This window comes from Sciurus carolinensis, chromosome 11 (genome assembly GCF_902686445.1).
Source record: "Sciurus carolinensis chromosome 11, mSciCar1.2, whole genome shotgun sequence".
NCBI lineage: Eukaryota > Metazoa > Chordata > Mammalia > Rodentia > Sciuridae > Sciurus > Sciurus carolinensis.
Window position 1 is genome coordinate 61,308,429 of NC_062223.1, and position 72,089 is coordinate 61,380,517.

Genomic DNA, 72,089 nt, shown 5'->3' on the forward strand with positions numbered 1-72,089 from the left:
CATCCCCAGCCCTTTTAATTTTTTGTTTTGAGACAATGTCTCTCTAAGTTGCTTAGGGCCTCACTGAGTTGCTGAGGCTGGCCTCAAACTTGTGATTCTCCTGTCTCAGCCTCCCAAGTAGTAGGGATCACAGTCGTGCACCACCATGCTCAGCACTTCTAACGCTTTTAATGTGATCAGCATTCCAGGTTCCACTGCAATTTTTGTGTGATCTACTACACACAAAAGTTGACCATTGCAAAAATTAGAATCGATTTTAACTTGTAGCTTCTGGGAGCAAGCACTCTATGTAACAGAATTGATTACAGAATAACAATAATGATAGTACTATTAATAACACCTCCTGTGTCCTTAGACACTACCCTGAGGCAGGAACCATGTTAGACATATTTCACATGTGTAGGTGCTATTTTATTGTTAATTAATATCATTCTTTGCATGTTTGGGCCAAGCATATGCTCAATACTTTACATGTATAATCTAATCTTCACATCTCTATGAAATAGCTATTACTATTTACTTACTGCAAACGGTGAAATTAAGGCTCCAAGAAGGTTAACTTACTCCAAGCTACCCAGACAGTGCCTGGTTGCCAAAATTTACACCCAAGGGAAGCTGTCTTCAAGGCCCATGCATGTTTTAGAATAGGACACTTGATCAAAAGAGCGGCAGGATGCAGGGGGTGGGGTGGGGTAAAAGTCACAGACTAGTAGTGGGGGAGATCACCATAGTGGCCACCTCCCAGGGTGGCACTGAGAATTGCAGGAGATCACATGAGTCAAATGTCTAGACTGACCGGGCAAACAGGAAAGACTCAAGCAACAGCAGTCTCCTTCCCTCGCTCCTTGAAGCAGCAAATGTGACTAAGGCAATAGGGCGAAATGTCTAGAGTTGTTTTTAGTGACATGCAGATATTTCTAATCCAGTGTTGATGGGGACTCATTTTCAATGACTGTAGAAACACTCCCATTAGCCTTATGCCTTTGATAATCTCACATGTTGATCCTCACGGCAGAGGTTACCATGATAGACCAACAAATAATAAAGCTAATAATGGTAAAGTGGCAAAATCCCCAACTTTTAATACTATAAGCTTTCTGTCTGGGAGATGTCATTTCTTTCAACAGCTTCAACTTTCTTCAAGGCAGAAAACCATTGAAGCTGCAGCATAGCCGAACATCTGTCTTATCATGTGGGCAGATATTGGGATTAAATTAACTAGAAATGAATAGAATGATGTATGACAGGGTGCAGATGTCCCAGGCACAGTGTGATAATTTCATTGCAAAACTATGTAATGAATTCCATACATTATGGAAGTACAAATGTACCACTTTAGGTAATTGTGATGAAAAGGTATAATGTGCAATGCATAAACAGAGTGTGAGCCCGGGGCATTTCTCCTCTGCTATTTCTCTTTAGTCATTTCAGAATGACTTTATTTGGTTTAATGTTAGCCTATTATTATTATTATTAGAGCCTTATTTGTTTTTGGTCGGCCCCTTCAGCATTTCTTGCCTGGTTGGTATAAGAAATATTTGGAGTAAAGGAATAGAATTTGGGCAGGTCACAGCTTTGGCCTCTTGGAGCGTGAAGGCTAGAGACAGCATTTTCCAAAATATTTTGTTGTAAGAATTTCAGAGTAGAAATCTTTCTTTACCTTTCCTTCTCTTTCTTCTCTCTTTCTCATGGACTAGGGAAACTGCTTCAGCATCCCGTGTTAATTTGTCCAGGGGATTCTGAGTTGTATGGTGAGGAGAGACATGGGTTTAGAGCCAGAAAACCAAGGTTCCTCTCTTGACTCTGCTCTTGACTGCTGTGTGAGTTTGGATAAGTCACTTCATTTCTCTGAGCTGCTATCTCCTCATTTATAAAACACAACTAATGCTGCTTCTGCTATTCTAACATTGTGTTGTCAGGTATAAATCAGAGAGTAGAGGGCCGTATCTGTATCTTGCTTACTGTCTGATTCCTAGTGCCTAAAAAATAATCACACAAAACAGGTAGTTGATAATATTTTTATTACACAAGTCAAATAACAATGCTTGGCTCATAAGCATTTAATCAATATCTCTTTAATTTCAGCTGGTTTTATTTATATGTAGAAACTTTCAAACTGAGTTGTTGCTAACATATTCACTGAACAGCCTATTATACAATCAGAGTCACTGGCCAAGCATCAAATACAGCTAAAGCCCAGAAAGGGCTGCAGATCTTCCAATGTCACACAGCACTATGGAGGCAGGGCCCATTCACCAACCTCAGTTTCCTGATTGTTAATTTCAGTTTATCACCCACGCTGCCTCCCTAGCTAGCATAAAATGATCAGGTTTGGCAGAAGCAGAGGTGTGTCCTCTCTACAGGAGAAGCATGCCTTTGATAGCATGCTTTCCATCAAGGAACAAGAGAAAGGTTTCATTTTGCAGCAAATGGCTGGCCCACAGTCCTGCTTGCCAAGCGAGAGTGAGAACCGCATGGTCACAGCTGGGGCCAGTCCCAGCCCTGTTTTTCTCTCCATCCCACCGCTGTGTTCACACAGCCCCTCTCTTCCCCTTTAAGTCTCCTTTCCACCAATTATTTGCCTGGGGTGACATCAGTGGAAAATGTGAGGAGATGGCAGCAGAGTCGAAACCTTAGCCTTCCCTGGGAGGCCGGAAAAGCCTGTTTTTAATGCTCGGATTGGTCCTTGATTTCCCCAGCTTGTTTGTGCCATGTAATGCTTTCGGCACAGTTGAAGCAGGATGCCTGGGGTGACTCGAGGCCACCAAGGGTCTGGGTCCTCCTGCCCACTGGACAGATGTTTCACCGTCTGGCCTCCTTTCTTAGCCAGAAACATCATGGAACCAGTCCCAAGGAGAGCTCATGTGGTAGAAAATTCTCGTGAGGGTGGGGCGGGCTCCTCTTCTCACCCTGTGTGAAAGTTGCTGCTTTGAAAAAGTTGTGGATTTAGGGTTGGTCACAACACATCCTCTTTCCCTTATTCCAGTCCTCCCATCCCTCTCCTCTCCCCACAAGCTTCAGGACTGTCTGCAGGGCCTGGATTTTCTTGCCAATTTGGATGCCTTGAAAGGAACATTGTTCAAAATAGAGACTGGAGGAAGGTGCTAATCTTGCGCTGCTTATCAAATTTGAGCAAAAAAATGTTGACATCCCACTTTCCCAAGTGCTGGCTCAGCTCTTTTGTGTTCAACTAGAAGAGAGGAGCCAGCTGTGTGTGTCTAGCATGAAAGAGAAACTCAACTCTGACTCCCCAGCCCTTTACACCTGGCCTTGCCAGACCCAGAGGCAGGGCAGGCATGGTGGGTACCTTGGATGCCTCTTGGTCCCCAGTAGCACAGCCCTGTGGATCCCAGGAGAAGCCTCCCATTTATTGCTTCTGTCACTGCTACTGCTTAAATTCTCAAGGAAAAAAAAAATAATGCCGATGAGAAGTTACTGCTTTATATGTAGAGAGAGCTCTTCATTTTTTCACGATGAAAGACATATTTGGGATCATCTGGTTTTCCAAGCAGATGCCCAGTTTATCTCACTTTAAATCAACTCTTTCTGACTGGACCCTTTGCTGGATGAGTTAATTGAGCGTGGCTAAAACCAAAATGCTCTCACAATTAAGGAGCCAGGCAAAGGGGCGCTGGGTCAGGGGTGTCAGCCTGCAAGGAGGGTGGTGACTTGTTTACTTCTATTCTCCTAACAGAAGGAACAGGCAGGCGCAGCCCACTGGAAATAATTTTGAATAATCTCACTCTATTACTCGAAGCAAAATTGAGTCTGCTCAAGCTACCCCAGTGATCCGACATTTCAGCGAAACGGGGAAACTAATATCCAATTCATGTAGCATAAAATAAGTGACATAAGGAAAAGCAGGATGAAGCAGGATGAAATCTGGAAGTTTTTAGTTTTCAATTTGTACATCTTGTCTTCTATTACTGGATCAACTCACTAATGCAGCTCACAGAACTGAGGGAGCCTCATTAAACCTCTGGTCATTAGTGGTGTATGTGTGTGTGTGTGTGTGTGTGTGTGTGTGTGTGTGTGGTGGCTATTGATGCCTGACACTGATAGCAGACATGCATCACCCTGCATCAATCAAATCTAAAAAGACAAATTGTTAAGAAATGGAAGGCAAGCCTGACTTACCCACTGGACACTCTTGGCTGATGGGGCAGATGGCCTAGAATTTAGATTTGACCCCTTGGAAAATGCTCAGTGTGAGGGAGAGGGCTCATTACCTTTGCACCCACCAGCCCTGCCAGGATCTGTGCTCCCACGAACATGGCCTCTGCTAAGGAACTGTCATCCCCTGTGCCAGAGGAAACCTCTCTTAACTCTTTCCTCTATCATAGTCCTCACATCTTACCAGTTGCAAAATAATTTGTTCTGGCTTTAAATTCTGTACTTTGTCCATTCTCTCCTCTCCATGCCAGGTAAAGACATCAATCCTATTTATCTAGTAATCCTTATTGCTCTTTATCTTGCCTATCTCTTCCTGCTTTCTACCATCCTTTCTGATTGCTAAAGAATCTGGATGAATCACTGTGCTCAAAAGCATTCAATGGCTCCCAGTTGCCCAGTAACTAAAATCCACCCTCTCCATGCTTATCACTCAGAACTCCCCACAGTTTGGCTTCCTTTCTAACTCAGTTTCGCACATTCTTCTTCATTCATCCTGAGCTGCAGGCAAATGGAAGTAGTTTCTGTTTTCTTGCAAATGCTGCAATTTTCTGCCTCCATGTGTTTGCTCACAAAATTTCTTCTGCTCAGGATGACCTGCCCTACCTGCGCATCTCTGTGTGTCCTAGTTCTAACCATCCTTTAAGATCTAGGCCAGATGGTACCTCTTCCAGGAAGACTCCTGGATCTTCTGTTGGAAGATGTGCTGTCCCTCTTAGGCCCTTATAGCTCAGGTCCTTCCTTCAGCGCACAGGCAGTGGAATAGTGTCACAATCAGAGTTCTGGCTGTGGGACCAAGTACGATTAAGTTGTGTGTGCCTCAAGTTTTCTTCTGTGAAACTGGACTAATAGTATTTATGTCTTAAGAGAATCCCAGGGAGTCCAAGGGGAAGATAGGCTCAATGTGCTTAGCATGGTACTTAGTTATTGCTGTCCTCTGCAGTAGTGCAGATTTTTTTAAGGATGGACTTGTCGTTCAACTTAGCATTTACTGAACATCGTTTATAGTCATATCTTTTGCTAGGATTTGAGAACAAATAGAGATAAATAAGACATAGGACCTGACCACAAGGAGCTCAGGGTCAAGAATGGAGATGAGTAAGCAAGAACACGTTAGATTAGGTTAGGGAAAGTGAGAATGGGTTGAGCTGACTGAACTTGCAGTTCTGGAGCTGGATCTAAGTTGGAACCCAAACTGGTCACTTCCTAGCTGTGTGACCTTACACAATGACTTTAGCTCTCTTGCTTTAATTTCCTCACCTATAAATCCAGGGCAGAAAACAATGCCTACCTCATAGGGTGGGTGTATTGGTTTCCTGGCTCAGGCAAGGCCTGACATGTTGAAGGAGTCAGTAATGGTTAGTATCTCGAAACTCTTTGAGATTACTGTTGCTTTGGCTTTGGGCAATTGCTTTCTCTGCCACACTAGTGATCGTTTATGAGGTTAAAGCCATAATAGTTCAGAGAAACCACCATTGGAGGGGACGTGGGCTTCTCAACTGTCTCTTCAGTAATGCCTTTTGAAGCAGGTTGGCCTTCCCCTCACCCTCTTTTGCAACATACACCTCTCTAGCCTTCACCTTGGACAGAGACTGCTCCTCATGCTGGGTGTTGCCTTGGGTATTTCATTGACCAAAGTAGTTTGCTCAAAGTCTTAAAATTCCCTAAAGCCGGAGGGTCCAAGATGGCGGACTAGAGGTCAGCTGCATTTCACGCTGCTCCAGGACGCAAGATTCAAAAGAGGAGATAGTGAGAGACTTGGGACCAACTCAAAGCCACCGGGTGAGTCTCTCCCATTGGGGAGGCGTCCCGGATGGGGCGGAAGCCCCGGAACACAGGGAATTTGTGAAGTGGAGTTGCTCGGCGAGACGCCCCTCCCCCCGCTGGAGCGGTAAACACGGACAACTGGGATCATTGTAGAGGAGGCGGCTCAGCACAGCGCTTGGACTCGAGCAGCCGCTGGGGCTCCGGGCGGCTGCCCGGGGAGGAGCTGCGTGGCGAGCTGTTTGGACCCAGAACAACCGCTTCTGAACACCGGGGGGTTGCCCGGAGGAAGAGGAGGAGCGCGGCGGGACACTTGGTCTGGGAGTGACTGCATCAGAGCCACGGGCGGTTGCCAGAGGAGGAGCTGCGTGGTGAGCTGTTTGAACTCAGAGTGGGCGCTCCTGAGCGCCGGGGGACTGCCCGGAGGAAGAGGAGGAGCGCGGCGGGACGCTTGGTCTGGGAGTGACTGCATCAGAACCACAGGCGGTTGCCAGAGGAGGAGCTGCGTGGTGAACTGTTTGAACTCAGAGCGAGCGCTCCTGAGTGCCGGGAGGTTGCCCGGAGGAGGAGGAGGAGCGTGGCGTGTTGCTTGACCTGGGAGTGACTGCATCAGAGCTGCGGGCGGTTGCCAAAGGAGGAGCTGCGTGACCAGCTGTTTGAACTTGGAGCAGCTGCTCCAGAACACTGGTGGCCTGCCTGGAGGAGGAGAGTGGTGGGACGCTTAGTCTGGGAGTGACTGCATCAGAACCACAGGCGGTTGCCAGAGGAGGAGGCGAGTGGTGAGTTGATTGGACTAAAAGCGACCGCTCCTGAACACCGGTGGCCTGCCTGGAGGAGGAGCGTGGTGAGTCACCTGGTCTCGGAGCCACCGCTCCTGAACACCCGGGGGGCTACCCCAAGGAGGAGGAGGAGGAACAGGGCGGGTCACTTGGACTTGGAGTGACTGCCTAGGGCTACGGGTGGTTGGCGGGAGGAGGAGACCTGAAGTGAGTTGTTTGGACTCCTAGTGACTGCGTCGGAAACCGGGCGGCTGTCCGGAGGAGGAGGTGTGTGGCGGGTCTCTGGGTCTCAGAGCTATTGTACGGGGCTCCAGGTGGTGGCTCAGGGAGGGGCTGCATAGCCAGGCGATTGGTGCAGAGCGGGGTCCCAGGAGCTAGGTGGCTTCTTGCTGGAAGAGCCGCACAGAGACACGCCTAGGGGCGGAGCGAAGTTTCCAGGGCGGCGGGCAGATTCTCTGGGAGAGGCAGCCTAAGGAGACTCGCCTGCGAAGGGTGAGGCTCCCAGGCCCAGGACGTAGGTCCGGGCCCCTGGGATCATTGCAGAGGAAGACAGCCCAGTCCAGGTGGTAGTTGTAGATTGAGGGGAACCTCTAGGAGGGCAACTGACCAGCGAGACGTCCCCACCGAGTGACTCTTCCCGGCCGGGGGAGGTTTTCCCACAGGGACGGTAAAGCCAGAGACATAGGCACAAACAGGCCTTGCCTCAGCTCACAGTCTAGTTCCCCATTGGATGACCATTGGTCAACAAGTGGAGGCACCTCTGCCCACTAGCAGGGAATATACGCCACCTGAGGGTCACCACCCCTAGAGAGGCAGCTTCTTCGTGGAGCTCTACATTATCAACCTCCTCCAAGACTTCAAGCTACTGAAGGATAAGAGGGGATATACTAGCAATCTTCAGGGACATTATAAGTTGATAGAGGAAATCTGCAACATCTTAATGACCCACTGATCCCTGAACAATATGAGAAAACAAGGGAAGAAAATGCCCCAAACAAATCTAGATGTTACATCAATAAAATCCAACGACAGCATGGCAGAAGAAATGACAGAAAGGGAGTTCAGAATGTACATAATTAAAATGATTAGGGAAGCAAACGATGAGATGAAAGAGCAAATGCAGGCCTTGAACGATCGCACCAATCGACAGTTAACACAGCAAATTCAGGAAGCAAAAGATCATTTCAATAAAGAGTTAGAGATATTGAAAAAAAACCAAACAGAAATCCTTGAAATGAAGGAAACAATAAACCAAATTAAGAACTCCATAGAAAGCATAACCAATAGGATAGAACAGCTGGAAGACAGAACTTCAGATATTGAAGACAAAATATTTAACTTCGAAAACAAAGTTGAACAAACAGAGAAGATGGTGAGAAATCATGAACAGAATCTCCAAGAACTATGGGATATCATGAAAAGGCCAAATTTGAGAATTATTGGGATTGAAGAAGGCTTAGAGAAACAAACCAAAGGAATGAACAATCTATTTGAAGAAATAATATCAGAAAATTTCCCAAATCTGAAGAATGAAATGGAAGATCAAGTCCAAGAGGCTTATAGGACTCCAAATACACAAAATTACAACAGACCCACACCAAGGCACATTATAATGAAAATACCTAACATACAAAATAAAGACAGAATTTTAAAGGCTGTGAGAGAAAAGAACCAAATTACATTCAGGGGGAAGCCAATACGGATATCAGCAGATTTTTCAATCCAGACCCTAAAGGCTAGAAGGGCCTGGAACAACATTTTTCAAGCTCTGAAAGAAAATGGATGCCAACCAAGAATCTTATACCCAGCAAAACTTACCTTCAAATTTGACGATGAAATAAGATCATTCCATGATAAACAAAAGCTAAAAGAATTTACAAAAAGAAAGCCAGCATTACAGAACATTCTCAGCAAAATATTTCATGAGGAACAGATAAAAAACAAAGAAGCAAATCAGCAAAGGGAGGAATTATCCTAAAGGAACTGTCAAATAAAGGAGGAACCAAGATGTGTCAAAAATTTTAAATATGAACCAAATGACTGGGAATACAAATCATATCTCAATAATAACCCTGAATGTTAATGGCCTGAATTCATCAATCAAAAGACATAGACTGGCAGATTGGATTAAAAAGAAAGATCCAACAATATGTTGCCTGCAAGAGACTCACCTCATAGAAAGAGATACCCATAGACTAAAGGTGAAAGGATGGGGAAAAACATACCATGCACATGGGCTCAGCAAAAAGGCTGGAGTATCCATCCTCATTTCAGATAATGTGGACTTCAAGCCAATGTTAGTTAGAAGGGATAAAGAAGGACATTTCATACTGCTTAAGGGAAGCATAAATCAGCAAGATATAACAATCATAAACATCTATGCCCCAAACAGTGGCTCATCCATGTATGTGAAACAAATCCTTCTCAATTTTAGAAACCAAATAGACCATAACACAATAATACTAGGTGATTTCAACACGCCTCTGTCACCACTGGACAGATCTTCCAAACAAAAATTGAACAAAGAAACCATAGATCTCAATAACACAATCAATAATTTAGACTCAACAGACATTTATAGAATATACCATCCAACCAAGAGCGAATACACTTTCTTCTCAGCAGCACATGGATCCTTCTCTAAAATAGACCATATATTATGCCACAAAGCTAATGTCAGCAAATACAAGAAGATAGAGACACTACCTTGTATTCTATCAGATCATAATGGATTGAAGTTACAAATTAATGAAAGAGTAAAAAACAGAAACTACTCCAACACCTGGAGATTAAACAATATGCTACTATATGATGAATGGATAACAGAAGATATTAGGAAGGAAATTAAAAAATTCTTAGAGGTAAACGAGAACAAAGAAACATCATATCAAAATCTCTGGGACACTATGAAAGCGGTACTTAGAGGAAGATTTATTTCATGGAGCGCATTTAATAAAAGAAGTAAAACTCAAAAATAAATGACCTAACACTACAGCTCAAAGCCCTAGAAAAAGAAGAACAGACCAACACCAAAAGTAGTAGAAGACAGGAAATAGTTAAACTGAGAGCTGAAATCAACGAAATTGAAATGAAAGAAACAATACAAAAAATTGACAAAATAAATAGTTGGTTCTTCGAAAAATAAACAAAATTGATAAACCTTTAGCCACACTAACAAAGAGAAGACGAGAGAAAACCCAAATCACTAAAATTCGGAACGAACAAGGAAATATCACAACAGACATGATTGAAATACAAAACATAATTAGAAGCTATTTTGAAAATCTATACTCCAACAAAATAGAAAATTTCGAAGACATCAACAGGTTTCTAGAGACATATGAATTGCCTAAACTGAACGAAGAGGACATACACAATTTAAATAGACCAATTTCAAGTAATGAAATAGAAGAAGTCATCAAAAGCCTTCCAACAAAGAAAAGTCCAGGACCAGATGGGTTCTCAGCCAAGTTCTACAAAACTTTTAAAGAAGAACTCATTCCAATACTTCTCAAAGTATTCCAGAAAATAGAAGAGGAGGGAACTCTCCCAAACTCATTCTATGAAGCCAATATTACCCTGATTCCTAAACCAGACAGAGACACATCGAGGAAAGAAAATTTCAGACCAATATCCTTAATGAACATCGACGCAAAAATTCTCAACAAAATTTTAGCAAATCGCATACAAAAACATATTAAAAAGATAGTGCACCATGATCAAGTGGGTTTCATCCCAGGGATGCAAGGTTGGTTCAACATCAGGAAATCAATAAATGTCATTCACCATATCAATAGACTTAAAGTCAAGAATCACATGATTATTTCGATAGATGCAGAAAAAGCATTTGATAAAGTACAGCACCCCTTCATGCTCAAAACACTAGAAAAAATAGGGATAGTGGGAACATTCCTTAACATTGTAAAGGCCATCTACGCTAAGCCCATGGCTAATATCATTCTAAATGGTGAAAAACTGAAAGCATTCCCTCTAAAAACTGGAACAAGGCAGGGATGCCCTCTTTCACCATTTCTATTCAATATCGTCCTTGAAACTCTAGCCAGAGCAATTAGACAGACCAAAGAAATTAAAGGGATACGAATAGGAAAAGAAGAACTCAAACTATCCCTATTTGCTGATGATATGATGGTATACTTAGAGGAACCAGGAAATTCCACCAGAAAACTTTTAGATCTCATAAGTGAATTCAGTAAAGTAGCGGGATATAAGATCAATGCACATAAATCGAAGGCATTTTTATATATAAGCGATGAATCTTCAGAAAGAGAAATTAGGAAAACTACCCCATTCACAATAGCTTCGAAAAAAATAAAGTATTTGGGAATCAATCTCACAAAAGAGGTGAAAGACCTCTACAATGAGAACTACAGAACACTAAAGAAAGAAATTCAAGAAAACCTTAGAAGATGGAAAGATCTCCCATGTTCTTGGATAGGAAGAATTAATATTGTCAAAATGGCCATACTACCAAAAGTGCTATACAGATTCAATGCAATTCCAATTAAAATCCCAATGATGTACCTTACAGAAATAGAGCAAGCGATTATGAAATTCATCTGGAAGAATAAAAAGCCCAGAATAGCTAAAGCAATCCTTGGCAGAAAGAGTGAAGCAGGGGGTATCGCAATACCAGATCTTCAACTCTACTACAAAGCAATAATAACAAAAACGGCATGGTATTGGTATCAAAATAGAAAGGTGGATCAATGGTACAGAAGAGAGGACAAGGACACAAACCCAAATAAATACAATTTTCTCATACTAGACAAAGGGGCCAAAAATATGCAATGGAGAAAAGATAGCCTCTTCAACAAATGGTGCTGGGAGAATTGGAAATCCATATGCAACAGAATGAAACTAAACCCATATCTCTCACCATGCACGAAACTAAACTCAAAATGGATTAAGGATCTCGGAATCAGACCAGAGACCTTGCATCTTATAGAAGAAAAAGTAGGTCCAGAGCTTCAACATGTCGGCTTAGGACCAGACTTCCTCAACAGGACTCCCATAGCACAAGAAATAAAGCAAGAATTAATAACTGGGATAGATTCAAACTAAAAAGCTTTCTCTCAGCAAAGGAAACTATCAGCAATGCGAAGAAAGAGCCTACTCAGTGGGAGAAAATCTTTGCCAATCATACTTCAGATAGAGCGCTAATCTCCAGAATCTATAAAGAACTCAAAAAACTCTACACCAAGAATGTAAATAATCCAACTGACAAATGGGCTAAGGAAATGAATAGACACTTCACAGAAGAAGATATACAAGCAATCAACAAACATATGGAAAAATGTTCAACATCTCTAGTAATAAGAGAAATGCAAATCAAAACCACCCTAAGATTCCATCTCACCCCAATTAGAATGGCAATTATCAAGAATACAAGCAACAACAGGTGTTGGCGAGGATGTGGGGAGAAAGGTACACTCTTACATTTCTGGTGGGGCTGCAAATTAGTGCAGCCACTCTGGAAAGCAGTGTGGAGATTCCTTAGAAAACTTGGAATGGAAACACCATTTGACCCAGCTATCCCATTCCTTGGCCAATACCCAAAGGACTTAAAATCAGCATATTACAGAGATACAGCCACATCAATGTTCATAGCTGCTCAGTTCACAATAGCCAGATTGTGGAACCAACCTAGATGTCCTTCAATTGATGAATGGATAAAGAAACAGTGGTATATATATACAATGGAATATTACTCAGCCATAAAGAACGATAAAATTATGGCATTTGCAGGCAAATGGAGGAAACTGGAGAATATCATGCTAAGTGAGATAAGCCAATCTCAAAAAACCAAAGGAAGAATGATATCGCTAATAAGTGGATGATGAAACATAATGGGGGGTGGGAAGGGTTAGTGTTGGGATTAGAGTTGGGTTTAGGGAGGGGGGCAGAAATGGAGGAAGGAAGGACTGTATAGATGGAGGGGAAGGGTGGGAGGGGAGGGGGGGAAGGGAAAAAATGGCAGAATGAATCAAACAACACTAGCCTATGTAAATTTATGATTACACAAATGGTATGCCTTTACGCCATGTACAGACAGAGAAAAAACATGTATCCCATTTGTTTACAATAAAAAAAAAATAAATAAAATAAACAATGAAGAAAAAAAAAAAATTCCCTAAAGCCAAAGTGTATGCTTCTGCCCTCCTGGGCTTCTGTTCAAAGAATTTCCATCCCAGAACACCTCCCTAACCCTTTATTATGCATGGACAGAGCAATCTGATACAAAGTGGGTGGTGTAACTTTATCAGGTTAATTTTAATTGGCCTTGACACTGGTCCCTGTTTTTGTGGCCTTGGCACTTGGCCCTTGTGAGGCATGGAAACCTTTCCATGGTCTGCAACTTGGTTTCCAAGTTCCCCACTCCCCATATTGAGGGTTTCCCAGTGTTTAGTGAAGGAGTGTTCCCCAGAGTTTTGTGAAGTGCCTCACAGCTCAGGAACCCTTTTGTTGTGTTTGTGCCAGTTCCTTCCTGTTCTAAGGTGACAGCTAAGGTCAATGCTGGACAGTCCGTCCTGGGGGAGCTTTGACAAAGCTAAGCACATCTACCTCTGACAAGAGTCTGTGCTCAGACCTGTCATGGGAAGAGTGGCAGCAGAAAGACCAGGTGCCTAAGTGACTAGGAAATGATGTGTGGTAAGGGCTGATGGTGATGTGAAGTATTGGGAGATAAAGTGGAGGATTCGACCAAAAGAGTAGTCTTTCAAACAGCAACTCTAACAAGGCCCTGAAAGTGAAGGACAATTTTAATTTTTCTAGAAAAGGCAGACTTTGCTAAATTGGGTGTAGGGTTCTGTGTGGGGTGTGTGTGCATGTATGTGTGTGTGTACATGTGTGTTACCTGTGGAAGGAGAGGGTGAAACACAGCGAAGTTACCCCAAAGTCACTGCATAGACACATGTCCCTTGTTTCTCTAGCTCACCTGCACCCAGTAAGGAAACATCAGGTATGTGGTTATATAAGTGGAAGTGACCCCACACCCTGACCTGATGCCTTACAGCTCCAGCAGAGGCCCACCTGACTCCTTGGTGCCTGTGGTGGGGACTTCAGCTCTGCAGCTTCCATCTCTATGCTGACCCGCTTATTGGGCCTTTCTTGCTCTCATGAAGAGAGACTGAGCCATCACTGCAGCAGGAGTGGGTAAGGATTTCCTCCATGTGGTGATACAACACATTATTTAGGCTTCACTCAAGAGGTCATTTCCTTCTCAAACATACCTTTTTGACTACTAGAAAGTCTTGGGATTAGGAGGTTAGAATATCCTTAAAGAACTCCAGCAGTGTCTATAGACACTGTTCAAAGCCCACAGTCCCTTGGATTATCTCAACATCACATCACATCCCTGGGTAATTGGGTAACCTCAGAAAGGGCAATGTGGGATTGGCCATAACTGCATGGGAGTGGCCTGAAGGACTGGCAGAGTGCCTGCCAGTCTGCCCCATCTACTTGTGTCCCAGAGCAAGTATCTCCCCACCAAGGCAGGACTCCCACCTCCTGTGTAGTGGTGTGATGCATGGGTGCCTAGAATGCAATCAGGCTACCTAGGTCAAAGCATAATCCTGACTTGTCCTAAGCAGGTGACTTTGGTCAATCATTAAATCTTTCCAGGGGCTAGGGTTGTGGCTCAGTGGATAGAGTACTTGCCTAGCATGCGTGAGGCACTGGGTTCAATCCTCAGTACCACATACAAACAAATAAAATAAAGGTATTATATTCATCTACAACTAATTTTTTTTTAAAAAGAGATAAACAATGTGTTTTTTTTTTTTAAAATCTTTCCAATCCCCATTTTCCTTAATTATAAAGGGGAAATAAAAAAGCACCTTCCTTGCAGAGATGTTCTCCGAGTTAGAGATGATGTTTGTGAAGTGAATGGTCTGCTGTTCTGGAAGGTCACCAAATGATAACAGCGGCTTCCATTTATTTAGTTGCTTACTAAGTGCCAGACACTGCAGCAGATTCTTTACATATTTTAGTTGGGATGGTTTTCAGAGGCTGCACACTGGGTGAGTTAGATACATAAAATGTCTGCATTTTCCTCCTAAGTTTCTTTTTACTCATCAGTTATCTGTTTTTCTGCATGATGGCAGATCCCCAATGTCAGTCATCACCGGGAAATCTCAATTGCCTCAGTGTTTTTTAAGTTGCTTTGGGTTTAAGCTCAATAAGTTCAAACTTTCCCTTTTTTTTCCCTCCCCCTTTTGTGGCATTTACATTCTGGGGTTAAGAAATATTCTAGTATGAGTGTGGGTAAGGGAATGGCTATGGCTTTAGCCAAAAGTCATTCTTTTTTTAATGATGGTGGCTGCCTAGATATAATTCCTGGTCTTTGATTAATGTTGTGTCTCACCTGGTCCTTGGTTGTGTGGTCTTTGCTATTTTTATCTTTCTTTCTGAATTCTGTCACCACCATGTGGGGTACAGGGGAAACTCACTGCTTTCCAGTGCCATGCTGGGGTTACTGGAGACTTCCAGGTGCCCAGGGTCTCTGTCTGTGGAACCCCATGAAACCATTTCTGCCATCTGCTCCTGGGCCTTTCTGAACTACCATCCCACAAGCAACCAGATGAGAGCACAGTGAGGGGGTCTTTCCTCTTGTAGCCACAGCTCTCCTGACTACTTTTCCTTTCTGCACTTGTCACCTTGGTCGAGGGTTGTACACAGGGGAAGGGCTCCTTCTCAGAGAATCCTCTGCTTTCTCTCTGATGGTTCCCCCCTCCTCCCTACCTTGGAGAAGTTTATGAGGATGGCTGGTGAGACAGGAAAAACTGGGTCTACTTGAACACCTGTTCTTCTAGGTATTTTTCTGTCTTGTATCTGTACTGAGAGTATTGAACTTTAAAGCCAAAAATGTGATGTCTTTCTTCTCCAGTTCTATCATGATAGCTTTCCTAAAGTAGCAGGAACATCAGTTTAAGTGCCCCAGGGAGGGCGGAGATGGAAGCAAGGAAAGCACCTGGATGAGAAAGGGGACCTCACCAACTTCCTGCACAAACACTATCTTTTTAATCTTTCAGACAATGGTGCAGTTTCTATTATTAATCCCATTTTACAGATGTTGAGTTATGACTCAAAAAAGTGACTTGGGTGACTGATCCAATTTAGCCACCAAATATTAACAGAATGTCCATCATGTGCCAGGTACCGATGGAGAAAGCAGGGAAGAAACCATAAGGAAAAACACCAATCGGTAAACCAGATAGTTTAATCCACAGTGATAAGGATACTTATAAATCATGGAGGATAGAGATTGCAAGGTGGATGTGGCTTTAAACAGCATGCCTCACTGGGATGAATCAGAGTAAAGAATCTCAGATGGAGGGAAGTGTGAATCCCAGGGAGAAGGCAGAGCAGGAATAATGGCCAACCTGGAAGTGTACTTGGTTGAATAACTAATGGAAAAGAAGAGCTAGGATTTGAACTCCATTAATTTGACTGTAGAGCCTGCGTGCTTCACTGTGATCTGACAGGATTCAAATTACGATAGTTATTGCTATTATTATTTCTCTGCCATTGGATTGACTTCTGACATTCTTCCCCTCTATGAGTCTTGGTGGGTAACTGAAATTGTCTGATTCCTCCTGCCCCTGTCCTAGCTTTCTCTGTAACTATGGGATTAGATATATGCTTGAGTGCAACCTACAGAAACACTATCTGGGCTTCATATCAAGAGCAAGTAATGCAAAGAATGGGGACAAGGAGGTAGAGTGTCTTGTGGGCCTGGTGGGTCAAGAGAGGGGCATTGTTCATGACTGTAGGGGAGCAGTGTTGGACATTGTCTGTGTCAGCGTAAGCTGCATGGTCAGGGTCACGTCAGTTCCATGGCATGACCTTGGTGTTCCATGGTGTTCACGGCTGGGCTGTGTAGCCTTGAGCCAGGTTCCTGAGGCTTTCATGGCCATTTGTTGAACTAGCTATCGTCCATCTGTTTTCTTCTTCAAAAGTAACATAGGTTTTATTTTTAGTTCGATAAAAAAGACTAGATGACAGAAATATTTTCTTTTTCATTCCTCCACCCTGTCCTCTAAATTTAGAGTTTGCAATTTTTATAAGGTTTGCATGATGATAAATAAGAAATAGAAATGTTATTAAGATTGAAGTGAATTTCCTTTGAGACTGTGGAAAATAATGAAAAAGCTATTTCATCTGTTTTCTTTCCTATTTCAAAATATAAAACGGAAGACAAGGCTACTCGCTGTTTTGACATCGTCAGACATGTCTCAAGTGCCCTCCATGGTTCTCACGTTACTCCAGCAAGATCTCCCAGCAACTGAAGGAATTGTTCTTATTCTCTCCTCGACTTTGTCTCTGAGAGCAGTAAAAAGATCCACATCTTCTCAGAGTGTCTTGCTTCACCTACAAAACAGTCTCTTTTTTCACTCTAAAAATACCTTTACTTAAATGGACTAATTTCAGTTGGAAGAAATGAACACATCTTTGTCAAATATATTAGCTCCCAAAGATCATCATACCTTAAGCAAAAGTATAACTAACCCAACCCACAGACCTGTCATCTGTTCCTGTATATCCCCTTTAAATTTTTTCTTTTGTTTTTAAATTTTTTTTATTTAAGTAAATTATGAACAAAATTTAAAGAATCTTGTAGCTTTAGAACTCTCTATTCTAACATCATTCTTTTTTCAATGATGGTGACTGCCAAGATATAAGTCTGGCCTTGAAAGAGTTCAAATTATGATGGCCAAATTATGAGAATTATGATATTAATTATGGAATAAAATTTGAAGAATTAAATGGCTTTTGAATGTGAACAGAAGGTTCCTATCCTCATCACCCCATTTCCCCCTTTCTGGAGACAACCACTTCATCCTGAAGAATTTTGTCATGTATTTCCTTGCCTCCCAGTAACAGGCTCAGAATGCTGCTTTTAAAGTGTTCAATTTAGGTGTTATCTGTGGACTTCCCACAGGAAAGATGAGAATTTAGCCTTTGGCTCCCCTGACCCAACCCACACCCTTCCCATCCACCCTTCTTTCTAATTATAGGACAGAAAGATGGAGATACGAGAGAGAAATAGTCATATTTCTGTCATCCCCATGTAATGATTTTTACAGTTGATTCATTTAGAAAACTGATTATTTTTCCTTTCCCTCTCAACATTTAGTCTTTCCTAGCATTAATACTTCTCAATTTTATTTTACTTGCTTGGAATTATATATACAAATCAGCAATTAAATTGAAAACCTTGTGCCAAATATCTAAGTGTCTTCTACAGACTCATTTATGAGGGTTTCTAGCAATTTCTTTCCGGGAGTCTCCTGATCTCCTTCCATTGCATTCTGCCTGATGCACATCAGTTTTCTTGGAATTGCTGTCCCAATCATCTTAGGTACTGTCTTTATTTCTCCCCTGGGTACTTCTCCCTTTGTGCCCATCTTATTCCCATTATTCCACTAGTGCATCCTCTAGTGGCTTCCTCAGAAATTTGAATGGAAGGTTTTTTGTTTTTTGTTTTTTTCCTCTTTTTTTTTTTTTTTTTTTTTGGACTTGCTAATCTAAAAATGTTCCTGTTTTATCTTTGTACTTCTGTTCAAAGTTTAGGAATAGAATGGCATTGCTTCACGCTCTTCCAGGTTTTCCCCCATCCCCTCTGGAAACAAGTAGAACTTTTCCTGGTTCTTATTATATGAAAATTTCACAATCATATGCCTTGCTGTAGTCCTTAATTTTTTTTAATCCATTGCCCTGGTGAATTTTTTTCATCAGGTATCTCATTCTTTATCTTGGGAACTTTTTATGAATTATGTTTTTGAAGATTACATTTGTTTCATTTCCTTAAATTTTCTAGAAGTCCTATTATTTGGTTACTAGATCCCTTGATTTTTGTTTATTTTATATTTTATTTTCTGATTTTTTTTTCTCTCTTAGTCAATTTTCTGGGAGACTCTAATTTAAAACTTTTCATTATGTTTTTCATTTTGTTTTATTTTTAATTTCTGCAATTCCCTTTGTGTTCCCTGAATATTGCTTCTAGTTTTTTATGCATGATTGCAATATTAATTTTTAAAGATATAACTGATAGATATGTTTAATGTGTACTCCACGTTGTACCATTTAAAAAAAAATTAGGATGTTAGAAGCTTTCCTTAGGCTCCTAGATGTCTGATAGCTCTTACCATATTTCAAATGTGTGTCTTCAAAATTAAATGGAGGCTTTAGACTTATTATGAAATATGTCAACTGTGAACTTAAAGCTGGGATGATCTGATTGGGTCTTTACTTGAAGAACCCTCCCATGTTGGTACCTTAAGGTCTTTTCGGTTCCATTTGTCAGATTCCTCAGAAAGGACACTCTTGGTCTCTTTCCTGGAGTCTAATGTAGTGTATTCTATCTTCCAGAATTCCAGAGTCAAGGAGAAAATAATACTGAGGTTCAACATTCAGTAAGTAAACTTCTATTAAATCCCTCTATTCAATATAGTATATCTACATCAATTATGCTCAATGTTTTACAGTTCAAAAACACTTTGTTTTGGAGCAATGCTTTTCAACCTCACCTGGAGGGCTTATTAAAACACAGGATGCAGAGTCCCAGCCTTAAAGCTAACAGTGGAAGATAATAATTTGCATGTCTGACAAGTCCCCAGGGAATGCTAAGGTCTAAGGGTATACCTGGAGAATGGAACTGATGGGTGAGCAGAAGCAGATACCTGGCTTCAAGGAGTGGAATGGGATATAGTTGATTTTTATACACTGTAAACCCAATTCACCCATTTTTAGCCTCATCCTCACCACAGTTTCCAAAAGTTCTTAGCTGCTATGAATTTCTAAGTCTTTGGAGGGTTCTGTGATATCAATTGGTTTGCCTGCTGACTTTTCCACTGTAGGTTTGAGAACCATTTTTCTCAAATTCACTAAGCCAGATTTTTCTTATTTAGTTTTTAGCTCCCTAAAATTTTGGTCTTTTTTCTTTGCTAATATATGGCTTTTAAACTCCCTTTCCTGTCATTGTAGTGAGATATCGAGAGGGATAAATTTGTAGTAAATGTAAAACCAAAAGTTTTTGTGTCTTTCTTCAACTCTGGAGAATTCTATCAATCATTCTATCAATTGTTATTCACTTTCATTTCCTCTATGTTTTTATCAGAAACTTCAATTAGATGTATGTTGGAGCTTCTCAGTCTGTACTTTATGGCTCTTAATTGTTCTTTCCATTAATTAAGAGACTCATCTCTTTTTCTCTTTCTTCTGTGATCTGGGTGAATTCCTTGCTGTTATCTTCTAGTTTACTAATTCTCATTTCAGTTGTGTCTGATTCAGACTTACTTTATTGAGTATTTTATTTCAATGACCACATTGCTCACTTTTAAAAATGTGAATTGGTTCCTTTTCACATAGCCTGCTCATTCATTTCTTGATTTTTTTGTTTCATCATTTCTTGCTCTTTATTTAATGAATTAATTTCTTTGTTCTTTCTGAGACTTAAATATTCATACTTGAATATCTTTGGCAGACTGAATTAATAAAAATTTTATGTGGAGAGAAGAATGTTCTGATTTATACTTTTTAAAAAATATTATTTGTTCTAATTAGTTGTACATAACAATAGAATGCATTTATACATTTTGATAAATCATAAATGGAATGTAATTTCTCATTTTTCTGATTGTACATATTGCAGGATCACGTTGGTCATGCAGTCCTGTGTGTACATGAGGTAATACTTTGTTAACTGTCTTTATTAGCTTTTATTTTCTTTGAGTCTTATCAATAGGATCATTTTAAGTTGGAGGTTTTCTTTTTAGCTATTTTTTCCTTCTCTTTCTTGGTGTTTCCCTTTCCTTTTCCAGTATCTTTTGGGGTTGCTTTTATTGGGTCCCAGACCCCAATCAAAAATCAGGTTTTCCATTCCATGGCAATAATTGAGGGCTTCTAGCTATCTCCTGGGCTGAGCATGGTCAGTTCAGTCCCTTTCCTTCTCTCTCTTTACCTACCCCTATAGACAGCATTCTCTTCTCTATGTCATAACTTTTAAAGAGAAAGGCCTAAGGCTGCCTAACTCCTAGAGTTCATTATGTAGTCTGTTATTGCACACCTAAGAAAATAATGGAGATGTTATCTGTTATAAAATGATAACTTCCATCTGCATGTGTCTGACTACTCTGTATCTCATTATTTACCAAACTTGAATGGGGATTGAAAGAATTATGTGTTTGCCCTTATAAATCTCTAATATTGCCCTTGTATTTAGAGTAGAAAAATCTCATCGAAACTTTAATGTGCAGATCTAACTTTACTGGAAATAGTTTAATTTCCCAACATCCTTTTATCTTAAATTCAATCTGACATTCTCTGTCTTTTAGCTTATAAATTTAGCATGTTAATTTTGTGGACTAACTGATATTATAGTGTATATCATCTATGTTATGTAGTATATAAGTGTATATATTATATGGTATATATTTTATAATGTGTGTAATTTCTTAATATGTCAATGTTTATTTAGATTTACCCATGTTTAACAATTTATTTGCTTGCCACTTAAACTCTTGCAACAAAATTATTTCTTCTCATACCAATATTCTTCATCATGAAATAGAATGTTTAGTCATTTTTGAAAACGAAGGTCTATTAGTGATAATTCTCTTAATCTTTATATGTCCAGAAATTCTTTGTCCTTAATCTTATGACTAGAGAATGATAATCAGCTATGTATAGAATTCTGGGTTGACTATTATTTTTCCTCAGTACTTTGGAGATACTATTGTACTGCATTTTGTTTTTTTTTATTTCCATTAAGAAGTAGATTTCCTGTCAGTCAACCTGTTTTTTCTCTTATTACTTTTTAGATCTTTTCTCTGGAGTTCTACTTTTATAATAGTATATTTCTTCCAGTTCAGCTTTCTTCCCTTCTGTGTAATGATTTTTAAAAATTTGTCCATTAAGGATCTTGTTTTGTTTTGTTTTTTTAAATTACAATGGCTACTTTTAAATTTTCTATTATTGTTCTTTAAAAAATAGGCTTGATTTTTTCCTTAAAGTCTTGCTCTTTTCACATATATTCTATTTTTTCTTTCATTCTTTTAATTAATTAGATGATTATTCTATAATCATTTTCCAATGCTTATTTTATCTAATTTTCTTGAGAACATAACACAGTTGCTTATTTTACCTGCCAACTGGACTCTCAGTAGAGTTTTTTTTTTTTTTTTTTTTTTTGCTTCATTGCCTTAAACAGGAGTTTGTTTCATTGTGAGTTACATAATAAGAAAAACAATGATGTAAACAATAGAAGTGTATTTTTCTCCTATAAAAGTCCTGATACAAGCAACCCAGGATTGATTTGGTGACTCTCCAGTGGTCCTTATGGTCCACAAAGGAGCACCAGCCATCACATCCATTTTACAACAGCAGGATGGGCAAAGGGTGAACTAAGGAACAGGGCACATGCCAGCTGTCTTTGGAGGAAATTTATTGGAAGCGCCCTGCAACACTTCTCACATCCTATTAGCTAGAACACAATCACATGGCTCCTCCTAACTGCCGGGACTTGATAACTTCTAAGGCCTAAGCAAGGGAGGATAGGAGTGTGGAAATTCTTTAGATAAGCAGCAAGCAGGCTCTGCTGAACCCAAATAGTTCATAATATTGGATTTTGTCCACAACTTCAGTGGGCTTTACATGTAGGACTCCTATGCCATTTGAAATGAGGGCCCACCTCTTCAGAAAGTTCAGTCTCTCATTCTGCCAGGAACCCAAGTTCCCTTGTTTGGGATCTATTTTTGTTATTTCTTTCATTAATTGCTTATGCTGCGGGGGAGGACACCAAGCAACATGGACCCTATAAATTCGAATTCCAGACCTGCGTGATATACATCCTTAAGTGTGTAAGTTTTCGGAGATTTTATTTTTCCTTCAAGAGCACAATCAGGATAGATGAGCCTTCCTGGTACACAAATAGAGTGTTGGGGGGATTTTTAAGTCTGATCTTTCAGGCATGGGATAACCCCTTGAGTGTCTTGGTTTTATACAGGAGCCTTTGATCAAGTGTCAAATTGTGCAGGTCCAAGGTTTGGTCTTCATATCAGTGTAGGTATCAAACCCCCAGCTTTTAAATCAATGATACTGACACCCCCATGCCCTCCACCTCTCCACCTACTTCTCAGGGAAGTTTCAGTGTCAGCACATAGGGGTGACGCTTCCTCTTTATTTAAACTTCCTGTAGAAATCTCTTAACTTTTTAAAGTAAGTTCTTACAAGGTCAAATCTATACTCTGTCATTTCTTTTTAGGATTTCTCAGTGTTTCGCAGAAATGATTTTGAATTACCATTTTACCTATTGAGGGATATTTCCCCCAATATTCTTTTTATAAATTTTTATTGTATTTTAAATTTTCTTCTATTAACCTGAATTTGTTTCTGTTGCTGGACACCAAGAATACTGACTGATAACAGTATGTTTTAGAATTTGCCAACTTGGGTCTAGGCCTAATTTTTTGTGATTCCTGAGGTTTCATATCTTGTTGGAGAGCTCCAGACACAGAAGTCCAGATGGATGCTCCCAGGCTCCTGGTGTGATTCCCCAACTAGAGCAATTCACAACTGGGCACAATTCCAAGTTGACATAGACTGTTCCCCCATGAACTCACCAATCCCATGTGAAGGGTTTAAGCAAACTCTAGCCCTTGAACTCTCTGAGGTCAGGAGCTTGAGAGTCTTCAAAAAGCACATTTGTTTCTTCTGATGGGCTAAAGTTCATTCCATTATGCCAACTGCTTTGGATTGTCAGAATTAGGCAGTGAGACTTTGGAGTTAGGCATGAAAACATTTATCCCCTCTATGTGGGGTAGACCCCAAGATGCCTATGACTGGGGACCACCTGCACCAACTGCTTCCCTGGCAGACTCTGAATTTCTTTGAGGTCAGCAAGAAGGTACTGGGGTAGAGAGACCAAGATCTGTGCCATAGAGTTGCGGGGGCAATAGGTTTATCTGCCCTTTGGTCCTGGGCTGCCACTCACCTGCTAAATCACTTTGGGCTCCACCTCTTAGTGTCCATTTCCTTAGGAAATGATGATAAGGTTGCCAACTGTGCCCATCTTATGATACTGCAAGGCCCAGATACTTCTTAGATGTTATGTATGTTTGGGAAAGAAGTCATGTTACTATTTTAACTCTGCAAATGGAGAAACTGAGGATCATAGAGATGAAGTGATTTCTCCAAGGTCACACAGTCAGTGAATGGCAAAGACATGACTCAGTTCCTAAGACTTTGGACCCAAAATTCATTCCCTTTTCCCAATACCACCACTGTATAGGTGTATAATGAAAGGAGGAAGAAGAGAATACAAAGTTTATGAGCACTTCCTGTTGGCCAGCTGCTTTGGAAACAATATGTTGTTTACTCCCCATACCACTGTCTCAAGTCAGAAGGTGATTTTCTTATGATTATTTTACAGATGAACAAAACTGTATCAAATACTGTCCATGATTTACCCAAAGCAGCCTATCAATTTCAAGAGCTAGGAATTGAACCTGGCATTGTCTGATCACAAAGGCTGTGCTGTCTCTCTGTGTGTCTTTTTATAGTACTCTCTTGATATTATCATGCTCCCCTAAAATCCACATGCATTTACACAAGGTTCAAATCAATTAGTTCACACTTTGCTGCTGAGTCTCCTCTGTGCCAAAGGTGATCAAGGTGCTCTGGGTTTTATGCTTTCAAACCCAATGAGGCCTCTTTTCCCTACTTCTTGCATGACAGCCCAGAATTGAGAACCATGGTGCATATGGTGTTTGCAAAATGCTAGTTGTGTATGGGTGTTTAAACTTTAGTTTTGCATCTTTTAATTTATTTATGCAAGCAAGCCGCCTTTCATGAATTTTAATCTGTGCTGTCTTAAAGAAGTGCTTTCCAAATGGGACAGCATTTGTGATCACCACTAAGCCATTCTAACTGCTTGCAGGCCTGGGGAGAGAGGCAGTGGAGAATATTAGCAAGCTCTGCACCGTCCCTGTGTCATCCCAGGCATTGTGGCGTAAAATGTGCTTCGTGTCTAGGAAAAAAAAAAAAAAGAAAGAAAAAGAAAAAAACACTGTGACTCCAGTCTTTGGTTATTTTTAATGCTGAGCAGCAGAACCACAGGGAATATTATGAGTTCCAAGATTTCTGACAGGAGGGACTCGCCGCTGAAGTGCTTTCTTCAGGAGAGAGAGACACTGCTACAAGTCTTTATTCATTTATTTATCATGCTTCAGTTCCTAAAAAAGAAAACACTTCTCCTGTGCAGGAGAAATTGCTTCAATGGATAGATTGCATTTAAATAATTTAAGTATAAAATTACTCGAACAGGCCGACTGATATTTCGAAAATGAAACAGTCACAATCACTTAAGAGCGCTGGCAAAGTTGGTGAGTGGGTATGCAGATTGGGAAGACCTGTCTGATGGGGGAGGGCTCTTTGTCCTGTCCTGCTGGTGGCCCCAGAGGAACATGGTTTCTGGTCAGGTCCTGCTAGGAGAGGACAGAACTTCCAGACCCCAGAGCCTTGAAAGAAAGAAAAACTTCACAACTTTTGAGTCTTGGCCTTCATCTGAGCAGCTAACTGGAGCAGAGGAGACACTGGATCTGGATTCAGACGGTGTGCACCTTGCCTGTACCAGCTCTCTGCCCCGCCTCCATGGTCCTGGGGTTCCTTGGTTGTATAGGTTGAAAATACAGCTGTCTAGGGTTGTAGAGGCTGGGTTAGGTTTCTGAAAGGACTCAGCGTGGGGTCTGGTATGTAATGGTCTTTTGGGTTATGATTACTGCATGTTCTTCCATGTGTCTGGGAGGCTGGTAATACAGAAATGCCATCTGGTCCTAGAGAGAGTCTGTCCATTCTCAGGAAGACTACATCCATGCTAATGATGGCCACAGCTTTCTGTGACCTGCCCCTACATGCCTGTACAAGACATTATGAGACTGAGGAGGGTCTGCTGTAACCTGTCCAGACAGCATTTCTTTGAGTGGGCTTTTGGTCCACTAAAAACAGCAGAATTGCTGAAAAGTAGCAGCCCATAACCATGCACGATGCTTCCTCTAAGTGCCTCAAAGACAACATCCCCCCAAAGAACCTGAAGAACCTGGCAAAGAAACTGCTCTGTGGTCAAATGCATTTGCAAATTGCTACACACTGCATGGCCCTTTTGACAGTTTGACATGTACCCTGACATCCTGAAGACTTTGAAAAGTCCTACAGATAAGAAAACTTTTGACATTGAATTCAACTTAACTGCATGTATTCATCTCCTTTGGCAATGAGAACTTCCCCACCCTACCCTTTGGATTTTGGACTTACTGAAATGCACCTAGGGAAATTGCCCCAGGATGGTTATTCCTCTTTCCTTCCTACTCGGTTGCTTTCTATCTTATTTTCCTCTGGACACTATATGGGCCAGTTGCAGTGGGTTTCAAGGTCTTCTGTTTAATACTAACTAGTTAATGAATCAAGTGCATTGAGTTCTGGATTTAAGATCAATCAAGCATCATCCATACCCTCTACAATGCAGTCAAGACAGGGAACAGACGCTTCATCGGGGAGGCACGACCCTGTACATGGTACCATTAGTGAGTGTGCAGTAAGTGGGCTGGAGGATGGACGTGCAGATGGGGACATCTCAGGACTAGCCTGGAATGTCAGATGAGGTCTCCTAGAGGAGAGGCCCACATTTTGTTGTCTTTTGTCATCGTTCTTTGGGGGGATTTTGTCTTCGAGACATTTAGAGGAAGCATCGTGCACGGGTATGGGCTGCCGCCTCTCAGCAGCCCCACTGTTTACTTTGAAGAGAAAATGTCTGCTTTGTAGGCAAATGTTTTCAGCATGGAAATGATCATTGCAATTGCTGTGGTTGTCACAAATGTTTCATCAGAGCCGATAAAGCAGCTGAGTGTTGGCAAAATCGATGAAAACATCTTGAGAAGTGTTCGCTGCCTACTTAGCCGTCTGTGGCTCATCTGGTGTGAGGGAGGAGGGGAAGGAGGCGGTGAGCTGAGGCCACACATGAGATGCTGAGAGGCAGTATGGTGTGGTGGAGGGATATCAGCCTTTGCAGCCAGAGTGTCTTGTTTTAAGTCCTGTCTTTCTTATGAACTCTGTGACCTTAGACAGGCTACCTAACTTTTCTGTGCCTCCATTGCCTCCTTTGGAGACTGTGGATAATAAAAATACAGGTTGAGTATCCCTTGTCTGAAATACTTGGGACCAGAGTGATGCTTGGGACCAGAGTGTTTCAGATATTGGAGGGCTTTGGAAAAAAAAAAAAAAAAAAATATATATATATATATATATATATATATATATATATATACATAAATATATTTGCATAGAATTTACCTGTTGAGCATTCTTAGTCTGAAAATCCAAAATCTGGGATGGTTCATTGGAGTTGATAAAGCAACTGGGTGTTGGAAAAACCCATGAAAATGTCTTGGGAAGTGCTTGCTGCCCACTTAGCTATCTGTGGCTCATCTAGTGTGAGAGAGGAGAGAAAGGCTTAGCTGAGGCCACACATGAGATGCTGAGATGCTCCAAAATCCAAATTTTTTTAGCATATTGTTGGAGCATTTTGGATTTCAGATTTTTGGATTAGGGATACTCACCATATACAGACTTCACATTGTTGTATATGTAAAGTACTTTTAGCACTTACTACATATTAATTTATATCACTATTACGTGAATTTACAATTATACATATGAATATCAACTGACAAAGAAGTTTACAAGGCATCACTCACTCACCAAATACTTATTGAGCATCTTCCATGGGTCAGACACTGTTCTTAGAGCTAGGAACCCAGTGGTGAATAAAGCAGGCCAGGCTTCTCTTTTCTACTGAGGTAGACAAATAAATAAGAAACCTTCAGATCATGACAAATATGATGAAGAACACAAATCAGAGTAATATAGACACAGAGAAAATGTGCTGTATTTAAATTTCTGAACTACTCTGCCATTCCTTGTGTTATCTGATGGTGAGCATGGAACATATTTAATGTTCTTCATCCAATTTATAATTTTAATGTGATAGAAGAATCTAAAGAGCCTCTGTAGGATTTTGCATTCCTACATCTCTCAGAAAACAAGATGACATCTGGGAATATGGGGAGGGAAGCCTCTTATCTGGGACCTGGTGCTGTTGCAGGAGAAGGGGCCCTCAGATCTGTGAGGTGCTCTTGGACTGTCCTCCAGCTTCTCCATCTGTGACATAATGCCTTCTGCCTGATAGAACCTTCTTCCTCACTCCTCTCTCAGCATTATCTGGACCTGACCCCCTGCCCTGTCTCTGACTGACCCTCCTCTCAGCTCTCCTTGGCACTATATACCCATATGAGGCTCTGACTTTAGAGGACACCACCAACCCTCTGTGGCTTGTTTTGGTCGTCACCTCAGCAGGTTCATTGGCTCCCAAATCCACTGCCTTTTGAACTACTTTTCCAGAAACACCCAAAGGGAACCAAGAGAGGCTGAGGGAAGCTGTCTTCCAGAAGCTCCCATTAACTCCCTTGCATGCCAGAGTGAGGGGAGGGGCTGCCTGCCAAGAAGTACTGTTTCCTCAGAGTCCTGTAACTCCAGCAGGGCCAAAGCCCCCTATTTTCTCCCTTCCCTAATCTGGATGTTTCTAAACCACTCCACTTTAAAGTTTAGTTCCAAGATGAAGAGGAGGATAAATGAAAACCCTGGCATCAGACCATCTCTTTCTCTCCCTCATTCCTCTTTTATTTATTTATTTTCTCTCAAAATGCTTCATGCAAAAGAGGTTTCTCCTGTGTCGAAACCTTCTACTCTAGAGCCAATACTCTTAATGCTAGACTTCCAGTTTCGTCTTTGACACATAAAGAACTTAAAAGATTTACAACAAGGAATAGCTGAGAACACTAAAAATCAATGAGTTTTCTTGACCCATCAAAGAACTGAGGTGACAAGGTAAACAATCCCCCAAAACCTGGACAGATAAATGGATGGAGAGAGATCAAACTGAGACCTGCTGGACTGGAGTGGAAGCTGCTGCATCTGTAAGAGTAAGGAGGTAATATTGGTGAATTGTTTGAGGCTGTGTGTGGCCTACTAGGAGACTGAGAAATTCTTGAAGGCTGCAGCCTAAGGGGGCCTCACACTTTTATGAGCCTCACTTTTGGAAACCCTATAAGTCTCTCCTGGTGAATATCCAAGAAAAAAATTCCTGGTGGCTCTGGCACCAGAAGGGGAAATAGAATCATCATGAAATAGATCCAGAACATTCTCCATGATGGAGCTACTCTCCAGAGGGAAGAGAATAAGACCATTTCCCCCTCTCCAACCCTGTCTAGTCTTTCTGTCTTACCTAAGGGATGGGGACATGCTATGCCAGTGGAGAAACACTCTATGGAGGTCACAGCTCAAGGAGGTCTTTAAAAGAATAAGATTTAATAAAATTATAGAATATATCCATTCTTACAAATCTTACCACCACACTAACAGGAATCCAGCATAATAACAGTGGATTATAGCTTTTAGACTCTAAGTTAGAGACTCTCTTTGAGCTAGAGTACTTAGTGAATCCCAAAGACAACAGCAGAGACAAAAACAAGGATACTAGAGGAATTTGAAACCTTTAGCACCTACAGCTGCAGCAAATATTAACATAGCCCAGATTCAAGCCAGATTACCATAAATCATCACATTAAAATCTCTCAGTTTGTACAACTCAGCACAACATGTCTGTCTTTCAACAAACAAAAAATTACTAGGCATGCTAACAGTCAAGAAATCTGAAGAGACAGAGCAAGCATGAGAACCAGACTCAGATATAACACAGATGTTGTAATTATCAGGCATGGCATTTAAAATAACTATGATTAATATGTTAAAGACCCTAATGGAAAAAGCAGACAGCATGTAAGAATGGATGAGTAATGTAAACAGGGAGATGGAATTCTAAGAAAGAATCAAAATGAAATGGTAGAAATCAAAAGCATTCTAACAGAAATGAAGAATGCTTTTGATGAGCTTTCAGTAGGCTGGACATGAGCAAGGAACTAATCAGTGACTTTGCAAAGAGACCTGTAGAAACTTTGGGAAAAAAATGCCAAGAGAAAAATGAATGGCTGGGGCAGGGGCTGGGGTGGAGAACATAAAAACATCCAAGAACTGTGCAATAATTTCAAAAGATATAATATGTGTGTATTAGAAAACCAGAAGAAGAAATAGAGAATGAAGCCAAAGAAATATTTGAAGCAATAATTGATAAGAATTTTCTAAGATCAATGACAGACACCAAACCACAGATCCAGAAAGCTCAGAGAATATCAGCTAAACACCAAAACATGACCCCTAAGCATATTAGTTTTTTAAAAATCCCATAATCAATAAACTAAAAGTCAAACTTAGCCAAAATAAAACACAAAAGCAAAGAGAAACTTTTGAAGAAAGCAGTGTGGCAATGGAGATGGGAAAAACCTACCTACAGAGGAACAAGGTAAGAATTACAGCAGACTTCTCATCAGAGACCATGCAGGTAAGAATAGGATAGAATTAAGTATTTAAATAATTAAAATGGAATAAAATATTATAGACTTCTATATCCAGTAAAATTATTCTTTAAAAATGAAGAAGAAACAAAGACATTCTGTGATAAAAACTGGGAGAATTCATTGTCAACACATCTTCCTCACAAGAAATATTAAAAAAAAAAAAAAAAGTTTTACAGACAGAAGGAAAAAGTGTAAGTCAGAACTTGGATTTATATAAAGAAAGGAAAAGTATGGCCAGGCATGTTGACACATGCATGTAATCCCACCAGATCAGAAGACTGAGGCAGGAGGATCCCAAGTTCAAGGCAAACCTCAGCAACGTGAGGCCCTAAGCAATTCAGTGAGACCTGTCTCAAAGTGAAAAGTAAAAAGGTCTAGGGATATTGCTCTATGGTTAAGCTTCCCAGGTTCAATCCCAGTACCAAAGGCATGGGGGAGCAGTTGAGGAGAAGTAGGATAGGAATAAAAAGGAAAAAGGTACAGTTGATAAGTATTTAAAGTAATAAAAAAAACAATTCATTTAGCACTTATGGCACAGGAATATGTGAGATGAGTGATAGCAGTGCAGAAGGGAAGGGGGGCATTGGGAATACTCATTATATGGAATTTTCACTTATAAATGCAAAGCAGAAGAGTCACCACCTAACCCTGGGCAGATATGTTCTAAAACCACCAGTGAATGCCTGAAACCTCAGGTAGCACTGAATCCTATATCAACTGTATTTTCCTTAGACTTGTATACCTATGATAAAGTTTATAAATTAGACACAGTAAGAAATTGACAATAATAACCATAAAACAGCAGTTATAACAATACACTGTAATGAAAGTCCTATATATGTGTGTCTGTCTCTCCTCACATGAATGTCTTATTGTACTCTACTGTTCATTTGGACTCATGTTGAATGCAGGTAACTGAAACCTCAGAAAGTGGAACAGCAGATAAGGGGGCTATTATATGGTATTATTTGAAAGTAGAATTTGATTAGTCAAAAATGTTTATTGTAAACTCCAGAGCAACTGAATCTTAATCCTCTCTAATGGTGACCCAGTGAAACTTTACTTTACATTAATTAATTGATTAATTAATTTTGTGGTTCCGGGGATTGACCTCGAGACACATTGCTACATCCCTAGTGCTTTTTATTTTTATTTTTTACTTTGAGAAAGGATCTCCCTAAGTTGCACAGGCTGGACTGGAACTTCTGGTCTTCCTGTCTCAGCCTCCAGAGTTACTGGGTGTATACGTGTGTGCCTCCATGCCTGGCAAAATTCTTTGTTTTTTGTTTTTTTTTTTTTTTTTTGGTGTGTGTTTGTGTGTGTGTGTGTGTGTGTGTGTGTGTGTGTGTGTGTGTTGGGAATTGAATCCCATCCAGGACCTCATGCATGCTAGGCAACCGTTCTACCACTGAGCTACATACCTAGATCCCAGTGAAAGTTTTCTAGAAGGGAAATCACATGGTTAGATTTCCTTTCCTTTGTCTTCATTGTCATGTTGAAGTCCTGAAAAGTAGATTCTGGAGGCAAGCCTGTCATGGTATCAGAGGAATGGCCTTTGGGGCTCAAAGGTAAAGTCAGTCTGGCCTAGGCTTTCTCCTTTTCTGACGTTTGCCTCCTGGTTGAAAGTTCTGACTCTTTTAGATGTAGCTTTGTGGAATTCTGGAAAAACCACCTTGCCTTGGAGATAATTTACCTACAACACCTGAAATGATCTTTGTTTTTATTTTCTATATCAAAATGAATAAAACTTAAAGATTCATATTAATTAGTTGGGAGTAGTTACTAGTATCTGGCAAGTCTTTCAAAATAAGGTAAAAGGAAATTGTCTTAACAGCAAACCCAGATTAATTCTCTGATTTGGGGAACAAAGGGAAAGGGAGCATTTTTCATGAAAACAAGGAAAAAAGAAAAAGAGGTGAGTTTCAAGCTTGAAAAATGAATAGTAGTAAATATTCAACTTCTCTCCGAAAGTTTTCTCATCTAAAAACAGTGCCATCAACTTTCTAAGATGCTTGTAAGGAGTAAATGAAATAATAATTGTAAATAGTTTTACTACTGCTCTAACATCAGGCTTTGTGCTATTTCTGTATAACTTCTGTCTTCTTATTACAATTGTATCTCTATTTTCCTTCCTTTCCTTTATATCCTTTTATTATATTGCAGTCTTTCTAAAAGTCATTTAAAATAATAATCAGAATAATGTCCTTTATAAATCAGTGACATGAGTATAAATAAAATATATCCATGACTTTCCATCTGTTTGCTAAATCCTGTTGTGGAATCCTGCAAGGGATCAAGTGTATCTGGTGCTATTTGGCTTAGGGGTGACTAAACAAAAGGATGGTGTTTGTGTTGAATGCAGCAGGAGAGACTCTTGGCCCACACTTTATGGAGGCACAGGTCTGGGAGTGACTGGTGCAAAAATGGGGTCATGCTGAACAAGACCAGGACAACTCATGTGAGGTAGAAGAAAAAAGTGATTTCAGGCAGTGCAAGGCCCATAGCTGCTCATGGAAAGAATTTGGAAAGGAATAAGGAGGGAAGAGAAGTCAAGTTGCAAGAATGGAACATATGAAATAAATAAGCAAGTAAGGTGAGATCATGAGAGCAACAAGGCCAAAGGAAGCGAATGTCATTCGTCCTCTGTTTTGTAGGACAAGGAACTTGGCTCTCTAAGCCCCAGTTTCTTCACCTGTAATATGGTGACTGGAGAAAGGAGAGGGCCTAAAATATATCTTGCAAGGTTTCTTAACCTTTCTTTATTGCCATGAACCCCTTTGGCAATTAATTGACCTATGAACCCTGTCTTTGTTTTTTTCTGCAGCAGAACTGAAGTGCAAGGATTTATTTGGGAGGTGTAGAAACTGCCCATAGAGAAGTGAGAAAGGAAATGAAGCCAATGAAGTGGAACACTGGAACTTTATCCCATAGGGATAAGATGGGACAAGATGCAAAACAACTCAGAATTTTCCCTCTTGAACGATAAGGAAGCTGGGGTAGTCATACACCTACTCCTGAGGGTGTTAATACCTGGCACTTCCAACCTGCCATGTGGGCATCCAGGCAATGCTACTTTGCATACTTGGTGGGGTGGAGAGTTCTCTCGAGTTCTCAGATCCAGAGAGTGTAAGAGCGCATTGGAAGCCAGCTGGGGTGTACTGAAAGGTTGGAGGGATATGCAGCAGGGTACTTCTAGCATCTGCTACAGTCCCCCTTCTCACAATAATGTTTTAAAATGCATAAAATAAAATACATAGAATTACAAAGAAAACCAATTATATTGAAATTCAGTTCTATCCACAGACCCCTCGGGGGACCTTGGGTTAAGAAGCCCTGCTAGGATTTCTTTTCAATGTGAAATTATATGGTTTTATGACCTAAGAGTGCAGATTGTGTTTCTCTGCCAGGAGGTGGTTGAGTAAAGCTCTGCCTACTCTAAGTAGACACTATTTCAAAGGAAAAATGCACTCACCCAACCTGACAATCCCCTGCAGCTCAGGGACTATAAATGATGCCGCTGGACTCCTTCACTCTCTTTTTATTTTTTACAGTGTTTGTTTTGCTTTGTTTACGTTTCTGTGTTTTTAATGTCTCCTTTGTTAGGCCTTAAAGCACTCTGGGGTAACAATTTGCCCACATCACCCTGCCAGCAGTTCTGGCCCTCTCAGCTGTCCCTGGGGAGCTCCAAAGTCATATGTGTGAAGTGTCTGGGTCCCATGCAGCCACAGAGGGCCAGGGTCCATCATGTGGCATCACAGTGCCAACAGGTGGCTGTGTGTGGCATGCTGGAGCGGCCACCCCACTGGGAGCTGCACGCCACCGAGACACTATCCCACCTCCTAATGTGACTCCGTGGCTCTGTTACTCACTGCTAAATTACAGTATTATGACTTCATTGTTGAGTCCCAATTCTCCTAATTATAGCCTGGAGATCTATTATTTGATTTGGTAACACCAAGTGCTTCTTTTCTAAATCATGTAATCTCTTGTAGCTTATTAATGTCAGGTTTGCGCACACGCAGGGACTTGGTTGTTTGCCAGGCAGAATCAAATTTTCAAATTTTCGCTGTGTTATGTTACAGGGCTTTGCTTGTTACAATCTAATTATATTGGCACTGAAATACCGAAAACCAATTTATATTAGAAAGCACTTTAACTCTTTCTTTGGAGTGAATTTACATGCATAAGCGTCTGCCACACCATTGGTCTGTTTTGCTTTCCCACCAGAAAATTCCTTCTGGGAAGGAGGTAAAACTAATAGTCTCTTTCTATGAAAAAGTCTGCTGTTGATGTAGAAGATCTGCACACATGCTCATTCTTGAACTTGTTCAAAGCATGGGGCAGCAAGTATACCCTTTCCACCTCCCTACTTGATCCATGCTGGGAATGTTGTTACTCTAGACACCCAGAAGCCCCATTCTTGGCGGGTGATGCCTCTGGAACTGTCCTCAGTACCATTCCCAACATCAACCCCTGCTGCCTTTCAGACATACTTTGCTACACTCTAGGGCCCCAAGGGACCCATTACCAAAAGTCCAAGAAGACTTTCTGCCTCTCGAAGTTGCTGCAGCTGTGGGATGACCCTCGGCATCTTCATTGCCTTCTCAGGGGGATCTTGCAACTGTTGCATCTGACCATCAAGGTATTTGTTTGTCACTCTGTTAGTCTCCTTAGTAATGACTAGGAACACTGCTTCTGTCACACCTTTTAACCAGGAAGCACTATTTAAATCGTCCAGTAGGCTGCCTTTGCAAAGGAATCCCAACTCCCTCCTGGTTTCTGACTCCTCTCCTGCCTCCTGACTCCTTTCTTCCTTTTTATCTTTGGTAACAGGTCTTGTTCCTGCTGATGTAGTGCAGGTAGAGAGGAAGGTGGTGTCCCAGAAGACAGCAGGGAACTCAGGTAGAAAGGAACCCCAGAGGGTGGCATCTTAATGCAAGGGAAAGAGCAGCAGCATTAACACCGGACAGGTCTGGGTGGGAATCCTAGTACCTCAGTTTCCTACTGTGCAGCTTGGGCAAGTCATTTAATTTTTCTGAGCCTCAGTCTCCCTAACCTATGGTATAGTTATACCCACCTTGTAGGTTGTTTTGAAGCATGATGGAACAAAGTATTTGGAGCACCTAGAAGTTCTAAGAAGAAAGGACTTAGTATATCTCTTATCCCCCAAGAGACTTTTCCTCTTGAGCTCACCCTCTTGGCCTGTGTGGCTCCAGAGGCCAGGCTCTTTCCAACTGAGGACATTTTCTCCTCTCTGTCCTAGAGTACTTGGGGCCCTGCCCAGCACTGCTCCTAATAACCATGGCTACAGCACAACTCAAATTTCTGAGCTGTAAATGTCTTGTTTAGCTGTAAATTTATCACACAGTGCCAAGCTTCAGAGACAATGAACTCAGTGCTGTCCTTCTTCAAACTCATGAGTTTTGTAGCTGCAATGGATAGAGATTTGCCCACTGACACTTGTTGGTGATCAAAACCATAACTTACCACTAAGACCTTTATGCAATTCATCTGTTTAATTTTATTGTTTATTATGCACATTTCAAATGCATTCTAAAGTGTGTTGCAAACACTGTAACTAATGCCTGCATTCCCAGCCATCAGATTCCTCTCACTTGACCTTGTGCCATGCAATTGCTTCCCTTTTGTTCTGGTAGTTTCTGCCCCTGCATACTCTTCTTTGATCCATTTCATATCCCAGTTGCCGCACAGAGGACTACTCTTCTGTACCTGGTTTTTATCATCCCCAGGCAAGTTTCAGTACTCCTGTCCATCTTGATATCTGCAGATGACCTTTGTACTTCACTCACCTCATAAATGGCATCCTCTGTAAAAGATAGGATCAGACAGAAGTTGTCTTCACTTATCTTGACCTTGTGTCTTCATCTGTAAAAGAAGAACAATGACACCTCCTTCAGACTTGCTCTGAAAGAGCATAGTACTTGGTAACTGGGGGTAGAGTTGAGCATAGTACTTGGTACCTGGTGGGTAGAGTTGAGCATAGTACTTGGTACATGATGGATGCTCAATAAATTTTTTCTCTAATCAGGATGGGGTTGTACATAACATGAATGTATATTTAATTTGAAATTCTTGATAAGTTCTTTTTTCCCTTAACTTCACTTTTTTATTAGAAAAAAATTTCAAATATGTACTAAAATAGATGAATACTAAATTTCCATAGACCCATAATAGTTCTAATGATCAACATTTTCATAACTCTCTACATTTACTTTCAATTCCAGTGAACTTTCAGCATGCAATCCTCCTATCAGCTGGTTTGATTTCTGCATTGTGGTGGGTGGATGATACAACACAGGCACCATCCATTGCTGGAGAAAATACTTATTTTCTAATTCAAAGATCTGCAGATCTTTCCCCTTCTCAGGTATAAGGTTTTGCTATAAAGCTTTGAACATCCAAAAATTTGACTGCATTTTCCCAGCTCATGAAGTAACTCAAACCCCACTGTCAGGAAATCAGCTCAATATTCTGATCTTAGCCTCTTGACCTTAGTACCCCCAATGAGGATTCTTCCATCACACTTCTCTAGCTTGAAGAAATCTTGAACATGTCCATGATTCAACATGTCTAGCCAGGGAGCAACAGAGGTACAAGGTAGATCCTGTGTCTACTTCCCTGGAATGAAATCTTTAAAACACATTTTACAGGCATCTGCTCAGTTTCTGTCATTCAGAGAACCTGGCCTGTTTCTCCCATACTGCTACGTCTTTGCCCAATTTACTCCCTCTGCCTGGAATACTCTCCTGACTCCAACTCATTTCTAATCAAAGAAATTTAACTCGTTCTTTGCATCTTGATAGAAAAGTCATCTGCTCAAAGAAGTATTCTCAGATCCATCTGGTCCAATATTGCATCTGTCCCAACTAGCCTGGGAGTAAATTGCTCATTATATTTCTATCTAGTGTAATCATATGTCCCAATTTGCTGGGGACTGTCCTGGTTGGTGCCTATTGTCCCAACATTATTAATAATATTCTTTCACTCTCAAAAGTCTGAGTTGAACAACATGGTATGGTAGACATACCCTATGTGACCCCCAATGAGTCAGGCCTCTTTAGAATGAAGGCCCCTTTAGTTTAGGCCTTCTCTTGAATGAAGCAGAATTTGAGATTTGCTTCTGACAAATAGAATATGGAAAAAGTAACTCCTAGATTATGGTACCTCATATGAGACTCTGTCTTAGCAAACTAAAGCAAGATTGTTCGGCTGGCCTTGCAGTAGCTAGCAGCTGTGGTGTGAACTGCCTGGGGAAAAGGCCCCCAGAACTCTGGGTAGACTCCAGGAGCTGAAGGCCTCAGTGTTCTATAAGAGAGGAGAAGACTTCTGCTGGCAATGATGTCAGAATAAGACCCCTAACCTAGAAAGGGATCTTGGCTGTAGCCTTGTGAGACCCTGAGCAGAGGACCCTGTAGAACCATGCCTGGATTCCTGACCCATGGTTACTGTGAGGTAATAAATAGATGTTATTTTAAACCACTAAGCTTGTGATAATTTGTTCTGCAGGAATAAGAATAATATGACTGCCCTCCAACTAATCAAGAACTCCAATACTTTCTCCCCCAATACACTGAATGCTTGGACATATGTTACATTCATCTCTAGTTTCTCTATACTCAGGGACCACAGCAGGCAGTGTAGCACACAACTTAAAGGAGCAGAATCTGGAGATTGAATATCTGTGTCTGAATCCCAGATCCATCACTGACTGGCTGTGTGACTTTAAACAAATGTTTTAATTGCTCAGGGCCTCAGTTTTCTCATTTGTGAAGTGCAGTTACAGAAAAGTACTTTCCTTTTATGAGGTAAGACTGTTGTAAAGATATATTGAGTTAATGTAAAAGCACTTATACCCATTGGCACAGAGTTCTGGGTAATTTGCTGTTACTTATGGTCTTTGTGCCATTTAGTCCTTATGTCAAATCTGCTTTAATTATCCCCATTTGCAGATAAAGAAACTGAGGCTCAGAGACATTAAGTATCTTGCCCAAAATTAAACCCACTCAATAAATGGAAAAGAGACTCAAACCAAATCTGCTTGCATTCTTCTATCCTCTTTGTACTTGTGTCTTTCTTGTGTATATACATTTCAGGAAAAACAAACAAACAAACAAATAAAAAACAGCACTTTCCTTAGGATTCTCTAATGGAATTTACAAGAACTAAGGGTTCAAATATCCAGATTTCAAGTTTGGCTTATGTTCTGGAGCCACCTTTCCAGGCACGGGTGGGTTTCTAGAAGCACAGGGAGCAGGCAGACAATTTAGGCAGTTGAGTGGGACATGGTGACCTATAAATGAGCACGAGGACACATTAAGTTGACATACCACCTGACAAATGATGACGGACTTTTAAACAATTCCAGTCTACTAAAAACTAGATATTTGCATAAGTGCAGATTATTGGGACCCATAGATAATCTGCTACCTGCTCATTTTTAATGTGTTTGTGAACACTTGTGAGAAGCTCATTAATTGTAAGTGTCTGTAAGCTTATTGTGTTGTAAACCAAGCCTGACAGCACAATAGACACCTATAAAAGGAAGAGGCCTCTTTGCCAGTCAGTACTACAGCTTAGAAAGAGCAGGCATGCAAATCAGCCCAGGCATAATTGACAAGATTGCTGGGATGCACACAAGCCCTTATCTGAGTGAGTTTTATGTCCCTGTCCTTAGGTAACCCAGCAGAAATACAAGCTGCTGTGATAAGGTTGACTCTAACCACATTTACCACAATGATAGGACAGGGTCAGGCACCAAGGCCCGGTAATCAGGAAATGCGTGAAGGCCATGGCCTGACAAGGCTGAAATCCATTTGTTATTCTCTGCTCAGAATGCCCTTGCTCTTTTCTAGACTGCTGGATCCTGACCCTCCTTTCAAGATGAGTCAGCTCCTCCTTGCTTTCTCTGACTTTGCTGGGAAATTGGTTTCTTCTTTTGTGCTCTGTGAGCCCCTTGCACACTTTCTTGAAGTGTTCTAAGTATGAAGGTATCCTAAGTGGTTCTCCTTTTCTCCATGCATAAATTAATGCACAACTCAAAGTTTTCTCAGATGCCCTCCAGAAATAAACAACTTCATAGGTGCCCTGTAAACAAAAGCATCAGTGAGTGGTTCAGGTTTGGTGAGTAATACAGGAAGATATCACTCTGTACCTCGGCTTCCACCATCTGTTTTACTTCTTTCTACATACAGGCCCTCATGGGGGACATATTGCTCTTGTTACTTCAGGTAGGGAGTCACAAAACCAAAATCCTGCCTGACCAATCCTCTGCCCCCAAAAGATGTATCAAGCATTCATTTATTTTATTTTTAATGTTAGAGATGAATTTCTAGGGGAAATTTCCTTACTGGAGACTAACAAAATATACTTTCATTTATTTTGTTGTATGCACAGTAATCCCTCCTTATCCGTGGGGTTATGTTCAAGAGCCCCAGTGCAGCCTGCACCCACAGACAGTACTGTACGATATATATAAAAGAAGAGTATCCTTAACCCAAAACCCAAAATCTAAAATGCTCTGAAATTCAACTTTTCAAGCATCAATGTGAAGCGCAATTACACATATTTAGAAGTCTGTACAAATATTCTGAAATTGGAAAATTTAACATTTGAAACACTTCTGATCCCAAAGATTTTGAATAAGGGATATTCAACCTCTATTATTTTTCCTACACTGTATATACATACCTGTAGTAAAGTTAATTTATAAATTAGGTATAGTAAGAGATGAACAATAGCTAATCAAATAGAATAATTATAGCAATATGATGTAATAAAAATTGTGTGATTATGCTCTCTTTCGCTCTCTATATCTCATTGTATTGAATTACCCTTCTTGTGATGATGTGAGATGACACAATGACTATATGGTGAGATAAAGTGAGATGAATGATATAGGCTTTGTGACAAAGAATTAGGCTACAACATAAAGGTTACACTTGAACACAAGCACTGTGATAACTGTGACAGGCAATCTGAAATCGAGATGACTGCTGAGTGACTAATGGGTGGGTAGATATACAGTGTGGATACACTGGGCAAAGAGATAATTCACGTCCTGTGCAGTATAGAGCAGGGTGGCACAAGATTTCATCACACTACTCAATTTGAAACTTATAGATGTTTTTTTCTGGAATTTTTCCATTTAACATTTTCAGATTGAGATTGGTAACAAACTATGGAAAGTGAAATCTCTCATAAGGGAAGGCTGCTGTATTCATGTGTAATATTATTCTAGTTGATATGGGACTCCAGCAGAGCAAAACATTCATTTGTTGGATTTAATTGATACAATTGTATTCTTTAGTTTGGTCTAAACTACTGCAGCACATAGAACCAAACAATGTATAATGGATCAAATATAATATGATTTTATTTCTCACTTGTGGTAATACAAAGTAAATGTTCAGGGTGGTAGTCAACTCTCTTTCATGCAGCAATTCAGATATCCTTCCTTATTGAGGGTCCATTATCTTTTAGGGATCATCCTAGTCTACACCAAAATGACAGAAACTGAAAAAGATGGGGAATGGACCATGAGAGAGGTTTTCCTGCTCAAGACTGAAAATGGCAAGCATCTTTGGGCACAGAGTTAACTTAGTCTCACAGTCATGCCTAAGAGCAAGGGAAGCTGGGACATGCCTTTACTGTGTGTCCAGGAAGAAGAGGAAGGGCAAAAAGTCTGTGGCCAAATCCCTTCTGTTACTCCCCTTCCCTGTTTCCTCCTCCTCATACTCTCCAGAGGAGGTAAGTCATAAGCATCTGCACACAGATTTTCCTAGAAGCCTCCCTCATATTTGAAACATGATTTTCATGTTTCCAAGAGGGTTTTTTATATTAAATCATGTATTTGCCACTTATTTTCAGAATAACTTTGGAGGTAGCTTCCCATAGAAATGAATTCTTAGATTTATGTCAAAAGCACCCCAACTTTGCCAGTAGAATTTGATTCCTTATATCCAAATGCTGCATATGGTAACTGATGGTTTCCTTAAACTTGCAAATAAATGAATGTGCTAATTCATAACATACAGTAAGTGGCCATTTCCCTAACTCCATGGGGCAGCTTACCCAGCTGCCACAACTGCTTAGCTGTCATTCCACCAGATCATAAGAGTTCCTACCTGCAAGAGCCTCTTGAAGAGGCTATTTCACATTTTCTTAGGCAATACTTTTGACACATGATGGGTTTCTTTCTCTAAATGGAGTCTCTGGAAATGGCCTTTAGATGGTATGAGTGTTTGATCAAACAGTTGTAGAGTTCAGTGAGCAGGGCTTCTGAACCTGCTTCAGGAAACCCCTGCCATGCTCTACTCAAGGCAGGAGTTCTTGAAACATGGCTGGTGTCTGCTTTTGGTTGACGATGTACAAGTGAGACTAGCCAATTTAAAATCCTTCATCTGCCTTTCAGCTCTTGTCAAACTAGCCTGAGAAAATTAATAAACATAGGGATGAATTGATGAGAAACAGTCTTTTATTTTATGTTTACTTAAGAATTTGTTAAATGAATATTATGGAATATTCATCTAAAAATGGTTTAAAATACTATTTAAGCCTACACAGCAAGATGTTGGCAAGGCTTTGGCCAGCTTCTCTGCAATTCCTTGACTTATTCCTCATGGTTATGTAATAGCCGATGTCATGCATCACATCTTCACAGAACAGCATCTGACACAGGAAGTAAGGAACAAGAACTTTCCCTTGGGATGTTCTCTCTCTTTTCATCAGAAAGGTTCTCTGCACTCTCTTTCTAGCACAATATTTCTTAAGTTTTGTTTCTAGATGAATCACTGGAAATTAGTGTGAATGATTTAGAATTAGTATGATTCATATCCTGAAGTTGGGTACTTTACTCCAAATTTTATCTATTACCACACAAAATTTGAATTCTACTAGAAAGAAGCAGCAGGGATCATTTTGGGCAAGCAATCAATTGCATCTCTTCCATTTTTCAAGGAGTTTCTATATTTTTAAATAATTTTTTATTTTTACAAACTGCATTTTGAATCATTGTACATAAATGGGGTATATCTTCATTTCTATGGTTATGCATGATATAGATTCATACCATTCATGTAATCATACATGTACATAGGGTAATGATGTCTGTCTCATTCCACATTCTTTTATACCCCTGCCCCCTCCTCTTTCTCATTTCCCTCTACATAATCTAAAGTTCCTCCATTCTTCTCTTACTCCCCACCCCACATCCCCATTATGTACCATCATCCACTTATCAGGCAAAACATTCAGTCTTTGTTTTTTTGGGATTGGCTTATTTCACTTAGCATAATATTCTTCACTTTCATCCATTTATCTGCAAATGTCATAATATTATTCTTTATGGCTGAATAATATTCCATTGTGTATGTATACCACAGTTTCTTTATCCATTCATCTGTTGAAGGGCATCTAGATTGGTTCCACAATCTAGCTATTGTGAATTGAGCTGCTGTAAACATTGATGTGGCTGTGTTACTGTAGTATACTGATTTTTAAGTCCTTTGGGTATAAACCGAGGAGTGGGATAACTGGACCCCAAAGGTGGTTCCATTCCAAGTTTTCTGAGGAATCTCCATGCTGCTTTCCAGAGTGGCTGCACCAATTTGCAACTCCACCAGCAATGTAAAAGTGTGCCTTTTCCCCACATCCACGCCATCATCTATTATTGCTTGTGTTCTCAAGAATAGTCATTCTAATTGGAGTAAGATGAAACCTTGAGTTGTTTTATTTTGCATTTATCTAATTACTACAGATGTTGAACACTTTTTTATGTATTTATTAATCACCTGTATATCTTCTTCTGTAAAGTGTCTTTCCAGTTCCTGGCCCATTTTTTGGTGTAAAGTTTTGTAAGCTCTTTATAAATTTTGGAGATAAGTGCTCTATCTGAAGTGCATGTGGAAAAGATTGTCTCCTACTCTGTAGGCTCTCTTTTCACATTATCGATTGTATTCTTTGCTGGGAAAAACTTTTAGTTTGAATCCATCCCATGTATTATTGCTTTGATTTCTTGTGCTTTGGGAGTCTTGTTAAGGAAGTCTGGTCCTAAGCCAACATGATGAAGATTTGGGCCTCTTTTTTCTTCTATTTGATGCAGAGTCTCTGGTCTAATTCCTAGGTCATTGATCCATTTTGAGTTGAGTTTTGTGTAGGATGAGAGAGAGAGTTAATTTCATTTTACTATATATGGATTTCCAGTTTTCCCAGCACCCTTTGCTGAATAGGCTATCTAGATTTTTCATTGTACTAAACTAGATGAAAAAGAAAACAGTGCTCCTGAATAATATCACTTTTATCCACTCAGAAAGAAGCTTTTATAAAATCATGCTTTAATGTTATAATCTCACCTTTCCCTGAATCATTTCTTTTTACTGCTCTAATAACAAAAAGTATAATCTACAGTTATTAAGTACTTATTCTGTGTCCAGCATTAGTAAAATTAGAGATGAAAAAGGAGAAACCACCACAGACATCAAAGAAATCCATAGAATCAATAGAGACTGTTTTGAAAATTTATACTCCAATAAATTAGAAAATCTAGAAGAAACTGATACCTTTCTAGGCATATATGGCCTACCAAAATTGAACCCAAAGGATATAGAAAACCTAAACAGGCCAATAACAAGCAATGAGATAGAAGCAGTAATAAAAAGCCTTCCAACAAAGAAAACCAGATGGATTCTTAGCTGAATTCTGCCAGACCTTTAAAAAGGAACTAATGTCAGTGAACCTTAAATTATTCCATGAAATTTAAAGGGATGGAACACTTCCAAATTCATTCTATAAAGTTATTATTGCCCTGATAACAAAATCAGGTAAAGACACATTGAGGAAAGAAAACTATAGACCAATGATGAACATAGATGCAAAGTCCTTAATGAAATATTAGCAAATTATATTCAGCAACACATTAAGAAGATTGTATATCATGACCAAATTGGTTTTATTCCAGGGATATAAAGATGGTTTGACATAGGCAAAGCAATAAATCTAATTCACCACATAGATAGAATTAAAGACAAAAATCACACCATCATCTCAATAGATGTTCCAGCATATTAAGTGATTTATATGCATCATCTGACTAAAGTCACCAAATAAACAAGATGAAGCAGTTACTGTGAGACCTTCATTTTGCAGATAAAGAAACAGAATCTTAACGTGGTTAAATGTCTTTGCTTAAGTTCACACAGCTTGTAAGTGGTAACAGCAAGATTTGAACTTCAGACTTTTGGTTTTCAGAGTCTGAGTCCTTACCAGCATCTTATTGTTTTTCCTATATTACCAAGTGTCCTTTATATATTTATCCCTGTGACCAACTCCTACTTACCAAGATTTAGAAAAATATGTCCGTACTAGGCCCACTATGAGAAGATTTAGAGGAACACACCAAACAAGATGTTTGGTTCCTGGGAAGCTCAGAGACATTTTTTTTTTTTTTGCATTTATTTTCTGTCATTTCATTTAGCAAGAGGTTCTTCATAAACTTCATAATTATCCTGCCTTTATGTTTTAGCACTTAACTTCTGTCTTTTGCAAATCCTTTGGTTCTAATATATATATATCCATGCTTTGATCAGAAACCAGTTTGGAGGAAGAAGTGATTATAAACAAATCTAATGTCAAATGACATGCATGTTGAAGGTTAAGGAATGAAAATTACTGATAACTTGAACATATTTTGAAATGCTTCAAAAATATGTGAAATTTCTATGTGAATAGAGAAATGCATGGATAGATAAAATACTGTGAAATATTAATTACAGAATCTAAGTTGTTGGTTATATGGATATTGATTACAATTCTTTAACTTTCTTGCATTGAAATCTTTCATCATGAAATGTTAGGAAATATGTCAGTTAGAATCAGGCCCATGTTAAGAATTTTACAAAGGATTAATTCCTCCTAAAACATTTAGGTTTTGTGTTAGTACCACATAACCCATGTGTGTGAGCACTCAGGCTAACATGCACACGTGTAATTTTAATTACCATTCATTATTGGTCCAGAATTCTGTGCAATTTATGTATTGTATCTCTAAATAGAAAGATCTTTGGGTAACCAAGAGAAGATGTCTTTGTGGGCTGAGTGTTTCTTTCCTCCTTCCCTCTTGCTGTTCCTCCCTTCCTCCTTTCTTTTTTCATTCCTTCCTTCTTTATTTTTCTCCCACCATGTGCCAAAACTGCATTGGTCAATAGGGACCACAAAGATGACTCAGATATGGAAATACTTGTCAAATAGACAAGACCAGTATACAAGCAAAAACAAATAGAACGGTCTAAAGACTTCATAAAGAAGAGAGCCCATGATGGCTTCTCAAAGGAGAAGACATTGGATTTTGAAAGAATAAGAAGTTTACTAGGTAGACAACAGAAGAAAGAGTATTTCAGGGAAATACAGCACCATATGCCAGTAAATAGTGACATAATTCAAATTCCAATAATTCAGAATGTCTGGAGTGTGCAGGGGTGACGGGAGATGATGCTTAAGAGGAAAGCAGACGCTGAATAATGAAGAGTTTTGTTTACCAGGCTAAGAAACTGGGACTTAATGCTTAAGGTAATTGAGTGACACTGGAGGATTTAAGTAGGGGTCTAACATGCAAGATAGACCTGGTGATGTGAAGGAGGAATAGATGGGCCAAGGTAGAAACAGTGACCACTCAGGCTGATGGAATAGCACAAGTGAGAGTAACATGAGAGTGTCTGAGCAAAGGCAGCTGCTGTGGGTGGAAGAATAAAGGCAAATTCAAGAAAAATCCAAGAGAGCAAGAAACTTGACATCTGAAACATAGGGCCATGGGGACACTGGGTGACTGATTTCTGACTTGGGCCGGTAGGATGCCATTCTCCAGGGCAGGGGTCATGGACTGAGCCTTGCTGCTGAGTTGGCATCTCAAGGAAGCATGATTCCTTTGGCACAGATGCACTGTCCTCTCTGGGAAGTCCTCAGCCCCACCACTGCCTGTCGAAGCTCTAGATTCCTCTGCATGGATATTTCCCCTTTTCCTGCTTCCAAGCAAAGTAAATCTATACCCTGCCTTGGATGCTTGGAGCCTGCTGGGGAAAAGCACTGCACATGGCTTTGAAAATGCCTTCCCAGCCATCTGGAGCACAGGTTGGAGGAAGACCCGACATGGCCCAGCTCGTTTCACACCCCTGGCTGCCGTCTTTCAGAAACAAATTCTGTGCTGCCTCACTTTATTATGGAATTAAAATTGTTTCCAAAGACCTCAAAGGAGGAAAATGAAATTGTTTTCAGCTTTGATTGCGGTCATAATAAAATAGCTCTTTAGAGGGGGATTTGTTATTCTTGGATAAATGAGGAGCAAAAATACTTTTTTACAGTTTGCCATAAAGAGAGCAATAGAACTTTTCATTAGACAAACACAATCAATGGTTCAGGGAAGAGGAGGGCATCTATATTTATTCTCCCTTGGACATCATGCACAGTGGGATACTCGATCTCTAACACAATGGGGAGTGGCAAAACAGGCTTCTGGTCTACTTTCCCTACTAGTCCCGGCCTTTGACCTCTCTCTGCTGCTCAGATTCCTGGCAGCTGGCCTCTGAGGACCCTCCAAGCAGGACAGTGGGTTCACTTTCCATTTACTACACCCCATGTCTCTTTTCTGTTGCTCATTCCCAGCTTCCTTGTTGAAATTAGTATCTAGAGCCTGAGGGAGAGTCATTTGACTTACACCGAGCACCAGGCATGAGCACTAAGCATGTGCTACAGAATGCGTGTCTGTCTCCTTTGATCCTCACAGTGACTCCGTAAAGTAAGGAATGAGCATTCTTGTTTTCCAACTGGGAAAACAGAGGTGGAGAGAAGTAAAATGCCTGTGCCAGGTTTCAGAGTTGGTGAGATTAATAAACCGTAAAATTTAAAGACAGGTCCCTCTAAAATTTTTCTCCTACTCTGTTTGTTCTCTCCGTGGGACCCAGACCATTGTAGAGCACAACCAGCTGACACTGTCCAGTGGAAATAATGCTGGACCAAGTGACCAAGTCCTATGATCTTGAGAAAGTGGCTGTGAGACTTGGCATCTTGATATGCATACTGGGAAAAGGGGAGAAATAAATTCTAGAGGTTTGGATTTCGTGAGGAGTACTTATTAGAATGTATATAATGTGTCTATTAAAGGGTAAGGTCTTAAAAAATTAGTTCCTGAATGAAGTGCTTATTAGCTCATTCTAGGGTGATTTGATGCCTTTACTCCCATGAAGACCGGAAGAAAGACTGAAAAAATGGTGCATGGTTCTTAAGGAAAACAACTCCCATGTGATATGCTGGCACAGCAGTGAGTGTGTGTGCGCTGGAAGGTGGGGGAATACAGTAACCTAGCAAATCTCACTGCGTGCAAGGGAGGATTTCATATCTTCCCTCCGTGATGGCCTGGGCTTCAGCATATGCCCAGAGGCAGGAATCAGGAGAGGCACTTTTTTTTTTTTTACTGAAACAAAAAGATAGTTTAGTCTGTTTCCAAGTGCACTTCCAAAAATCAGTCTTTAAAAAAAATATATATATATATATATTTTTCAGTGTAATGGACACAGTATCTTTATTTATTTTTTTTGTGGTGCTGAGAATCGAACCCAGTGCCTCACACCTGCTAAGTGAGTGCTTTACCACTGAGCCACAACCCCAGCCCCCCAAATCAGTTTTTAATTCAGAAGAGTGTTCACCTTTCAAATAACCTGATGGTTCTGAAGTTTAGATTTTCAGTTCTCTGAATTTGCAAGAAAACTTTTTTGGGTAGAGGATCTCCTGTTCTTTTCTAAGTACTTGCACGAATGAAGACTCAAGCCAGCCTCCTAACCCTGGCTCTGGGAGGAAAGCAGAAAAGGTACCAAGGTCTTGTGCACACCACCCAATGTTTGCTCTGTCCCCACTCATCTATAACTATTCACCAGGAGAGACTCAGCTTTGAGCAAGCTGGGACTATGGAAATGCTCTGCCTCTCAGCCACCCAGCCCTGGCTTTCCTAGGTCTGTTTCTGAACATATAGACTTGAGTTGTTGCCAGACTTAATGCTTCTCTCTTTCACTCTCTTTCAAGTCTACATACTTAAAGGCCTGGCATGGAGACTTCAGTGGCATAAAGTATTTGGGCTCTTTGATTTTCCAATAATAAATAAATCAGACATTAGAGCAGGAGCTGCTAAAGTCTCAAAATTCTGCCCCCCATTTATCACAAATCTCTTTCAGTATTCAGATGCTTTGGATACACATTAAAGATTTTAGCCCATATTTATGATTTTGAACATTGCCTTGGCTTTTGATAAATGTATTGATAATTGGCATGGGAAAGGGAAGGACCTACATTGACTGATGCCCCAACTACAGGCCTCTCTTAGCAGTAAATCCTGAAGCTTATGTGGAATTAAGGGGTCATTTATATAAATGGGCACAGGCCCTTGCTCCATGAATTGTGCCCTCTATTAGGGGAGGGAGGATTGGATATAGAAAGACGTTGTTCATGTGTGTCATTTCAGGGACATCTGGAGGTCCACATCCCTCTTAATATCTTCTGTATCTGACCTGAACCCAACAATATGGTCTTCCCTGTGGTCCATCAGGCCGTAGGCAAGTGAGGAGTATACAAAGACAATCTCTGGTTGGGGTAGAAAAAAAAAAGAAGGAGAGACAGACAAATTCCATCACCTTCATAGCTGACCTTCTAATCAGAAATCTGACACTGTAAGAGGATTATTGGCAAAGGAGGATACATGCAGGTAAGGGAGCAGGATACAGAGGGCAGGACAAACCCTGTCGTGTGGAAAGAACTGAAGAACCTAAGGCTACTTAGTGTGGAAGAACACAGGGCAGTGAGAACTATTCATTGGTATTTGAAGGGTGAACATGAGGGAGACTTGCTCCTCATATTCAGAGAAACTAGAGCTAGAATGATATGAAGAAAAATATTCCTAACATATTTTAAGGGTCCAACAATGAATGGAGGAAGAAATAGAATACTACCATTTCCTAAGCACCTACTATGAACTAGGGACTGAACAAAGCATTTTGTATGTTTTTGATCATAAAGTCTGCATTCTACTCCTGAAATTATACATGATGTGAGAATTGAAAGTCAGACAGATTATGGAACTTATTTGAGATCTCAGAGCTAGCAGAGAGCTGGAGAAGAGCTAAAATTTGATATCTACCCTCTCTCCAGTGACCCAGTTATAGTCAGTGCTCAAACAGAATCTTTGTGACCTCACTTTGGGGGACCGAAGAGGGACTCCTGAGTGTTACACTATCTGTTCTATGAGGTCCTTCCTATTCTATGAACTCTGTGCACAGTCCTGGTAGCCCAAGGAAGCCTGGCTGAAGTGCTGAAGGCTGGAGAGAAGGAGGAGGAGGGATGATTTGTGGGCAAGTCATCTGTTCAGCAGAATTAAATGAATGGCAAATGGGCGTCCCTGAGACAGATTCCCTCCAAATGTACCACCAATAAAATGCTTTACAAAGAAACATAACAATTTAGTTGTTAATTCAAAACATCCTTCTCTAAGCTTCCTTTAACCAGAACTTAATTGTTGCAAGTTGGTGGTTGAGAGAGAGAGAAAGAGAAAGAAAGGAAGGAAAAGAAGAAAGAGAAAGAAGAGAAAATAAAATCACACTAAATAGAAATACATGTATTTCTTCAATAACTCAGTATTCTTATGATCATTTTTCTCTGTTCTCTTTCTTGTTACTATTGGAATCTTAATCTATGTAATAAACACTTATTTCTATGAAAAATCTAATATCATTTCAAGAAATTAGAGATCTCCCACTCTCTCTTGTAAGTGGTAACTCAGTGGTGGAAACAGTCTAAGTTCTGAGGCTGAGGACCTGATTGTAGACCTGGGATGGAGTAGTAGCTAGCTGGCTACATGGGCAACTTATTTAACTCTTCTGAAGATCTTCTAAGCTCTAATAAATAATACCAGTGTGTGTAATTCATTTCTAGCTCTAGAGACTTGGCGTGACCTTATTTGGGTTCCTGGGATGCTTAAAAATTGACTTATCTTCTATTAAATCATCCATTTATCCACCCATCTACTCACCCATCCATTTGTTTATCTGCCTGGCTTCGTATTTTTTTTAACAAATGATGATGGAATTTCTGTTGTTCCAAATCAGGAACCAGGATTATAGGCATGAATAAGGTATAGTATAAATTCCTGTTAACAAAGACCTTCTGTCTAGAGAGAGTGGCAGACACATTTATATATGTTTGTAATGGAATGGCCACAAAAGACCTAATAAGTCATGGAGAAAATGTAATCATTTCATATTATTTTGGTTTTTTTTTTAAATCATTGACTAGGAGCAATAGAGAATTTTCAATTATTTTGCAGTATAAAATAGAGCAGGCCTTAGACACAGAGAAGGGAGAAACTTTCTTTAGACTTGGCAGCTAGAAAAGGATGCCACCAAGAAGCTTGGGAGCAATTCTGGTGGTGAGCATCACCTGCCTCTGACTCATGCAGGCAGGTCAGGTGAGCAGAGCCCTAACCTTCTTCCCTTCTTCTTGGGGAAGTGCCAGACAGTAGCTCTGGAGGATGCTTTATTTCCAAAATTCTAATTCTGACACATAGCAATTCAGGGAACTGAGCATTATCTGAATACTCAGGAAGAGCAGATAACATCCCCACAATTAGCCTGATATTACCCTTAGTCCCAGTCACCCTGGCATTGTAGGAAGGTGATGTGCGTGCATACAAAAGATGATCATAGCTAGTTGCATGGGTAAAACAACTAGAAAGAAACAATTGAGTTGTCAGAGCCCTAGCCAATTATACTGAGTTTAGTCTGGAGCTTCAGACTTGCAGGGGACTGGAGAAGGTAGATCTGTGAGGTAGGTCTGTGCCTGGGTATAAGGGAAGCAGGAATTTCATATTCTGGTTTGCGTGTATGTCCATGTTCTTGTGTGCACACAGAGATTCTACACTACAATCAAGATAAAATTCTAGGACTGTGCAATCCACAGTGAAGTGACATATGGAGGGAAATTAAGACTTTCCAAATCCTTACCATGCAAAAAATTTTTTATACATTGCTCAGAACATTAAATAATACCTAAAATGTATTTCACAAGTAATATATTTGGGTTGTTATTCTTACTAATGCTTAGTTGAAATATAGGAGCCCACTCAGTATAGACTGATTTAGGTAAAAGGAAGATGGAAGAAAAAGAATTCTACATGTGTTATAAGGAACAAGCTAAACTCGTGGAGTATGTTCAGAAAGTAACTAATATTTTTTAATATTTATTTTAAATTTTTAAAGATTTTTACTGATTGCATTTTGATTCATTTTGCACACAAACTGGGTACAACTTTTTGTTTCTATGGTTGTACACAATATACATCCACACCATTCATGTAATCATACATGTACATAGGGTAATGATGTCTGTCTCATTCCACCATCAGAAAGTAACATATTTTTGTAATAGATTTTAAGGAATATAATAGACATAAGCTTCATAAATATACAGTTACACCTTTTACATACCTGTATACTCATGAAACCATCTTTACAACCAAGATAATGCACATACCAATCTTCCCACAAAATTTCCTCTTGCCCCTTTGAAATCAACTTCATTTTTACTTACTAATCTTTCAACTTATTTGGAGGGAGCAGATAATCCTGCATGCATGAATGAATACTTGGGCTGTTCTTTCCAAAATTCCAGAATTTTCTGAACTTCCCTGAGTTTATAACAAATGTTTAACAGTCACAGCCTGAAAAAAATATATTTAATATAACAAATAGTTTCCCCCATGTAACAGTGAAATCTTAAAACTAGATTTACCGTTACAGCTTTTCCCCAGAAGGCTGCAGTGGCAGGAAAGGACAGGGCCGGCCACATTGTCTTTCCTCTGGTGGTACTTTTCCCTCTTGTTTTTTATACCTCAGAGCTGAAGTGTGATGGTCAGGAAAAGGGAAGAGAAGCATTTGGTTCTTAGATGAGTGTTTCTGTTGGGTGAGGCTGCTTAGTTGCTTTCTCCAGAGAAGCCCACCCTGACACTCATGGCTGGGGGACTTCCCTTTGCAGTACTCTTGATGATGCTTCTCCCCTCCAGCTAGTTGCCTGCTTTTCTTCAGCTCCTATGCTTGGTAGTGCCCTGAGTTTGTTTCTACTGAACCTTTTTCATCCCACCAGTTCCTCTTGGGTGAGAGTTCACGATCCCATGCACACTTTCTCACACATGACCAACATATGACCTAATTTTCTTACCTCTTCAATGTGAAAGGTAACTCAGATGCTCCTCTACACAGGCAGCCAGCTGGTCATATTTTATGGAAATACAGATTTATTAGGTGTAGGGCACTAAGTCATTCACCTCAGAGGACACAAACTAAGGATCCTTAATAGTCTCCTTGAATCTAATTTGACTGAGGTAAAGGTAAAAGTAACTTACGACTCTCTCCCTTAGGGAATTCAGAATGAAAACACATAGACTCTTCTATATTCATTTCTAATCTCCAACTTATTTTTATCTTTGTTATAGGTGAGAGTTACAAAGTCAGAATTTTACATATCTTTCACAGATCCTACATTATGGCCTCTCACCTCACTTCAGAATATTGCATATGTTGTCTTCAGCTAAAATTAAGAAAGGGAGAACTCCATTTGAATATATTTGTACCTAAATTTCATATCCTGGGGTATCAGTGATGCTGATGAAATGTGAAAAATTGTATTCTCTTGAAGGCTTATGTTCCTGATATTTTGTTATCCTTCCTTAAGACAGTAAAAGTACAAAACTGTTCTCACTACAGATCAGTCTAGAGAATAACACAGTACCGTTCCTTTTCTTCTGCCAAAGTTATGCTTAAATATATGAGAGCACATAACATGGTGACTTTTAGCAAAAGTAAGTATTGAACAACATAGAAAGGGTTATCAAGGAGAATATATTTTAGTAATAAGAACATTATTTTGTGTCTCCTAACACAAGGTGGGGCCCATAACAAGCATTTTTACAGATGAAACTGACATTGTTCCAAGCATGTTCAGCACTATTGACTTCTGAGTTAGGAAGGAGGCCAGTTAACCCCACAGTGCACATTAGTTCAATGTTGGCTGAGGCCAAACAATCTCAGAGCACCCCCACTAAGGCCCATGTCCTGTACCTAGAATTGTCGACTTCTGACTTCCAGTACCTTCCTTTTTGTTACTGAGGACTTGTGGATTTGATCACAATCTTTCCATTCCTTTACCTCAGAAAATTTCAGTGTCTACATAAGGCCATGTATCACAACCTAGTTTTATAAGATCTGAACTCCTTAACTCCTTTGACTATGTCCTCTACTCCAATTCAGAAGCACATCTTATTGCCCAGATGGGCAATAAGATGTTCCATCAGGAAAATTTATCTCCGGTTTCTTAATCCTATCACAATTCCCAATCCCATGCCACAGAAACCCTGTTTTCTCCCCGTCAGTACTCCTGCACAGACTCCTTACTCCCTTGGTCCTATCACACTCTGCAGGCTCCCAGTCTACTTCCTGGTCTCCCACATATCCCTGTCTATCAAAGATTCCATGGTTGATCATTGCAGTTACTTTTTCAGATGCAGCTTTCATTTCTTTGTCCTTCTAGCCTTCTGTCATATCTGCCTTGCAATACCTCAACCCTAGATCTATTTTACATTCTACTTACTCATCTTTATAGCTGGGCAGGCAAGAAATGTTGGGAAAAAAATCAAATAACCATAACATTGGTATTTCATGGCCATTAACCTGATCTTTGGTCAATTTCCTCTATCATCTTATTCAAATTTGTCTCAATCTTCTTCATTTTCTCCAAGCCTCCTACTTAGCCTTATCTACACCCCTGGCCTCAGCTACTCTCAGCAAATAGCATTTTCCTCTACTTTATCAAGACTCATCATGTGCTTGGGACATAGACACTGGTATTTTTTAAAAGCTCTTCCAGAAGATTCCCATGTAATCTACAGAAGTTCTGCCAACACCTAAACTTTGATCCAGGAAATCTAGCTCAGCCCTCTGGCTCCACATTCCTTCTACTTATTCTGAATCAGCAACCCATGGTTCCAGCCGATGGGTTTCCCACCTTGGCTCACTTTTATTTCATTTTGCTCCATTTGATGACCCATCTTGAGACTGTTGTCCCGGCCTACAATGATGACTTGTGATAATCTCAGCTACACATGAAATTGCTGGCATGAACCATCATGTTTCTTGCCATCAGACTTGAGGTATTGAGTTGTTAGTGCCTTCATAAATCAGACTGCAGAATTAGGACTGTGTCAGATTGGTTATTATCATCTTAGCAGCATCAGTACCAAGGCCCTCTAAGAATGGGCTAATTCTAAAGAGTTTTGGGTTAACTTGCCAATGGGAGGATGCATGAAATTGGGAAGGTGGAAATGATGTGGTTATTCTTCTCAGGAGATTGTGATGGTCAAATACAGGCTTCTAGAACTTTTCTCCACTTCTTTATGGTTGCAGTACTCAGAACACTCCCTGCTCCAGTTCACTAGCACTCATTATAGTGAGTGTTTCTTTGTGTTTGGATGGTAGCCTTTTAAATAGGCCTTTATTCCTTCTACTTTTCCCACATTTGTGTAAATTCCTTTTTAAAATACTTACTGGAGGTTTTATTTTCTTGACAGAACCTAGACTGATCCAGGGGCCTTAATATGCTAGATAATGGAGAAGTCCTAAATGTTCTTGCCTGGGAAAGTCATATCATATAGGGAATATTTAGGGGAAATTTCTTAAGGAAAGCTAAAAACCTATCCAATAATTGAGAATTAATAACCACCTAATTTTCTATGTCATTCTGCTCTGAAGATGTCTCCTGGGTGGATCTGATTACCTGAAGCAGAGGCCAGCTCTGGGACATGTTCCTCTTCCCTAGCTCTAGTTGAATCTGTCAGTTCATGTATTTGTGCAGAGAAGCTCAGCTTTCTGTCTCCATGCCTGGTCCTGCTCTGTCTTAAACCTAGAAAAGAGAACTGGAATATGATTCAGAACCCCTGGCTCTGGCTCTTATCAACCAGGTGAACTGGACCAAATCATTCTCCCTGCTGTACTTCAGTTTCCTCATCTGTTAATCGATCAGAGTCCTTATTCCAGAGGTGCCTTTCATTCCTAATATTTTATATGAATTCAATGTTGGTAGTTTAGTTTCTTGAAAATGTTTCTGAAGCCTGGGCCTGGGACAAGGTCAGCAAGGGATAAGCCAGGCCTGGAAACTGGAAACTCTCTCCTGGGCCTGTGGGAACTGATTTATGGGAAGGGCATTGTTGGGATGGTACCCAAGGGTAGCCAAGGAGGTGAGAATCCACAGGCAGTAGAGAAACAAACAACTGTGCCCGCTAAGTTGGGCCTAGGGGCAGGGGAAGCCTTGGCTGTTCCAGCTGCTGACAGATAGACAAATGGAAAGACACATCTCATGCTTGCCTTGTGGTCCTTCCCTCATTGGAACTACTGCCACCTCTCACAGTGTGATGATTAGGTCAAGAATAAGCCACGGTGCAAATTTATGGATCCTGCAAGCTTCCCATGTTCTTCAGGGAGATTCCTTCACCAAGGCAGTCTCCTCTTTCGCTTGTCCTGAGGTCCCACACAAATCTTGATTTCATCAGTAGTGCTCTGTTCCCTCAGCTGCTCTTGTTTTCCCTCTGTCACATGCCTTTTCCTGGAAGTTTTATTGTTCCCTTCTGCCTCATTTTCTCACGCGCCCCTTCCTGGAGAGCTGGGACCCAGCCAGCCTCTCCTTATGGGAAATAGTCTCCAGCACCCACAAGAAAGCCCCCTTCCCTCTTCATTATGTCCCCTGTTGTCATTAAAAAGAGAAAGACAATAAAAATCTCTCTTCTTCCTGGTGCTTTTTATAGATTTTCTCATTAAGAGAATTAAGAGCAATCAAAGCCAAATCCATAGCTGCTTCTCTTTAGACAAATCATCTTGAAACTCTTTACTACTCAAGTCAAATATGATGCCTGTTGACTGCCAGCACTGAACTCCCAGGGTAGGTTCCCGTCAACTTCTCTGCAATGCAGCCAGAGGGAAAGGGTATGGCAGGTGGCGACATTTTAGGCTGACCACTTCTACCCAAGAGCCACTCTATTCTGGGGGTTGGGCTTCCATACAGAGCCTAATATAGTTGTTCCTACTGGAATCCATCCAGATCCACAGTCCCATGAATTCAGGACCCATTTGTCACCAGTCTTACAATGGCATAAGAACAGTAGGTTCATCAGGGAAGGTCTGATGGGATTCAGAGCATAGGTCACCAGTGATGGGTAGGTCCTCAGGAAGACCCACCCATACATAGGTGTGAGTTCAGGTGGAAACTCTAATTAAATTCTTTGCCAACAAGTCAGAACTTCTCAGGGAAGTGGTAGGCACTGCATAATATAATGCAACTGGCACACTGTAGTTTGCCAGTACATACAGAAAAGTACCTTCTGGTGATTACGAGACATTCTATTCTATCAGAACATGCAGTGATTTGAGACTCAGGAGAACTGGAATACTCTTCTTTTTCCCTATGTGATTCTGGGGAAGTTATTTTCCATTTCTAAATCTCAGTTTCCTCATCTGTAAAAAACCTAGGGTTGGGGTTGGGGTTGTAGCTCAGTGGTGGAGCACTTGCCTAGCATGTGTGAGGCCCTGGGTTTGATCCTCAGCATCACATAAAAATAAAGGTACTGTGTCCACTTACAACTAAAACAAAATATTTTTTTAAATCCCTAGGATTGGTCTATATCTGAATTTCTCCAGGAAGTTTTCAGGAAAACAGTACATGAATTTTGTGGCAAAATATTTGAAAACCTTGTATATAACGATGCTCCTTAGAGAATGACAATGCTGATGTGCCTGTGAAAGCCTCCAAAAAGCCCCACAGAAGACAACTGTTTATTTTTACTTAACATTGTGTTTCTGAGATGTTTTTGAACATAGATGTCATTTTCCTCAGTACACGCCTTTATTACCCAAGAAACCAGTGCTCCTCAGCACAAGTTCTAGGATGCAGGGCTCTAGATATAATCTGTAATGTCCCCTAAGGTTCCTTAGTCTCAGAACATTCTGCACTCCTTTAACTAGTGGGAGAATAACAAAAAACTTTATTGTCAAACATTAATCATTGTATGTGTGGGTGTGTTGGAACTACGGTTTTCTTCTTTTTTAGTTACTTTGAAATATTGTCACAGGTTGTTGTGAATCAATAGCTATCCTATAGAAAACCAGAATTAATTCTTCCTCTGTGTTTTGGTGACCCTTAAAGGTATATAAATATTGCCTCAATAAAAATAAAAAGAGAAGTCCTAGAAAAAGAAGAACAAATCAACACCAAAAGCAGCAGAGGATAGGAAATAATTAAAATCAGAGCTAAAATCAATGAAATTGAAATAAAAGAGACAGTGGAAAAAATTGACAAAACAAAAGTTGGTTCTTTGAAAGAATAAAGAAAATTGATAAACCCTCAGCCATGCCAACAAAGAGAATGAGAGAGAAAACTCCAATTACTAAAATTTGTGATGAAAAAGGAAATATGAGAGATACTACTGAAATACAGAAGATAATTAGAAACTATTTTGAAAATTTATTCAACTAAAATAGAAAATATTGAAGACATCAACAAATTTCTAGAGACATACAATCTACCCAAACCATTTAAATAGATCAATTTCAAGCAATGAAATAGAAGATGCCATCAAAAGCCTACCAACCAAGAAAAACCTAGGACCAGATGGATTCTCAGCCAAGTTCTACATGACCTTCAAAGAATTAACACCAATACTCCTCAAATTATTTCATGAAATAGAAAGGGAGGGAACCCATGTCCATACTTCTTCTATGAGGCTAGTAACACCCTGATACCAAAACCAGACAAAGACACATCAAGGAAAGAAAACTTCAGACCAATACCCCCAATGAACATAGATGCAAAAATTCTCAATAAAATTCTGGCAAATCACATACAAAAGCATATTTAAAAGATAGTGCACCGCGATCAAGTGGAACTCATCCCAGGGATGTGAGGTGAAAGACCTCTACAATGAAAACTACAGAACACTAAAGAAAGAAATTAAGAAGACCTTAGAAGATGAAAAGATCTCCCTTGTTCTTGTATAGGCAGAATGAATATTGTCAAAATGGTCATATTACCAAAAGTATGCAGATTCAATGCAATTCCTATTAAAATCCCAATGACATTCTTCATGGAACTAGAAAAAGCAATCATGAAATTCATTTGGAAAAATAAGAGACCCAGAATAACCAAGATAATACTTAGCAAGAAGAGTGAAGCAGGAGGCATCACACTACCAGACCTTAAACTATACTACAGAGCAATAGTAACTAAAACAGCATGGAATTGGCACCAAAATAGACATGTAGACCAATGGTACAGAATAGAGGACAGAGAGACTCACCCACATAAATACAGTTATCTCATACTAGACAAAGATGCCAAAAACATACATTGGAGAAAAAGTAGCCTGTTCAACAAATGGTACTAGGAAAAATGAAAATCCATATATAATAGAATGAAATTAAACCTCCATCTCTAACAAAAATCAACTCAAAGTGGATCAAAGACTTAGGTACTGGAGCAGAACTTGTGCCTAATAGAAGAAAAAGTAGGCCCAAATCTTCATCATTTTGGCCTAGGACCTGACTTCCTTAACGAGACTCCTAAAGCCCAAGGAGTAAAATCAAGAATCAATAAATGGGAGGATTCAAACTAAAAATTTTTTTCTCAGCAAAGGAAACAATTAATAATGTGAAGAAAGAGTCTACAGGAATGGGAGAAAATCTTTACCACACTCACATCAGGGCACTAATCTCCAGAATTTATAAAGAACTCAAAAAACTTAACACCAAAAAAAAAAAAAAAAAAAAAAAAAAAAAAAAACAAACCCACAAATAACCCAATCAAGAAATGTGCTGAGAAACTGAACAGACACTTCACAGAAGACATATAGTTGGTCAAAAAACATATGAAAAATGTTCATCATCTCTTGCAATTAGAGAAATGCAAATCAAAACTACTTTAGGATTTCATCTCACTCCAGTCAGAATGGCAGTTATCAGGAATACAAGCAATAGTAAGTGTTGGCGAGGATATGGGGGAAAAGGTACACTCATATGTTGCTGGTGGGACTGCAAATAGGTGCAACCACTCTGGAATGGAAAGCAGTATGGAGATTCCTCAGAAAACTTGGAATGGAACCACCATTTTACTCAGCTATCCCAATGCCTTGGTCAATACCCAAAGGACTTAAAATCCTACATACTACAGTGACACAGCCACATCAATGTTTATAGCAGCTCAATTCACAATAGCTAAACTATGGAACCAACCTAGATGCCCTTCAACAGATGAATGGATAAAGAAAATGTGGTACATGTATGCAATGGAATATTACTCAGCCCTAAAGAAGAATGAAATTATGGCATTTGCAGGTAAATGGATGGAATTAGAGAATATTGTACTAAGTGAAATAAGCCAATCCCAAAAAACCAAAGGCCAAATATTTTCTCTGATAAGTGGAGACTGATCCATAGTGGGGGGTGGGTAGGGAAGAATGAAGGAACTTTGAATAATGCAGAGGGGAATGACAGGGGTGGGGGCAGTGGTGGTGGGAAGGACAGTAGAAAGGGAGACATTACCCTATATACATGTATGATTACACTACTGAAGTGACTCAACACCATGTACAGCCAGAGGAAGAAGTTATACTCTATTTATGTATAATGTGTCAAAATGCATTCTACTGTCTTGGATAACCAATTAGAACAAACTAAAATAATTTAAAAAGAAAAAGAAAAAAAAGAACTCCATTGTCATGTACACGAGTAGGAGCCATGCTGCATCTTTGGTTTGCATCTTTGGTTAGCATCTCTTATCTGTGGGTTCTGCATACTCTCCTTTCTCTGCCTAAAACACCACCCACATTTTGACTGGCTAACTCAAGCTTCTTAGCTCCGCTCAGTGGTACTTCCTCTGAACTGCCATCTTTATCCCTCAGGTCTGGGTTAGATGCTCATTTTATGCCTTTTATTTTCCAAACCATGGAATAAAAAGCTTCCAGAATGCCAGCGCATGCGTGTGGAGTTCTCCATTCTAATTGCAGTACCTAGGAAAGTGTTCGGGATCTGGCAGGATCTCAGTAAATAGTTATTGAACAACTTTGGAAATTGTTCCTTTAATTGGAATGGGAGAACAGTGATTAGCTCTTATAAGAAGGAAAAAAAATCTTTTTTTCTCTTGTCCCAGTAAGGAATTCACAAATGGAGAGACAGTGAGTTGTTCACGATAGACTAACTAGTAACCTGTGTTGGGACAGAGCTTCCTGCATGTTCACCAGAAACATTAAGGAGACTGTTGTCAATTGGAATTTAGTGTTAAGTGATTTTGACATTCCCTGCTAATTTTAAGATTCTAGAATTTAATTCTTCTTTAATTAGTATTCTGTGTAATTTACATTTCCCTATAAATAAGACCTCTTTTATCATATATCTTTAGTTTTTGAGAACTACAACTAAATTTAAACAATAATTAGTTTACTAGCAATCTCTTACATTAATCACAGCCATCTAATGCATTAATAAAAATGTTGCTTAAGTGCTGTAGTCAAGGAACAATTAAGCTATATTATATAACTCCCAATGATGATAGAAATTATTTTTTAAAAAAGTTTATGCACAATATTCATAGAAAATATGTAGACTTAAACAAGCATTATACGGATAGTGTGAATGCAACCTGGTTACAAGCAGGGGGAAAAAACAGATGGGAAAAAAATACACACAAATGCAGACTATTTGAATAAGAAAGTTGGGACCAGGAGTCAAATTTGTATGTTTGTAAATTTGCTTCTGCAAAATTTTTCTCCAGTTCTTTGTAATGTGGTGTTTTTTTTTTTTTTTTTTTTTTTTTTTTGGTGCTAGGGATCGAACCAGGGCCCAGGGGCACTTCACCACTGAGCCACATCCCCAGTCCTTTTTATTTTTTTAATTTGGATACAGGACCTTGCAAAGTTGATTAGGGCTTCACTAAACTGCTGAATCTGGCCTTGAACTTAAAAATCCTCCTGCCTCAGCCTCTTGGGTCACTAGAATTTCAGGCATGCACCACCCCAGCCTGGCTTTTAATGTGCTTGTCTTAATTGTAAAAATTTAAAAGATGAAAGTATGCCTGGAAACAACAGAAACATTATTTTGCCTACATTATTGACATCAATTTCTGCAAAACACTATTTTGACTTTTTTCCAGCAGAGCTCTTGGGCTCTTATTCAAAGATGACTGGTCTATAAGGATAATTCTGGCCTGACTCTCTTTCCCAGCTGTTTTTTGGGACCCTTCATAACAAGACAGAATAAAAACAGTCACCCCTAACTCAAATATTCCACCTCGTTATTAATAATTCCCAAAGCCCCTAAGGTGGGAACTGCACTGAGATTGAAAAGCTGACAAATTTCACCTTGATCTGTTCCCATTTTGGGGTTAAGCTGCTTTTGGAGGATGGAGGAGTGGTGCCTACTCCAGATGGGTAACCTTTTTTCTTTGTCGTAAGATAAATCCTATTACTGATAAAAAGGGAAAAAAAAAAAAGTTTCTGTTTGACTTTTTGTGCTCTGGACATAAACAACAGTCCAGGATCCTGGGCGTTGTGGGTGCACAGGATTTAATCTCCACCAGGTTTTCTTCCGATAAACATCCTTTCAGCTGTCCTAGCCCAAAACATTTTTCCTTTGTGAGGCTGCATGTGCAGGCCTGAAGCTTTGCTCTCAATGGACCCAGCCACCTATTCTGACCCTTCATGCCTGGACACTCTCAGCTTATTCATGCTTGAAATATTTGGACCCAAGACAGTCCCTGACTTGATGGTTAAATATAATTTGATGGAACAGAGAGGCCTGCTAAAGTAGCAAGAGCATGACTTTGGGGAGTCAGAACAATTGAAGTTTGAATCCCAGTCCCTCTGCTTACAAGCAGTGTGACTTTGCTTAGACAAATGACTTAACTTCCAGAAACCCTCACTTCTTCATCTGATAAAACAGCACAATCAGTCCTACATGAGGGCTGTTTTGTGACTTGAAAGAAGTATCAAATACAAAGTGCCTAACAGAGTAAGCCCGAGTTCCCATTCCTCTGCCAGCTAGTGTCACAAACTGAAGTGTCAAAATCACATTTTCAAAATGCCACTGCCCTGGACCAAGTCCTAAAGAAACTAACCAGGGTAGCAAAGGGTCTGGAATCCAGGCCCTGTGAAGAAGAGGTGAGAACTGAGTGCTTGACCAGTGAATAAATACATACTTGATGGATGCCTTCTATGTGCCAAATTCTGCTTATCACTGAGGGCAGACTAGGCAGCAAGAGGTGTTCTGCCCTCTTGAGCGTACAATGCAGGTGGAAAGACAAACACTGAGTGAGTAATTTTAAGTGTGATTAGTAATGTAAAGGGGAAAGTCCCGGGTACTGTGTGGTTTTATAACCACAGAATCAGAACCAGGCAGATTAGGACCAATAGGTAGGAGAGTGTTTGGTTTCAATACGGAAATTCAAAGAAAGGCACATAATGGCATCAAGGTGGGCCATCTGTGTGCTGCACAAGGATCCAGTTGAGAGGATGTATGAGGATTGGTGTCTAAGCCTTACTTTGTTTCTCAGACTATGCACCTTGGAGCTGCCTCTTCCTGAAGGCGACACCATTTTCTGATTTTCACAGAAACATTATATAGTCTGTAATGGTCCTGAATTGAGATTTCCAAATGGTGATCCTGGGTAATATCTGGAATAAACATATAATTTGTTGGTTTGTACTTTTTTATTTTGTTTACGTCTGTTTTTAATTTGGATTAGTTGCCAGATTTTAAAATGAAGGAGACTTCACACTAAAAAGGCAGATTTCTGGACCCTATGTAAAAAGGGGGACTCTGACCTTTGTGAACCTAAAAGAAAACTAGCTAGAGGTGAGCAATGGCTGCTAGCTTTACCTTTTGAGAACTAAAGATGCCCCTATCCTCTCCAATCATTTTACACAAATTCTTTCCCTTTCTGGATCCCAGTCACTTCCATTTGCTACCTCTGTCCTTTTTAGGTCCACAACTGTACGGAATGGGCTATGTATCGTGTCAATGGATTCACTCCCTGGTGTTGTTCAAGCAGCAATGCAGATTCTCCATCAGAGATGCCAAGATGGAGTCAATTTTCTAGGTAAGAAATGTCTTCTGAGCTTTAGGTTTTGCAGGTGACTGAAGTTGGACAAATGACTCATATGACAGTCATTATGTAGGAGGCCTGAAAGTATATGGATCAGAATAAGAGATGTGTATTATATGTTGGTTCACATGAATATGCCAAATATCTGACAGTATTAAGAAAACCCTCAGCAAATTCCTAATGTGGACACACTACTATATTATGTGATAAGGAGGAACTACAAACTTGGCTTATTTTAGCTTTATTATTCAATCTACTAAATAATAGAATGATCAACTAACTCAACTATTATAGGCTGAATTGTGCCCCCCTAAAATTTATACGTTAAGCCAGGCACAGTGATGTACACCTGTCCCAGCTGATCTGGAGGCCGAGGCAGGAGGATCACGAGTTCAAAGCCAGCCTCAGCAACTTAGCAAGGCCCTAAGCAATTCATCAATACCCTGTCTCAAAATAAAATATAAAAAGGGCTGGAGATGTGACTCTGTGGTTAAGCATCCTGGGTTCAATCCCTGGTACCAAAAACATAAGTAAATCAGTCAGTAAATAAAAAAATAAATGAACAAACAAATTTATAAGTTGAAATCCTAACACCCAGAACTTTAGAATGTGACTGTATTTGGATACGGGGCCTTTAAAGAGGTAATTATTAAAAAGAGGTCTTAGAATGGGCCCTGATCCAATATTACTAGTGTCTTTATGAGATTAAGATGTAGACACACAGAGAGCGGGGCAACCTCTGGTGTAAAGACACACCAGAAAGATAGTCATCTCCAAGTCAAGGAGGGAGACTCAGAAGAACCCCGACTTGCCAACACCTTGACTTTGAACTTCTAGTCTCCAGAACTATGAGAAAATATATTTGTCATTTACGATATTGAGTCTGTGATTATCCTATTATGGCAGCCATAGCAAGTTAATCTACTGACTCATTAAATAAGTAAATAAATAGGTAATACAAGTCCTGTTTCCTGTCCTAAAAAGGCTGATGAAATAGGAGGGAAAGTTTGACTTGTAAACATTTCCACCAGTCCCCAGAGTGATCTTCCCACAGTTAAAACTAGATCACAGAGCTCCACTGTCTGTGACTCTTCAGTGGCTTATCCTTGCATTTAGAAAAGAATCTAACTCTGTCCTGCAAAAGTCCTGGTGTGATTCAGCCCCTGCCTAATGGCCCACCTAGGTTTGTGCTATGCCCTCCTGGCTCATGCCGCACGGCCACCCTCACCCTTCTGTTCCTCCACAAGCCAGACACCAAGTTCTTTCCAAACACCAAGGTCTCAGCAGGTTCTGCTCTTTCTACCTGGGACTCTTCCCCTTCCTCATCCAAACACTCTCATCCTCACTGCCAGCCAGGCCTGGAGGAAGGGGACTTCAAGGAGAAAGGGGAGCAGGTGACTCTGCTCTGTGCTTTGCATACTTATCTGGATGGAAAGCATTCTGAGGTGAAGAGTATTAAACCCACTCAAAATACAGGAAAGCTAAGGTTCAGCGAATCATAAAGCTTAAGTAAGAAGAAGGAATGGGGTTGCAACCTAGTTCTCACAGACTGGAGACCCCTGTCTCATCCTGTCATGTCACCTGCTACCCACAGTGCCTGGTCACCTGCTACAGGGAACATGTGAGGTTCTTGCCGGCCTATTTCAGAAGGCTTACAGCTTTGGAGTCTTTCCTGGGGGTTGAAAAAACTTGGACTTTTTTTGTTATTTACAATTGACCATTGAAATCCCTACCCTCTGCTCTTCTCTAACTTAAAAAAAAAATGTCCTTTTATTTAACTTGGGCATCTTTAGAAGAGCTTCTGTCCTCAGCTAGGCCAGGAGAAAGGAAGGCAGGCTGAGCAGAGGAAATGAGAAAATAAAAGCAGAGAAGGTAGGCAGTACACAAAATTGAGGTGACCAAAACAGCAGGGAGTTGACAGGACATGAAGAATGAGGAGCCTGTGGAGTCACTCCCCAGTTCACTTACAGGGCAATGCCCATCACGTTCTCACTCTGAACAGCAGCTGGAGAAGGGGAACAGGAGTAATGTGTCCACCAGGGTACTCTGTGGAAAATTGAGAGTTTAGCAAATTATAAGGTATCTTAAACGTGAGAGGAATTAAATTACTATTATCTTTATTATTAGTAATTGTAGTATTTTGAAAAAATGTTCAGGATAGGGAGGAACCCAGTCTCAGCCCTACTGAACAGAAAGAAGGCTCAAGAATTTTACTGGGCTGCAGAGTAACTATAAGAGTGAATTCAGTACACAGAGCCCATAAGCATGGAAATTAAACTTTATCCCTGCTGGGGTGAACGTCCAAGGAGGACCCAGATGATGAACAGAGTTATACTTTCTAAGCCATTAGTGACAATTAATGGCTAAAACACTAGGGAATTGAGGTCCGAAGTAGTGATCTCAGAGCCAGGACTAGTGATTCTGTCCTGTCTCCCAAGTGGAAGGGTCAGGAAGAGCTAGACAAGTATTGGACCATGGCCAAATAAGCTCAGGCTAAGGTAGAAATGGGTGACTGATGTACTGAATGAAAAGTCAAGGCCAAAGCCAAGCTCGATGGTTAGGGCAGTGTGGGCATGTGAAGTGCCTCTGAGTTCCCTGCTCAGTCAAGTGCTTACTGCTTCAGCTGCTGAGTGCTCTTGGCAGAGGGCTTTCAGATGTCCCTTCAGGGATTGCCTCTGCTTCAGAGGTCCCCTTGGCCAAAGTCATGCCTTGCCCATGGAGCCCACGTTAAATGATTGATCGGTGCCGAAGGGGTGATGGCCCGGTCATCCCAGCCCTTACCAGGTCACTGTGAAGAGCCTTTTTTCGGGGGGAGAGTATTAGGGATTGAATTCAGTGGAACTCAACCCCTAAGCCATATCCCCAGCCCTATTTTCTATTTTATTTAGAAACAGGATCTCACTAAGTTGCTTAGTGCCTCATTGTTGCTGAGGCTGGCTTTGAACTCATGATCCTCCTGCCTTAGCCTCCTAAGCTGCTGGGTTTACAGGTGTGTGCCACACCACCTGACTGTGAAGAGCCCTTTTATTTCCACAGCTCCCAATGGGTTGGCCCAGGCTGTCCTGGGTCTGCATCACAGCTAGACATTTCCTTCCGCCACTTCTTTCTTCCCCTCCTTTTCACAGGTATTGACCCCAAGGGTACTCTTTAATAAGTATCCTGTGTGCTAGACTGTCTCATCCTGTTTCCTTGGGAACTCACTGGACAAAGACTTGAAGTAAGGGAGGGAAGGAGCATACCACACAGATACCTGGGAAAAGTGTCCTAGGCCTAGGGAACAACCAATGTTAAGGTCACAAGGTAGGAACATGCCAGGAACATTCTAGAAAGGAGACCAGTGTGACTGAGAAGAGGGAGAACCAGGGGGGAAATCACCCAAAAGAATGATCAGAAAGGTGATACAATGATTTGAACATGGTTTGTTCCTTCTAAAACTCATCTTGGAGTTTCATTCCCATTGTAAGGTATTAAGAAGATTCAAACTCAATCTGACTATGATGTTTACAAGTGGGACCTTTGGAAAATAAATTAGGATAGAGGGGGTCATTGGGGTGGAGCCCCCAGGATTGAATATTGGTTGTTGGCCTTGTAGGTAGAGGGAGGGACCAGAGGATATGGATACATATACTGTCCCTGTCTCTTGCCACAGGATGTCCTGTACCACCTTGGACCTCCAGAACCATAAGCCAAAATAAACCTCTTTTTAACTTACCCAATCTGGTAATGTGTTATTAGCAACAGAAAATGAACTAAGAAAGGTAAAGAAGGCAAGATTGTGTAGACCTTACTGGCCACTGTAAATGCTTTGACTTTTCCTCTGGGTGCTCTGAAGCCCAGGGATAGTTATATAATGAGAACTGACTTGATCTGACGTTTTAGAAGGATCCATCTGGCTGCTGCGTTGAGACAGGGGAGGGGTACATGAGTGGAGGCATCGCTGTCCATCTTGGAGCTACTTTTCCATCAGGAAGGAGAGTCCTGCTCCTTGACTCTGCATGTGTTTGGACTCCCAAGGATTCTGGGCTCTCCTCAGCCCAGGGCTCTGTTCTTCAGGGATGGTCTGTTCTGCTCCCTACCTTCTGGAGGTGTCAGGGCCACCCTGTGAAAGCAGGATTGCAAGATTGCACGGAGCACCCTTGTCTTCCAGATGCAAATGGATCCTCCACGGGTGCTCACTGCCTTATCACAGTCGTCTTCATACTAAGCTGAAATTACTGGCTTTTGTGTCTGTTTTCCTAACTGATTCTGCAGAAATAGAAACTTCCTCATTTTTATTTTAATCTCAAGCATCCAGCAGAGTGTCTTACACAACTGGGTTTCATTTTATGCTTGATAAGTAAACGAACAGATGAATAGGACCAATGGGTGGACATCACGGGGAATTTTAGTCTGTTAAAAAAACAAAAATGGTTCTAACAGCCAGAGCTGATCAACAATGGAAGAAACTGTTCCTAAGGTGGAAAATTTGCCACTGTTGGGAGGGCCAGGCAGAGCATGTGATGGGGCTGTTATAGATAATACAGGGACTTAAATTGCCTAGAACACCATTCATCAATGACCGTCTGTGTAAGTTCCATTTTAAAGTACAGTAAGAATGAAACTCTGGACTCAGAGAGGAGCCTCTGGCATTGGGAATATCCTGTTTGGTACTAAGAGTTTGGGGTAAGACTTACCTCATCACTCTTCATACTGTAGGTCAGACCACTTAAGAGAGATGGAAATTTTTTTAAAATGTATTTTAAGCTGATTGGAGAAAACTCCTTGGGTCTCTATCCAAACTGGCTCCCTGATTTTGCCCGCTTCCCAAACTGAATGTCTTGACCCACTTATAGTAGATGGGCCATCACAGTCTTCCCTGGTATCTACAGTACTGATATCCTTATTCCTCATCTCACTGGCTCTTTGGAGAGTATGAAATCAGCCCAGAAAGGGATCATGCTTTGGAAATAAAAGAGGAATTTGTCCCCTTTAGTGAGAAATTGGGGTGGAAGAATGAGGATGGATGTACTGCCCCGAGCAGCGTGGATGCACCCAGGCTGCACACGAGGCACGAGAACAGAGAGCCCTTCATGGGTGCCCTCTCCTGGAGGCCAGTGGACACTGGGAAGGGTTAACAAGCAAGAGCTGTGGTTCCGTTTGATGGAGAGAGTTAGGATCTTACAATTGAAGCTTTCACTTTAAGACACAATAAAAGACACTGACATGCTGCGTAAGCATTGTTCCTGGCTGTAGTTATTCCAATTATTTTTTATGTTTTCTCCTTAAATGAGAAACATATCAGACACTAACTCAAACACGGAGATACCTATTTATGCTTCAGAACAAACAGTTTAAGGGCATTATATACAGATGTCTAAATATTTAGAAAGTGTCTGTTTATGGGAGTGAAATGAAAAGTACCTGTTTTCATTTGAAGGATTTTATGTGAAATTTGCATGTAAGAAAAGGCAGCCCCCGTGGCAAAGGGGTGTGAGAGATGAGAAGCATGTATAGATGTGGAGTGGGGGCGACTATGGGGTGGGGGCTGCCCTGGGCTGTCCGGGTCCTGCAGTGACCCAGAGTTGGAGGGGCCTAGAAAATTCAGGCTGGGTGATGCTTCCCTTTAGGTCAGGGCAAAAGTAAATGCCTTGAAGACATCTGGGTGTATTAATGACCTAAAATGTGCTTCCAAACTCCTGACTTTATCTTTTTATCAGACACTCATCTGAGCCCCAGAGGGACATTTAAAGAGAAATAGGCTGCTTTAGAAGAGTATAGTAGTAAACGAAGGAATGATTAGACTACCTGGGGGTGCTCCAGGCCCTCCCAAAGCCGGGGCATTGTGGGAGCTCAGATGGAAGAGCTGAGAGACTGTTTAACACACTGTCTGACATAGAGACAGGTTTCAGCTCAATTTATGGGAGAACATAATATGTAGATTCTGTGTATGGTTTTGGGATACAACGAGGTGCCTGTGGTGTTCTAAAATAGGATGCCCTCCTACAGGGCTTTTGAGGGGATTAGTTGGATTGCTAGGTACCTCTGGTTCTTTGGTTCCCAAGATTCCGAGATAGGTGAAGTTGCTCTCCTCTTCCGTGTTTTTTCCTGCCAACCATGCTGCTCCCTGAACTGGGGCTTGTCAGCAGGCCATCGAGTCTGCAGGTAACTAGGATCCAGAGTTATTTCTTGAGGACAGGAGAGGGGTGGCCCATGCTATCTGCCCCAGGTGTCCCTGTGAAGCCTTCACCAGTCCCAGATCTACAGGTCTGCACGTCCTCTGAAGGGGTCTTCCTCTTGCTTCACTGAGGGTGTAGCCTCAGACTTCATTCTCCTTCTCAAGATCTGGCATGGAGGGTTCCTGGCAGAATCTTTTGCTCAGAGTCCTGTGAGGAAGAGATCAGAAGTCCGGGAAGGGAGCGATGCCTGAGTTTTCTCCCTTTCTCTGTCCTATCTTGGAATTTAGCAACAAAGCAAGGTTACTCATCACGGCATTAGAAGGAAATGGGAAAGTGCTGAGTTCCACCCAAGCTGCCTTGGGTCCCCTCCCCTCAGCTGTCACAGTGTGATGGGATAGGCCAAGGGCATAACTGATTAAGATGCAGGAGCTGAAGGCAAAGGTTCTCTTTTTAAAACTGGCAAAATACCTTGGGTCAGCACTTTCTGATCATGTTGAAGAGTTGAGACAAGGTTGGCCCTGGAGACAAAATAAAGGGTCAGAGTAGATATCCAGGGGCTTCTGGCAAGGGGAAGACTTAAGGATGGGGACTTTAGAATTGCCCAGAAGATAAGCACATGCCTCACAGTGGGCACATCCATCTACATAGACCTGTACCAGAAGGGACTGGCCAAAATAGAGAGGACAGGAAAACAGTGGAAAGTTGGAAGTTAGGGGCAGCTGATGGAGAAAGATGGACGTGGAAATTGCTAGGATCAGCAAGAGAAGCTTATTGTGTAGGGTGAAGGATAAGAGAGCGAGAAAACTAAGATGTAAGACTAAAATTTTGAATGGCTGTGTTCACTCTGTTCTCTTATTCTGTGAAAGGCAGAGTCTGAGGCTGAGCATTTATCTTTCCATTTATTCAATTACATTTTTTCAGTGGCATAAGACAAGCCCTATCTACATTCTGGAATAAAGCCCTTGCCCTCTAAGAGTGGAATGCTTAATGGTACTAAGTCACCAAATCCTAATGGAGATTTTACACTACATTGTCAATGTCTAAAGCAGCTGGCATCAGGATCAGACCTCAGGCATCTAGTGGGAATCAGAAGAATGTAACTGAAAAGGGTGCTGGCAAGAACAAGCAGGAAAGCCCAACTCCCTTAGAGGTAAGTGGTGACTGGGGAAGTCACCAGAACTTGGAACTAAATAATCTAGTACTGTACTAGATGGCACTTAACAAGAAGAACCAGCTCAACACCTGAGTTCTCTAGAGATGCCTCAGCTAATGGAGGTGGTGAGGAGGGCAGTACAGAAGCCTGGTGGTTAACACAAGCACCTCTCAGACCAGACCAACAGAGGAGATTCAGGGAAATCTGTGGAATCTTGAACCCAGTCCTGAGGCAATGACTCACAGATGAGGCCAGCAAACAGGCGGAATCAACACTAAGCCTCACTGGACTGGATTCCAAAGATGCTTAAGGACTTCCTGCCTTACTTTGGAACTGGGGCAGAGCCAGACCCACAGGTGGGAGCAGCATCAGTTCCAGCTGTGGGTCCCTCTGACCTCTGTTCCTGTCTGCCAGGGAATTGAATTGACCACACATCTGTCAACTGCTGTTTGCCAGAAGATTGAATACAGATGATATTTCACCTGGGTATGCTTGTCCTCATACCCAGTTACAGAGCTAAAAGAGACTACCTCTGCTCTGTAAGAGGTAAAGGATTGTGGTGAGCTGGTCTCCTAAATAGCCAAATTGCAGTGTAAAGGAATAAGGGTCTTATAGTGGATTTGGATAAAGGGCTCAGGTGGCACATAGAGGAGTTTGCCTTAGAGAAGGCACCTATTACGATTTGGACCTAGAATGTTACCAAAAAAAAAATCTAATGTCTTATCCACGCAGCAACATTCAGAGGTGGAATGATTGGTTCATATGCACTATTATCTCATCAGTGGATTAATACATTTGATGTAGTAATAATTTGAATAGACTTACTGGGAAGTGGTGAAAACAATAGGCAGGCAGGGCATGGCTGGATGAAGTAGGCCACTGGGGATGTGACCTTGGGGACAATATCTGTTCCTGTTTCCCCCCCCCCCCATTCTCTTTCCTGGCTGCTATGAACTGAGAAGCTTTCCTCTGCCATGCCCTTCCACCATGATTTTCTGCCTCACCTCAGGCTCAGAGTAATGGAGTCAGGTGACCATGGACTGAGACTTCTGAAAACATTGACCAAAATAAATCTTTCCTCCTCTGAGTTGTTCTTTTTGGTCATGGTAACAAAATGTTATCAACACAGCAGCACCCAGCCATTATTCCCTGAGTGAGTTGACAATTATTCACTTGAGTTTTGGTTTTTTTTTTTTTTTTTTTTTTTGATATAAAGAAAGATGGGTCAGGAAAGTCATCAAAGGGAAACCAAAATTTGATAATTTGATTCTGGTCTTGAATGATGAGT